General features: G+C 47.2%; 2 protein-coding genes and 1 pseudogene across 2 annotated transcripts; all 3 read left to right on the plus strand.

The window, feature by feature from the left end:
• Positions 1-30,078: 30,078 nt before the first annotated feature.
• LOC137561854 (olfactory receptor 5AR1-like) lies at positions 30,079-31,020 on the plus strand. The gene has a single exon (XM_068273210.1). The coding sequence runs from the start codon at positions 30,079-30,081 to the stop codon at positions 31,018-31,020; it is 942 nt and encodes a 313-aa protein (XP_068129311.1).
• A 4,175-nt stretch (positions 31,021-35,195) lies between these two features.
• LOC137564600 (U2 spliceosomal RNA) lies at positions 35,196-35,397 on the plus strand (annotated as a pseudogene).
• A 13,053-nt stretch (positions 35,398-48,450) lies between these two features.
• LOC137561855 (olfactory receptor 5AP2-like) lies at positions 48,451-49,389 on the plus strand. The gene has a single exon (XM_068273211.1). It carries the CDS (start codon positions 48,451-48,453, stop codon positions 49,387-49,389), a length of 939 nt encoding a protein of 312 aa, XP_068129312.1.
• The last annotated feature ends 22,700 nt before the right edge of the window (positions 49,390-72,089 follow it).

The raw sequence follows: 72,089 nt of genomic DNA on the forward strand, positions 1-72,089 counted from the left end.
TCAAATCTAGAAATCATTTTAAGACCATTGATTCCAATGCATACATCGACTATAAAAGTTGCCATCATAGGCCATGGAGAAATAACATCCCCTATGGACAGTTTTTAAGAATAAGGAAGATCTGTTCAGACCTAAACACATCCAAGCCAGAATCCTCACAGACAACTTTAAAGAAAAGAATTTCCCAGGTAAACTTATTGCTGCAAGGAAACGGGCAAGAATGACCGAGAGATCCAAGCTCCTAACAGGAAAAAGAGTCAACGAAAATAAAGATAAAGAGGGTACAAGCAGACATACCAACTTCATTACCAAGTTCTTGAGCAATCACACCTCAGTGAAGAATATTTTTATGAAACATTGGCCACTACTTAGAGATGACCCGTATTTGAGAAATGAGATTGAAGAAAAACCTCACTGCATATATAGGAGGGCCAGAACGCTGAAAAATGTATTAGCCCCCAGCAAATTGAGAAGGCGTGAGACAGGAACCAAAGAGGGAATCATAGACGACCCGGGAACCTCGAAATGCAAGCAGAGGGGCTGCCTATGTTGTCAGAAAATGGAGATGGAACAAAGGTCATTCGAATCCACTACCACAGGAGAAGTATTCGAAATTAGGGATAGAATGAATTGCTCTTCCACATTCATCATATACCTCCTTACATGTATATGTGGGTTACAGTATGTGAGAAGAACCACCCAACCACTAAAAACGAGATGGGGACAGCACAGGAGGAATATTGAGAAAGGGTACACTAAACATGGCTTATCCAGGCACCGTATGGAGAAACACAATCAGGAACATAGAGAGATGAAGGTTTGTCCAATTGAACACATACCTGTTCATGTACAAAATAGAAACGAAAAACTCAAAGCAAGGGAAATGTACTGGGTGTTTAAACTCAGAACACTCCAACCGGAGGGACTAAATATATGTCTAGAACATAATTTATAAACGTGTCATTTTTGATATGTAGTAGAATATATGCGTGAAATTCCACATATATACGAATTGTTCAGTATTTATACGATTTCCGACACCCTTATTCTACCTCATGAACCTATCATTCTATTTTCATGTATTATATATTTTTTTAACGATCAACTATTCACAGGGCTATTATTATTTTCTGAAAGTTACTAATGCTACCTAATAGGCATGGGCTCATTTTTATATATATATTAACACTGTGTAAATGCTGATGATTTTATCCATCGATTGTATGTATATATATATATAAAACTCACTTTTATTATAGATTTTTATTTAAATTATGTGGATTTTATTGAGGTATACTGAAGCGTCTATTGTTGCCAATTTTCTTTTTAAAGCACCATATTGACCTCATGAAGCGGTTTATGCCGCGAAACGCGTTGTCCTAAGTGCTTATTACTAGTGTTGGGCGAACAGTGTTCGCCACTGTTCGGGTTCTGCAGAACATCACCCTGTTCGGGTGATGTTTGAGTTCGGCCGAACACCTGATGGTGTTCGGCCAAACCGTTCGGCCGCATGGCCGAACTAAGAGCGCATGGCCGAACGTTCCCCGAACGTTCGGCTAGCGCTGTGATTGGCCGAACGGGTCACGTGGTTCAGACCCGAACACGCTCTGATTGGCCGAACTGTCACGTGGTTCGGGTAAATAAATACCCGAACCACGTCATATTTCCGCCATTTGTCTGTGGGTTTAGCTTTGGGTAGGCAGGCAGGGTAGTTCGCGCTCCAGCCACGCTAGCCAGGGTCCCCCCAGTCATTGTGTCGCTGCTGGGAATAGTAGTACACCGCTCGCTCAGCATTCTGTTTACTGCCACTCTGTGTACCTCGCTCAGCCACACTATATAGCATTCTGTTTACTGTTCTGTGTCTGCTGGGAATAGTAGTACACCGCTCGCTCAGCCACACTATATAGCATTCTGTTTACTGCCACTCTGTGTACCTCGCTCAGCCACACTATATAGCATTCGGTTTACTGCCACTCTTTGTCTTCTGGGAATAGTAGTACACCGCTCACCCGCCACTGTATAGCATTGTGCTGTGTGTCGCTGCTGGGAATAGTGGTACACCGCTCAGCCACACTATATAGCATTCTGTTTACTGTTCTGTGTCTGCTGGGAATAGTAGTACACCGCTCGCTCAGCCACACTATATAGCATTCTGTTTACTGCCACTCTGTGTACCTCGCTCAGCCACACTATATAGCATTCTGTTTACTGTTCTGTGTCTGCTGGGAATAGTAGTCCATCGCTCGCTCAGCCACACTATATAGCATTCTGTTTACTGCCACTCTGTGTACCTCGCTCAGCCACACTATATAGCATTCTGTTTACTGTTCTGTGTCTGCTGGGAATAGTAGTACACCGCTCGCTCAGCCACACTATATAGCATTCTGTTTACTGCCACTCTGTGTACCTCGCTCAGCCACACTATATAGAATTCTGTTAACTGTTCTGTGTCTGCTGGGAATAGTAGTACACCGCTCGCTCAGCCACACTATATAGCATTCTGTTTACTGCCACTCTGTGTACCTCGCTCAGCCACACTATATAGCATTCTGTTTACTGCCACTCTGTGTCTTCAGGGAATAGTAGTACACCGCTCACCCGCCACTGTATAGCATTGTGCTCTGTGTCGCTGCTGGGAATAGTGGTACACCGCTCACCCGCCACTGTATAGCATTGTGCTGTGTGTCGCTGCTGGGAATAGTGGTACACCGCTCATCCACACTATATAGCATTCTGTTTACTGTTCTGTGTCTGCTGGGAATAGTAGTACACCGCTCGCTCAGCCACACTATATAGCATTCTGTTTACTGCCACTCTGTGTACCTCGCTCAGCCACACTATATAGCATTCTGTTTACTGCCACTCTGTGTCTTCTGGGAATAGCAGTACACCGCTCACCCGCCACTGTATAGCATTGTGCTGTGTGTCGCTGCTGGGAATAGTGGTACACCGCTCAGCCACACTATATAGCATTCTGTTTACTGTTCTGTGTCTGCTGGGAATAGTAGTACACCGCTCGCTCAGCCACACTATATAGCATTCTGTTTACTGCCACTCTGTGTACCTCGCTCAGCCACACTATATAGCATTCTGTTTACTGTTCTGTGTCTGCTGGGAATAGTAGTACACCGCTCGCTCAGCCACACTATATAGCATTCTGTTTACTGCCACTCTGTGTACCTCGCTCAGCCACACTATATAGCATTCTGTTTACTGCCACTCTGTGTCTTCTGGGAATAGTAGTACACCGCTCACCCGCCACTGTATAGCATTGTGCTCTGTGTCGCTGCTGGGAATATTGGTACACCGCTCACCCGCCACTGTATAGCATTGTGCTCTGTGTCGCTGCTGGGAATAGTGGTACACCGCTCACCCGCCACTGTATAGCATTGTGCTCTGTGTCGCTGCTGGGAATAGTGGTACACCGCTCACCCGCCACTGTATAGCATTGTGCTCTGTGTCGCTGCTGGGAATAGTGGTACTGTATAGCATTTCTGTACTGCCACTGTACTGCTGCCAGTAGGCGTGTACTGTAAGGATAAGTGAAATGAGGAAGAAATCCGGTGAAAGAGGGAGGGGCAAGGGAAGAGGTGTTTCCCCTGACGGTTCACGTACAGGCCACAGGGGAGCACCCAAGAAAACCCACTCAATACCGCCCATGTTGTCCAGGACAACAACCCTCACAAATCCAAAAGAACAGGACCAGATAATTACTTGGATGACCTCTCAAGCGTCCAGCAGTGGGTTAAGCAGCACCAGCACATCACGCACGAGGTCCGAGTCCTCAGCCAGTTACAAGGAGCCAGTGGGCACAAAGCTGACACAACTGGCAGCGACACCACGCACACAACTGCCAGATAACCAGTCCGATGAATTACCTCAGGACACAATGGGGTATTCGCAGGAGCTATTCCCAGCCCAACAAACTTCCACCTTTCAAAGGTCAATGGAGAAACAGCCAGAAATGTTGTGCACGGATTCACAACCATTAGCTGTGGGAAATGCACCGCGCACTGAAATACAAGGCGAGTCCGAGGAGGACTCGGAAACCCAAATCCAAGAGCAAGTTGGGCAGGAGGGGTTGCAATTGCAGGAGGTCGGCCGACAAGATCTGGAAGACGACGTTGGAGTGAGCTGCGCAGAGGTTGTTCTGGGAAGCTCTACTCCACGGCGGCGGCCCCCCACAATGACATATGACGAGTATGAGGAGATGGAAGAGGAGGGTATGGACAATGTGGACAGAGACCCAGATTTTGTTTGTGAACGAGAACATCGCCATCGTAGCAGCAGCACAGATGAGTCTGTTGAAGAACCCACTGCTGCACGAGTTCGCCTTGTGCCACAAGGTAGGTGGCGCGTAATTTCAGGCACCACAAGCGTGTAAGTTCAAGTGAGAGGCAAAAGAGGAGCAAACAGAAATCGCCAGCAAGGCAGGTGCTCCAAAGTCTGGGCTTTCTTTGAAGACTGCACTGAGGATGTTACCATGGTGATTTGCAAGGTGTGCAAGACCCGCCTAAGCAGGGGGAAAAGTATTAACAACCTCTCCACCACCAGCATGAGCCGCCACATGCTATCCAAACATCCCACTCTTTGGGCAAACGCGGCAGGACAGGGTACCAGCAACACTGCCTCCCTTGGGTTCACCAGACTCACCACCAGACCCGCCTCAGCAGCAGCAGTAGCCCAGCCATTGCGTGGTTCACAACATTCACAAACATCAGACGACGCTGACACTGATACTTTCCGGAGTAGTGCTCTTGAGGTCTCCCAGTGTTCATCAAACACAACAACCAACAGCCCTTCCGTGTGCAGCACTACGGTTCAGTTGTCTGTGTCGGAGATGTTTGAGCGCAAGAGGAAATTGCCAGCAAATGACCCCCGGGCCGTGGCAGTAACAGCCAGCATAGCCAAGCTTCTGGCCTGCGAAATGCTGCCATATCGAGTGGTGGAGACAAACAGCTTCAAGGGCATGATGTCAGTGGCCATCCCACGTTACGTGGTTCCCAGCCGCTACCACTTTGCGCGCTCTGCAGTGCCTGAGTTGCATGAGCACGTGGTCAGCAAAATAACCCGAAGCTTGAAGAATGCCGTTGCCTGCAAGGTTCACCTCACCACTGACACCTGGACGAGTGCATTCGGCCAGGGTCGATACATCTCCCTTACCGGGCATTGGGTGAACCTTGTGGAGCCTGGCAGCGATTCCTCACCTGCTACGGCGCGGGTGTTGCCCACGCCGCAAACAGCTGCACCGCCGTCCCTCCCACTGGATAACAACAGCAGCACCTACCTCTCTGACTCCTTCTCCTCCAACGCATCTCAAAGCTGTACCTCATCCGGAAACGCTAACCCAGCAGCAGTAGGATCGTGGAAGCAGTGCAGCACAGCTGTTGGCATGCGTCAGCAAGCGTTGCTGAAGCTGATCTGCCTTGGGGATAAGCAGCACACAGGGGAGGAAATTTGGAAGGTAATAAAGGAACAGACGGATTTGTGGCTGGCACCGCTGGACCTGAAACCGGGCATGGTTGTGTGTGATAATGGGAGTAATCTCATTCGCGCTTTAAGGTTGGCTAAGCTGACACACATCCCTTGCCTGGCGCACGTGATGAACCTAGTAGTTCAGCGGTTCCTGAGGACATACCCAGGCATGGCCGATCTTCTGTTGAAGGTGCGTCGAGTGGCCAAACATTGTAGAAATTCCAGTACTGCTTTGGGAGCACTCTCCAAGATGCAGGAGCGCTTCAATCTCCCCCACCATCGCTTGCTGTGTGATGTCCCTACGCGCTGGAATTCTACGCTGCACATGCTAGCCCGCTTTTGTGAGCAGAAGAGTGCAGTGGTCCAGTACATGACGGCGCAGTACCAAGGCGCATCCGGACAGCTGCCAAGCTTCTGTGGATCCGATTGGGCCAACATGTTGGACCTCTGCCAAGTCCTCCAAAATTTTGAGCAATCCACGTTGCTTGTGAGCAGTGACAACTCTTCAGTCAGCATTACCATACCACTGCTGTGTTTACTGAAGAGGTCAATGTTGAAAATCAAGGAAACAGCTGTCATGATGCAACTGGGGGAATCTGAAGGAGAAAACGATCAGCGTGATGGTACCAACATCAGGCCATCCGCCTCAGGGAACGCTGGCCCCAGCAGCTATGACGAAGAAGAGGAGGAGGAACAGCTGGAGTTGGAGCAGGAATTTCATGCCACCACTGACGAGGGCCAGAGCGGTGCACGTTGGAATTTCACAATTCAGCGCGAATGGTCAGCAGAAGCAGACCAGGAGGAAGGTGATGACTATGATACATCACAACAACTATCACAACGCTCACAAGAGGATGATGAGGATTCTGGTAGGACTCTGGCACACATGGCTCAATTCATGCTAGACTGCATTGAACGTGACCCACGCATTGTGCGCATTCTGGACAACACCAATTACTGGGTTTATACCCTTCTGGATCCACGGTACAAACACAATGTTCCAAAACTGCTTGAAGAAAGAGTCAGACAGGTCAAAATGGAAGAATACCAGCAGGCCCTTGTGGAGACTTTAGAGAGGAGATTGACATCCTCCCCCTCCTCTAGCCAGTTGTACGCCGACAGACTGACTTCCGCAAACCCAGGACGACCAGGAGGGCAGCAAACAACGCAAGCCGCAGCTAGTGCCCAAAAGGGAATGGTATCGGCAGTGTCCTTGGAGTGGGAAAATTTTCTGACACCCATGCAGCAGCAGCCCACTGAACAGCAAGCGTGCAGATCCCACCTCCAACACCGATCGCCTGGAGAAGATGGTCAAGGACTACATGTCAGATGACGTAGCTGTGTCGAACAATCCATCTGTACCCTTCAACTATTGGGTATCGAAGCTAGACACCTGGCACAAACTGGCAATGTACGCAATAGAGGTGCTGGCTTGCCCGGCAGCCAGCGTTATGTCGGAACGCTGTTTCAGTGCTGCCGGAGGCATCGTCCCAGATCGGCGTATCCACCTCTCCACAGAAAATGCAGACCGTCTGACTCAAATTAAAATGAATCAATCCTGGATTGGAAATGACTACGCAACACTCCAGGACCCCAACCAAGTAACATGACCAATGAACATCTGGGATGGTGTAGCGTTTCCGGTCCCTGTTTATTGAACCTCTCATCTGTATTACATTTATGACTGCATGGCGGCAAAAAGCATTGCTGCTATATCCGCACGCTTTTTGTCCTCATGCAAGGCCTGGGTTGTTGTGCCTCACAAAGCGTGGCCTTCTCCTCCTGCGCTTCCTCCTGTTCCATCACGTCTGCTGCTGCTGGGTTAGCGTTGCCGCGTGGTCCCTGTTTATTGAACCACTTATCTTTATTACATTTATGACTGCATGGCGGTACAAAGCATGCTATCCGCACGCTTCTTGTCCTCATGCAAGGCCTGGATTGTTGTGTCTCACAAAGCGTGGCCTTCTCCTCCTGCGCCTCCTCCTGTTCCATCACGTCTGCTGCTGCTGGGTTAGCGTTGCCGCGTGGTCCCTGTTTATTGAACCACTTATCTTTATTACATTTATGACTGCATGGCGGTACCTCATGCAAGGCCTGGGTTGTTGTGTCTCACAAAGCGTGGCCTTTTCCTCCTGCGCCTCCTCCTGTTCCATCACGTCTGCTGCTGCTGGGTTAGCGTTGCCGCGTGGTCCCTGTTTATTGAACCACTTATCTTTATTACATTTATGACTGCATGGCGGTACAAAGCATGCTATCCGCACGCTTCTTGTCCTCATGCAAGGCCTGGGTTGTTGTGTCTCACAAAGCGTGGCCTTCTCCTCCTGCGCCTCCTCCTGTTCCATCACGCCTGCTGCTGCTGGGTTAGCGTTGCCGCGTGGTCCCTGTTTATTGAACCACTTATCTTTATTACATTTATGACTGCATGGCGGTACAAAGCATGCTATCCGCACGCTTCTTGTCCTCATGCAAGGCCTGGGTTGTTGTGTCTCACAAAGCGTGGCCTTCTCCTCCTGCGCCTCCTCCTGTTCCATCACGTGTGCTGCTGCTGGTGCTGGGTTAGCGTTACCGGTCCCTTTTCCTGGAACCTCTTCTCTGTATTACATTTATGACTGCATGGCGAAAAAAAGCATGTTACCTGTGCAAAGAAACATGACATTTTCCACATTTAAAAGACAGTTTTTGCTTTGAAACTTTACAATCAATTTTCTCAAAAACTAAAAGCTCTTTTTCAAATATTTTTTTTTCCTCTTGTACCCACTCCCAAGGTGCACATACCCTGCTAATTTGGGGTATGTAGCATGTAAGGAAGCTTTACAAAGCACAAAAGTTTGGGTCCCCATTGACTTCCATTATGTATCGGAGTTCGGCGCGAACACCCGAACATCGCGGCGATGTTCGGCGAACGTTCGCGAACCCGAACATCTAGGTGTTTGCCCAACACTACTTTTTACCAATAAATTACTACATCCATCCTACTGAGTGGAGTGTCCATTCATAAGGTAGGCGATCTACATCATATTTTATTTACTACATTAATGCTTAATTGTTGACAATACAACAAGGGCGCCTCCGACCACTGTCTTTTCCACAGAAAATGGCTTCTGAGAGCAAGAAAGAGGTAAAAAGGGGAATTTCTTATCAGTGAGGGTCACACTGTAGTCACTTCCTGTCTGAGTCAGGACTGAGTCAGTTACTTACATACCTTATATTTAACTCTTTCAGGCAGAGAAAGAAAAAAAGGAACACAGCCTAGTTATTTGTGTGCTAGGCACTGTACATACACGTCTATCTCATCATGTCACATGTCACTTCGGGTATCCTTTAAAACACTAATGAAACCAGAGATCAGCAGGACTGCCAGGCCACCGGTATTGTTTAAAAGGAAATAAATGTGGCAGCCTCCGTATACCTCTCACTTCAGGTTTCCTTTAGAGTGGACATGCACTCTTGTAGAGGACACAAGGAAAACAGAGAGACATGCACCCCGTGTGTATTTAGAGGGAAGAGCCTGTCTAAATCCCCTTCATCTGTAATGAATCACACATGTAATTTGAGCTCAGCTGCGTCAGCACAGAAGTTCGGCAGTCCTCAGCAGACACAGCTAATATGTAAACACAGGATGTTAACCCTTTGTCCGTTTTATCAAAGCAGGAATTAGACACACTGCATGTTTATTGCAGGAGTTCTGAAAGCTGTAACAAATAACTTTTTTTCTTTAAAGGTTATTATTTTGTTGCTTTTTCTGTTAAGCGGAGAGGAAGGTTTGAGTTTAAGTCCACTCTGAGGGGAAACATTTCTTCCTGACTCCAGGTAGCAGTCAGATAATCCTGGATAAACTTTGTTGGGAATGAACTCGTAATTATGGCCACATATATCAATAATAAGATTCAGATCTATCTATCTATCTATCTATCTATCTATCTATCTATCTATCTATCTACCTATCTATCTACCTATCTAACTAATACTTTCCTAGCAGAAAATGGCTTCTGAGAGCAGGAAAGAGATAAAAAGGTTCAATAGTTCATAGATTTTAGCTCTGCATACTTCAATGAATGTGCCATTGAGCAAAAACAACAGTAAATACTTAAAAAGTAGATTTAAATATAAAATAAAACTGGAATATATTAAAAAGTCATTTTTTAGGAGAAGGAAGATAGATACAATTGTTTATTTCATTAGTTTATTTTTACCTCGGGTGTCCTTTAAGTCAGCTGAGGAGCCCGATAATGATCACCTCAGCTGACAATCACGCGTGTGTACGGCACCAGATGACCCCCGACACCCAACCCATGAGTTATCCGTCGTGCAGATGTACCCAACCCCAGCGACGCCCACGGGTGTAGCAATAGGTGTTTCAGAGGTTGCAACCGCATCGGGGCCAGCTACAGTGTTAGCTCTCTATTGGTCCTGTGCTCATAATAATCACTTCTATAGATACTTTGAATAGTAGTAATCATTAACAAACTGCTCCCCATTCCCTTTTGGCACCTCTGACACTGTAGTTGCCATTGGCAGGGATTGCTATGTATAGAGTGCTTGGGGGGTAATCAGTAACAAGCTGCTCCCCATCCCCTTCTTGCACCTCTGACACTGTAGTTGCCATTGGCAGGGATTGCTATGTATAGAGTGCTTGGGGGTAATCAGTAACAAGCTGTTCCCCATCCCCTTCTTGTACCTCTGACACTGTAGCTGCCATTGGCAGGTATTGCTATGTATAGAGTGCTTGGGGGGTAATCAGTAACAAGCTATTCCCCATCCCCTTCTTGCTCCTCTGACACTGTAGTTGCCACTGGCAGGGATTGCTATGTATAGAGTGATTGGGGGTAATCAGTAACAAGCTGTTCCCCATCCCCTTCTTGCACCTCAGACGCTGTAGTTGCCATTGGCAGGTTTTGGTGCGCCGTATCAATTGTTATGTATAGAGTGCTTGGGGGGCCCCATTGTAAAACTTGTATCGGGGCCCACAGCTCCTTAGCTATGCCACTGGCGACGCCGATCCCCCCGCTGATCCCATTGTTCATGCGCAGCTCGCCCCCTTCCTGCATAACAACACAGTGCGCCGTCAGCTACACAGCAGATACCCGTGTGTGCAGCAGGGTTCACGATGTCACTGAAGGGGATGAGATCCTGATCTCCGACGGGCAACATGCATTGGACATGTGTACGAGCCCTTAGGACTCAAATCCTACATCAAAGGAAACAGCCATGCCACCTGTACACTACCCACCTGAGTGAAATGGTTTATTTAGTAATAGGTAAATATGGTCACTTTCATTTCAGCATCATTTTCGCAAAGATGTCAGATTTTCGCACAAATGAGAATATTCACAAAAATGTATAGGTATTAAAATACTTATTGACACCAAATGCGCTGAAGGCTGGGAGCAAGAGAAAACACAGTTTTGCACAAATGAGAATTATTATCGTGTTATTATTTTGAGTTTATTTAGCATCAGTATGTATGGGCAGACATTGACGTTGATGGGCACTTAGAGAGGATATTTTCAAGAAATTTCAAGAAAATTTCTTATTTTTGCAAAAAATGTGTACATTGCTACAATTCCATTATATTTTTGCTAACATTTTGAGTCAGGTGAAAATGCAAATTTTTCTGTGAAAATAACGTTGCCAAAAACTCATCCCTAATTTGATTGACTGATTACTGCGGTGTTGTTACTTTGTTTCTACTGAATTTGTTTTTCATGATCCAAAGAGCAACTCTACTATTCTAGTGACATTTTAATATATTGACAATGATGATTGTATTTAAGTAAGACTCTGTTGGGGACATTGTTAACTCCTCTAGACAGATTTTTTCCCTCTGTATTCCTTGAAGAGACACTGAAGCAAAAAAAAAATTATGATATTATGATGTGTAAGTGGAGTACAGCTAAGAAATAAAACATTAGGATCAGAGACATCAGTCTAATTGTTTCCAGTACAGGAAGAGTTAAGAAACTCCAGTTGTTATCTCTATGCAAAAAAGCCATTAAGCTCTACAACTTTAAAGAGACTCTGTAACAACAAAAACCTCCCCTGGGGGGTACTCACCTCGGGTAAGGGAAGCCTCCGGATCCTAATGAGGCTTCCCACGCTGTCCTCTGTCCCACGGGGGTCTCGCCGCAGCCCTCCGAACAGCCGGCGACTGTGCCGACTGTCAGTTCAATATTTACCTTTGCTGGCTCCAGCGGGGGCGCTGTGGCGACTTTCGGCATGGAAATAGACGGAAATACCCGATCTCCGTCGGGTCCGCTCTGCTGCGCAGGTGCCGGAAACTTGCGCCTGCGCAGTAGAGCAGACCCAACGGCGATCGGGTATTTCCGCCTACTTCGGCGCCGACAGCCATCAGAGCGCCTGCGCAGGAGCCAGGAAGGTAAATATTACGTCACGGCTGTACGGAGGGCTACAGCGAGACCCCCGAGGGACGCAGGACGGCGTGGGAAGCCTCATTAGGATCCTGAGGCTTCCCCCACCCGAGGTGAGTACCCCCCAGGGGCCGTTTTGTCGTTACAGTTCCTCTTTAAGAGTCGTGGAGAGGGCTGTCTTCTAAAGTGTATTATCTCAACTGTCAGTGAAGAATTTTCTTTTTCTCTGCCAGAGGACAGGTCAACAGTTCACAAGACTGCTCTGAAAAAATCATTTAGAATGCTGAGTAGTGTGTAAACTGCAGATATTACCCATTTCCGCCCGCAGGGATTTTTCACCTTATGCATCAGAGCAATTTTCACCTCCCATTCATTCACTAATAACTTTATCACTACTTATCATAATTTATTGATCTATATCTTGTTCTTTCTGCCACTAATTAGGCTTTCTTTGGGTGATACATTTTGCTAAGAATTATTTTTTTATAAATGCATTTTAACAGGATTAATATTTAAAAAAATAGAAAATATTCATTATTTCTCAATTTTCGGCCATTATAGCTTTAAAATAATCAATGCTACCATAATTAAAACCTATGTATTTTATTTGCCCGTTTATCTCGGTTATGACACCATTTAAATTTTTTTCCCTATCACAATGTATGGCACCAATATTTTATTTGGAAATAAAGGTGCATTTTTTCCATTTTGAGCCCATCACTATTTACAAGCTTATAATTTAAAAAAATGTTCATAGTATACCCCCTTCAAATGCATATTAAAAAAGCTTAGACCCTTAGGTAACTATTTATGTCTTTTTTTTTTTTAATTGTAATTTTTTTCCATTAAAACATTTATTTGGGTAATATTTTGGTGTGGGAAATAAACAGTTAATTTTTAATGTTATTATATGTGTAAATTGTAATGTAAAAAATATGTAGATGTAGTTTTACTATTTGACCACAAGATGGCCACCTTGAGTTTTTTTCCCTCCTTGTGCTGGAAGCACAAGGGGGATGCAGAAATGTTTACGTGCAGAAAGACTGAAGCCTCTAGTAAGAGCGCTTCAGTTTTTCTGCTGGGGACATGGATCGGTGATTGGGAACCATGTTCCAGTTCACTGATCCCAGGGCTACTGGGGGACAGCATGGGGGCGCACCCACGATTGCGCGCGGGAGCGTGCTGAAGCGCGGTACCGCAGCAGAGCAGCAGTCCGGACGTGAGCTTCACATCTGGGCGGCAGAAATGGTTAAAGAATGGTGCAAGGTTATAAAAAACACTATATAACTGAAAATAAAAATATGAGAATGTTCTCTTTGCTACTAATGTTTTAGTAATTATCCGTACTACACAACCAATTCATTATATCATATTTTTTTTCGCTTCAGTGTCTCTTTAAGGCTTTGTGGAAAGTGTTAGTGCAGTAAATATAGCCCATATTAAAGACATTTCCTACAGGATACCGTTCCCTTGCTGCTTCTGTTGTAAAGAGAATTGTTCATTTTACCTCTGGGGCATCGAAGAATGATTCTCAGGATCATTACATTTATAATAAAATCAATGTTGATTATAGAGGAAAGTAAATACTATATCCAACAGCTGAAGCACGCTGTTCCTTCTGCAACAAGCTTTTTATCGAAACTTTCTTTATTTCTTGGGTTTTACTATGAATAAATCAGAGTACCGATTTTTGTTGTTGTTGTTAAGTTGAAATTGAGTGGTGTCCGATTCTTTGGGGCCCCTAGGAACCTTTGTTTCATCATTAGGGGGAATCATTTATTCTAATTTATATTCTGCCTTTAGTTGAACTGATTTTCCATCTAGAAACAAGTTTTTGCTGTTTATTTATGCTTTTATCATACAGCTTTATATAAAGCTGGAAGTAACCCGAATAGTTGTCGACATTACTGCCTGACTTCAGTGACATCGTTTTTTTTCTAACTTTGCTGATGACTGTCACAAACAAACTAAGCCTTTTTGTTTTTAACACACATTCTGGGAAAGCTTTCTACATGGCAATTTTATGGGTCCTTGTTATCCATAATGACCTCAGCTATACAGATGAACCCACCTGTAGCAGGAAAGAATCAGCCACAATGACATGAACACAGGTGTCAAACTCCAGGCCTGGAGGGCCAGATCCATGCCAGTGTTTAGGATGGACTGAGAAAGAGAGGAATGTATTCTACCTGATGGACCACACCTTTCCTGATTCAGACCCATCAATTCGTAAAGTTCAAGTGCGGAGATGGCACACCTTACCCAAGATGTGGGTGCTATGGCCTGTGGATACTGAGCCCCAGCATCCAAAATTCAACAGCAAGGTACAAAAGTCCAGGTCAGCACACAAACGTTTTTGTTTGCACTTTCTGAAGAAGGGGACCCGCCGTGGCCCCGAAACAATTGTCATGTTTTCACGTGCTTATGGAGCAATAAATTGAGAAAATTCTTATCTTGAAAAAGGTGTGCTGACCTGGACTTTTGTACCTTGCAGACCCATCAATTAATCTGAGCTGTGTCAAAAATGTGTGAATACCTGGGCCCTCGTAGGACCGGTTTGACATCCCTGTGGTAGAAGAAGGGAATTTAATTTCTTAGAGCGGATAGGAGATGAAAAACTAACTATAACAAGTAACTTGCCTATATAGCTTATCTAAAGTTTAGATTACACAGCATATCTAACTGCAAACAGCTTCAAAAGTTTATGATGATTTATTCCTGTGATACAATGAGGGCAGCCATGTTCTGTTTGTTACATTGTCACAGGCTGAGGGCTGGAGATGCTATCAGCTTGGCTGTGTGTAAATTCAGTCCCCTCTCCTCCTCCCTCCTCCCCTCTGCCTCTGAAATCAATGGCTAGTAACCTCCTCCTCCTCCTGCCCAGACTGAGCCAGCTACAGTGCCAAGGCACAAAAGGAGCTGTGGGCGAAGCTTGTTTAGTTTATAGGGAATTAGAGTATTAAAACAAAACAAAAAAAAGTATTTGGCTTGAGAAATGCCCTATAAACTATATGAAAGGAACACAATCATGCAATGAGTGAAAGTTTATCTTGGATCGGTAAAGAACTATGGCTGACTGAAAAAAGGTTCACTGTGATAAATTAAAGTACCCTTGTCTTGAATGTCCATCCTGTGGGATTTTATAATTATCCAAATACCCAGTCCATACCAAAGAGTTAAAGCTACACTACACAAGTTTTAAAATATATTTTATAATAGACTAGCTGACCTAAGCCCCTTTAAAAACGGGCTCTAGGTCTGTCATCGCATGTCCCTGCACGTGCGCCCGCGGCGCGCTCGCCACCGGCGCACCCGCTGGCGCACACCCGTCACGCGCGCGGCCGCCTCGTGCGCACACTCGCCCGCCCACCCGTTGATCCCGTCTGCCCCTTGAAGCTGCACGTCACTCCCCCTCAGTGTCTCTGCACACATGCGCAGTTCGTTATGACACACGGACGCAGAGACACTTGGACTTTATTATATAGAATTAGATCTTAGGTTCAATATAAACAACTAACAATGAAAATACAAAAATTAAATAAATAAAAAAACAAAAACAAAAAGAAAAATATGTTAGTCAATGTTTGGCCATTAAAATTGATGAAATATTGATGTGATAGTGGCTATGCAAAAGAGTTCTCAGAGCTCAGCTTGTATTGCTGTTGAATGATGGCCCTCATCAGCTGGTATTAACTCCCCATAAAGGCCTCAATTCATAAAGCATTCCCGCATGTGGTAATGCTGAAAACAGCAGACTTTCCCGACCACTTAGCAATGTGTCAATTCATAAAGGCTGTTACCGCATGAAAAACTGAAATTGCCGAGCAGTGAGGAAAATTACCGACTTGGCTGTGGTTACTTCCAACACATGTCAGTAAATTGTCAACAAATGTCAATTCATAAAGACTGCAACAAGTGGTAAGCCAGACGATAATTACCGACACCTCTCGTGAGGTCTTAGCAAGTTACCTACACCTCTGGTGAGGTCTTAACAACGCAAAGTGCAGGGAGCCTAAAGTCTGTACAGGGAGCTAAAGTCTCTGTGAGTCTGTGCAGGGAGCCGAAGTCTCTGTGAGTCTGTGCAGGGAGCCGAAGTCTCTGTGAGTCTGTGCAGGGAGCAGAAGTCTGTGTGAGTCTGTGCAGGCAGCAGAAGTCTGTGTGAGTCTGTGCAGGGAGCCGAAGTCTCTGTGAGTCTGTGCAGGGAGCTGAAGTCTCTGTGAGTCTGTGCAGGGAGCCGAAATCTCTGTGAGTCTGTGCAGGGAGCAGAAGTCTGTGTGAGTCTGTGCAGGGAGCAGAAGTCTGTGTGAGTCTGTGCAGGGAGCAGAAGTCTGTGTGAGTATGTGCAGGGAGCAGAAGTCTGTGTGAGTCTGTGCAGGGAGCCGAAGTCTCTGTGAGTCTGTGCAGGGAGCTGAAGTCTCTGTGAGTCTGTGCAGGGAGCCGAAGTCTCTGTGAGTCTGTGCAGGGAGCAGAAGTCTGTGTGAGTCTGTGCAGGGAGCAGAAGTCTGTGTGAGGCTGTGCAGGGAGCAGAAGTCTGTGTGAGTCTGTGCAGGGAGCAGAAGTCTGTGTGAGTCTGTCCAGGGAGCCGAAGTCTCTGTGAGTCTGTGCAGGGAGCTGAAGTCTCTGTGAGTCTGTGCAGGGAGCAGAAGTCTGTGTGAGTCTGTGCAGGGAGCAGAAGTCTGTGTGAGTCATCTGTGCAGGGAGCCGAAGTCTCTGTGAGTCTATGCAGGGAGCAGAAGTCTCTGTGAGTCTGTGCAGGGAACAGAAGTCTGTGTGAGTCATCTGTGCAGGGAGCCAAAGTCTCTGTGAGTCATCTGTGCAGGGAGCCGAAGTCTGTGTGAGTCATCTGTGCAGGGAGCCGAAGTCTGTGTGAGTCATCTGTGCAGGGAGCCGACATCTGTGTGAGTCATCTGTGCAGGAAGCCGACATCTGTGTGAGTCATCTGTGCAGGGAGCCGACATCTGTGTGAGTCATCTGTGCAGGGAGCCAAAGTCTGTGTGAGTCATCTGTGCAGGGAGCCGAAGTCTCTGCAAGTCTGTGCAGGGAACTGTAATTACAGCTTTTAACAAAAGAGATATATCGGCACACTTTTGCTGTACCGCTCAATGGGCTGCGGTAATTTACCGAACTTCAAAGGCAGCTGTGAAAATCTTTATGAATTAGCACACAAAGGTCTAAAATACTGAATGCAGTATTTTCCCTCCCAGATTTTTTTATCGCACTGCTTTCATGAATTGAAGCCAAAGACTCAAACAGTATGGTTCTGGTCTGAGAAGACTTGAGTGCATTCAAATGGAGCACCCAATTATGTTTGCAGATGATGTTCTGTTGAGTAGGTGCTGACCTTATTACCCAGTGTTTTTACGGATGAAACTGAGGGGAAAAGGAACTGATCTGGATTGGTAAGGGGAGCCCATTTGATGACCCCAAACGTTCTTATTGACTTTGGCTAGCTTCTACTGAGGGAGTATATCAGTGAAGCTCATCCGAGCTAGGATATCCGAGATACTCGGATATCCTAGCTCTTTTTTCACTATTCAAGCTCGAATACCGAGCTCGAATAGTATTAGCTATCCGGGCTGTGCTATCCGAGCTATCCGGAGATATCCTAGCTATCCGAGCTCGGATAGCGTCATCCGCTCGGATAGCGTCACGTCAGACATCACCTCGAGTCCTCACAAGCAAATTAGAGGTCTCCCAGCCCTCTGACTGCAGCCAATCACAGAGGGGGAGCCTGGCCAAGCCCCCCTCTGTAAATAGCGGGCGCCATGTTGCCTCACTCGTCCTGCTTGCGACTTACTGACTGATTGTACTGAGAGACTGCTCCAGTGCTTTTTGTCTGTGCAAGTGCATTTATTGTTCAATACACCTAGCGTTTTTACACTCCAACACTTGATATTCACCTGTATTGCTTTGTATTGTAGATAGATTATATTTTAGGCAGTTTAGTTTGTGGGATTAGGGACTAGGGAGGGAGAGAGACTGTCACTGGTGCTGCTGCAGGCCTGCAGCCAGCAGCTAGGCCCTGTGCCTAGGCAAGGCAAGTTACCTTACCTGTGCTCTCACCTGTCCTATTCTACTGTACTACTTCTGTGTTAGATAGATTATTGTACTATTTTGTAGTTAGCAAGGCCCAGCTTTACTGCTATACCTGTCCTGTATCTGCTCTCTGTAATCTAGTCACACCTGTTCTATTGTTTAGCTAGATTCTTCTATTGTTTAGTTAGTACTATAGTGTACTCTAGTCTGTATATAGGGACCGTCCGTCACCGCGTTACCTAGGGTCTTTGTGTTCGCAGTGCACGCCTGCGCTGTCCGCACCCTCTCATTAGTGCTACACCCGTCCTATTGTTTATATTACTTGTATTGTGTATTCGCTGAATTGTACTGTACTGTAGTCTGTGTATAGGGACACCGTCAGTCAGCGTCAGCTAGGGTCTTTGTTTGCGCACTGCGCACTCTCTCGTTAGCGCTACACCGATTTCTGCTGTAGAGTACACCTGTCCGTCACCTCACACACCCACCACCACCACAAGTCCCACCCCATTAAAGTACACCACTTGTCCCACCCACCTATACATAACTTTTTTTTTTCATTTGTATATATAGCTGGAGATGCGTGATTTTGTGTGCTGATTTTTGGATACATCCACAATAAAGGACTCTGTTTCAGGACAACGTGCGGACCCTCTCTTTTTCTGGTATAATATTAAAAATATACGATGTCTGGCACTGGCAGCCGCGGGTTGGGCAGGGGCAGCAAGGGCATCGGCAAGAGAGGAGGTCGTGGGCGTGGCAGCCGCGCCACCACCACCACCATGCGCAGTTCTGCATCTGCACCAGTGGCTATTCCGCCATTAGCCACTGGCCGTGGACGCCTTGGCCACCCAACAGCTGGGAGTCACGCTGCAGAGACACAGCAGCAGCAGCAGCGTGTGGCGCAGATGTTCCTCCCACCGCCAGGTCGTAGCCGTCCTATTGAGGAGAAGGACGCAGACTCTGTGGTGGAACTGATGGTGGATGAGCAGGCCACCATTAGCTCTGGAACCGAGTCCTCCACCCCCACCACCACTCCTGTTCGCAAGAGCAGCAGCAGCTGCCAAGCACTGCCTGGGGAGGAGGAGTGCAGTTCTCCAGCCCCAGCGGGCAACACCAGCACCCTGTCACTCAGCACCTTCTTATCCCCAAGCACAGCGGGGCTATGGAGTGCTGTTGCGGCAGAATTAGCAAGGGAGGAGGAAGAAATGCTGATGGGCACTTTGGGGGATGATGCTTTGGACAGTCAGACAGTGGTGACTGTCCCTCAGCCCATGCATGCAGAAGGGGAGTTTGTGGGGTCATCCCAGCACGACATGTTTGCGGAGGGGGAGGATGATGATGACAGGGTGAAGGACAGAGACTGGGTGGCAGATCCGTCTGCGGGCCTTGCTAGAAGGATCAGCATCGCAGGCATAGGCAGGATCAGAAGTGGGCGTGGTATGCAGGCCACACAGGGTGCTGATCCGGAGGTGGAGAGTTCTGCCAGTGCCACCAGCCGCACCAAGAAACCCCCCCTCCCCAACCACCACAGGGAGACCAGCGGCAGCAGCACCTTCCAGCCGAAGGGGCAACTTCACCTCCCCAATTTGGAGTTTTTTCACCCTGCCATATGTGGAGTGCAAGTATGCCACCTGCAACCAGTGCCACCAGCAGCTCAGCAGAGGGAAGGAGCCCTCTGCGTATGGCACCACCTCTCTGGTGAACCATCTGGCAGGGAAACACTTCCATGAGCATGAGGAGTTCATGAAGTTGAAAGAAGCTGGCAGTGGCAGACCCGCCACCACTGCGAAGCCGTCGGCAGCAGCCACCCGCCCTCCTCCACCTCCTCCAGCAGCACCAGCAGGAGTGCATCAGAAACGCATTGCTCCTACTCCCTCTGCAACTCCTGCCGCCGACACTGAGGCCTGTTCTGGTAGCCAGTCCTCAGTGGCCTCCTCTGCTCCCTCCAGTGATTCCCGTTCAAGCAAAAGGCGTCGCCAGACCCTGCTCAGCGACACCTTCCAGGGGGTGGTCAGGGTTCTGCCTCCCAGCAGCCGTCGCGTGCGTCAGCTAAACGGCTTGCTGGCACGGGCCATGTGCTCCCAACTCCTGCCTTATTCCCTTGTGCAGGAGGGGAGCGACATGCGTGCGCTCCTGATGTGTGCAGCCCCCGATTGGCCAATCCCCAGCCGACATTTTTTTGCACGCATGGCCATCCCTGCACTTCACCGCTCTGTGATGGCCAATGTCGGGATAGGGCTTGATCACACGGTGGGTCAACGGGTCCACGTCACCATGGACTCGTGGAGCAGCCGGTTTGGGACAGGCCGCTATCTGTCCTTCACCGCGCATTGGGTCAGCTTGGTGGAAGGGGGTGAGGAGGGGGGAGCAGCATCGGGCACTGTCAGAGCAGCAGCAGCAACAACGCAGTGGGTGGTGCCACCATGCAGGGTCAGCAGAATTGCAGCAGGTTCCTCTGATCCGCTTCCATCCTCCGGCACACCAGCCCAAACCCCCCGCCTCAGCAGCAGCGTGAAGCCCCGCCACTGACAAGCGCTGCTGGAATTGGTCAGCCTGGGGAAGACCAAACTGACGGCGAACCATGTCCTGGCCAAACTCCGAGAGCAGGAGAGAAATTGGCTGACCCCCAGAGGCCTCAGAGTCGGAGAGGTGGTGTCTGACAATGGGGCAAACCTGGTTACTGCGATCAGCAGGGGAGACCTGACCCACATCCCCTTGCCTGGCGCACGTCCTGAACCTGGTAGTCCAAAAGTTCCTGCGGACCTACCAGGGGATGAACCGACTCCTTAAGGCGGCAAGGAAGGTTGTGCGTCATTTCCGGCACTCGCCTGCAGCCGTAGCGAGCCTGGAAGAGAAGGAGCACCTGCCACAGCACCGGCTCATGATCGATGTTCCAACTCGCTAGAACTCCACCCTGGCGATGTTGGAGTTTCTGGTTGAACAGAGGCAGGCTGTCAGCAAGTACGTTGCATGAGCAACAGTTGCCTCCATCACTGCAACTGGGCGTGCCGCCACCAACCTCCCGTCCATCATCTCCACAGAGGACTGGGGGCACATGCAGCAGGTGTGCTCAGTGCTGGCACCCTTCCTGCAGGCCACCAACATGGTAAGCAGGGACCATGCAATGGTGTGCGAGTGGGTCCCCTTGGTGTGTGTGCTGGACAGTGCCCTGTATGCACTGCTGGAAGAGGGAGCGGCAGCCTTGGACCAGCAGGAGCTGCAGGCAGCTTCACAGGCCACCTCTGAGGAGGAGGGCTTGGAGTTGGTGGAGGTCCCTGACCTTGCTGCTGATGAGGGGGAGCAGCAGAGCGCAGCTGGACTGGTGCGAGGTTGGAGAGAGGATGAGGTGGAGGAGGCAGAGGAAGAGGAGGACAGCACTGTCGGCTCTGGGGCTGCCGATGATGTGCCAGCAGACGTGGCCAGACTCTTCCCAATGGCAGCGCACATGCTGAGGTGCCTGCGCAAGGACCCAAGGGTCATCCAGATGAAGAAGAGGGAGGACATCTTGATCTGCATGATGCTGGACCCACGTCTGAAGGGGAAGCTCAGCCAGTTCCTGCCTGCAGGAGGAGACCGTGCGCAACAAATGAGGAATTTTCAGCTGTCCCTTGTTGAGCGCTTGGAGGAAGCCTTCCCTCAGCCATCCACCCCCACTGTCCAGCCAGCACAGAGGCAGCAGCAGGTGTCTGCATACACCAGCAGCAAGCGCACGCGAACCACAGACCTGCTGTCTCTGACCCAAGACTAGAGAGGAGGTGCCTGCAGCAGCATCCTTCTCCAGTCACAGACAGCGCTTGACCAACTGGTGACTGACTACATGGGGTCCTTCAGCGGGCTTGACAGTGTGGCCCCTGTTGATCCCATGGAGTATTGGGTCAAGCACCTGCCGATCCAGGTCCCCGGCGATGACGTCAGAGCGACCCGGAGGTCGCTCTGTACTGTGGCTGTGTGATCGGCGCTGTAAATCACCGTCACGTTGCCTGGAGCGGACTGCGCAGGCTCAGAACTACTACCACCTGCGCAGTCCGCTCCGGCCCACGTGGCGGTGATTGCCAGCGCCGATCGTGCAGGCGCAGTACAGAGCGACCTCTGGGTCGCTCTGACGTCATCGCCGGGGACCGGGAGGGAGCTGCGGTGACCGGCTGCGGGCAGAGCTGCGGCGAGGGACATGCTGGGAGCTTGGGGCTGGAGGAAGCCCCCGGTAAGTACCACTCATTTTACTATAGTTGCCCTGATAACTCCTTTAAGGTTTAGATTGTGGACTAAACACATAGGCATTGATTCATAAAAGTGAGAGCGGTAGTTCAGAGATGGGCGGGAAATTACCTCTAGCGGTAAATGAGGGTTTTTACAGTGAATTCATTAAAAAAATTCAGAGTGCGAGGTGATTGCGATAGCAGTCTGTAAGTGTGCGGTAAGTGTGCGGGACACACATGACTTATACTGTTTAGAAAATATTGTTATATTTTATATCATATATATATATATATATATATATATATATATATATATATATATATATACATACATATATATATATATATATATATATATATTTATATTTATATAGTGGGAGTCCCCCAAGGTTCGGTCCTTGGCCCCCTACTGTTCTTCCTATACACATCCTCCATTGGCAAGGTTATCTCCTCCATGGGTTTTAACTATCATCTGTATGCAGATGACACCCAAATCTACCTCCACACCCCTGACATATCCACCACTACCATGGACAAGGTCTCCTCCTGCCTATCTGCCATCTCCTCCTGGATTTCCGCTAGGTTCCTGAAACTAAATCTAGACAAAACTGAATTTATGATCTTCCCACCCCGGTCATCCCTGGACCTCCCAGATGTGCAGGTCACTGTTAACCACACTACCATTTGCCCTACCACTCAAGCCCGCTGTCTGGGTTTCACCCTGGACTCCGCACTCTCCTTCACTCCCCACATCCAAAACCTCACAAAGTCCTGCAACTTCCACCTTCATAACATCTGTAAGATTCGCCCTTTCCTGACCTCTGCCACCACCAAACTCCTCATCCATGCCCTCATAATTTCCCGCCTCCACTACTGCAATGCCCTGCTGTCTGGTCTCCCTATGACCCGAATAGCCCCACTGCAGTCCATCATGAATGCGGCAGCAAGAATTATCCACTCCTCCCATCGCTCCACCAGGGCGGCTCCCCTCCGTTTATCCCTCCACTGGCTTCCTATCCAGTCCAGAATCAGATTCAAGATTTTGTGTCTGACCTACAAATCCGTCCACAAAACCTGTCCAACCTACATTTCTGATCTTACTCAGAGATACACACCAAGCTGCTCACTCCGCTCCTCCAATGAACTTCGCCTGACCGTCCTCCGCATCACCCAGTCCCATGCACTCCTCCAAGACTTCTCAAGAGCCGCCCCAACACTATGGAACTCCCTACCTCCACCCATTAGGGCAGCGCCCTCCTTCAACACCTTCAAGAAGGCCCTCAATACTCACCTTTTCACTCTGGCCTACCACCCCTCACAATTGCTCTAAACCCACAGCTGAACTCTGGTCCCCTACCTCTCGTGTCCCTAGCTCTCCCTCTAGATTGTAAGCCTTTGGGCAGGGTCCTCCTCCTTTTGTGTCCTACCTGATCATGCACCTCCATTACTGTGCACCCATGCTATGCATTTGAGTGAACCTAACTTGCCTAATCTCCATGCTCCCATCCAGTGACTGACTAAGCATTACCTTGTACTCATACTGTGCTGTGTGATCTGGTTTTCTTGTATTCCTGTATTGTCATATTGCTGTATGTCACCCCAAAATATTGTCTGTAACCTAAACTAATGTCCAGCGCTGCGTAATATGTTTGCGCTTTATAAATACAATATATATATATATATATATATATATATATATATATATATATATATATATATATATATATATATATATATATACAGTATATATGTATATATATATATTATTGTTAGAAATGCTCTAACTCTGTAAGATTTCTAAAAGCCTGGGTGATATTACAACCACCCTTCCTCCTCTGTATCTTTAAAAATTCCATAACATTAAGTTGAAAGGGCTCCATTTGTCACCTAAAATGCTACTGTGTAGAGCAAACTCACCAGATCTTTGTTGGCGATAACAACATGTTATTTATCGCTTCCTTACTCCCTCTTTTTTTTTTTTTCATGAATACACTTCATTCAGTTTAGCAACGCAAACAACGTTTTCATTACTGCACTATTACCACACTATTACCGCACTACAGGGAGTGCAGAATTATTAGGCAAATGAGTATTTTGACCACATCATCCTCTTTATGCAGGTTGTCTTACTCCAAGCTGTATAGGCTCGAAGGCCTACTACCAATTAAGCATATTAGGTGATGTGCATCTCTGTAATGAGAAGGGGTGTGGTCTAATGACATCAACACCCTATATCAGGTGTGCATAATTATTAGGCAACTTCCTTTCCTTTGGCAAAATGGGTCAAAAGAAGGACTTGACAGGCTCAGAAAAGTCAGAAATAGTGAGATATCTTGCAAAGGGATGCAGCAAAATCGCAAAGCTTCTGAAGCGTGATCATCAACAATCAAGCGTTTCATTCAAAATAGTCAACAGGGTCGCAAGAAGCATGTGGAAAAACCAAGGCACAAAATAACTGCCCATGAACTGAGAACAGTTAAGCGTGCAGCTGCCAAGATGCCACTTGCCACCAGTTTGGCCATATTTCAGAGCTGCAACATCACTGGAGTGCCCAAAAGCACAAGGTGTGCAATACTCAGAGACATGGCCAAGGTAAGAAAGGCTGAAAGACGACCACCACTGAACAAGACACACAAGCTGAAACATCAAGACTGATTTTTCTAAGGTTTTATGGACTGATGAAATGAGAGTGAGTCTTGATGGGCCAGATGGATGGGCCCGTGGCTGGATTGGTAAAGGGCAGAGAGCTCCAGTCCGACTCAGACGCCAGCAAGGTGGAAGTGGAGTACTGGTTTGGGCTGGTATCATCAAAGATGAGCTTGTGGGGCCCTTTCGGGTTGAGGATGGAGTCAAGCTCAACTCCCAGTCCTACTGCCAGTTTCTGGAAGACACCTTCTTCAAGCAGTGGTACAGGAAGAAGTCTGCATCCTTCAAGAAAAACATAATTTTCATGCAGGACAATGCTCCATCACACGTGTCCAAGTACTCCACAGCGTGGCTGGCAAGAAAGGGTATAAAAGAAGAAAAACTAACGACATGGCCTCCTTGTTCACCTGATCTGAACCCCATTAAGAACATGTGGTCCATCATAAAATGTGAGATTTACAAGGAGCAAAAACAGTACACCTCTCTGAACAGTGTCTGGGAGGCTGTGGTTGCTGCTGCACGCAATGTTGATGGTGAACAGATCAAAACACTGACAGAATCCATGGATGGCAGGCTTTTGAGTGTCCTTGCAAAGAAAGGTGGCTATATTGGTCACTGATTTGTTTTTGTTTTGTTTTTGAATGTGAGAAATGTATATTTGTGAATGTTGAGATGTTATATTGGTTTCACTGGTAAAAATAAATAATTGAAATGGGTATATATTTGTTTTTTGTTAAGTTGCCTAATAATTATGCACAGTAATAGTCACATGCACACACAGATATCCCCCTAAAATAGCTAAAACTAAAAACAAACTAAAAACGACTTTCAAAAATATTCAGCTTTGATATTAACCTTCCTGGCGGTAAGCCCGAACTGAGTTCGGGCTATGCCGCCGGAAGGCACCGCTCAGGCCCCGCTGGGCCGATTTGCATAATTTTTTCTTTGCTGCACGCAGCTAGCACTTTGCTAGCTGCGTGCAGTGCCCGATCGCCGCCGCTACCCGCCGATCCGCCGCTATCCGTCGCGCCGCAGCCGCCCCCCCCCCCAGACCCCGTGCGCTGCCTGGCCAATCAGTGCCAGGCAGCGCTATGGGGCAGATCGGAGTCCCCTCTGACGTCACGACGTCGATGACGTCGGTGACGTCATCCCGCCCGTCGCCATGGCGACGGGGGAAGCCCTCCAGGAGATCCCGTTCTTTGAACGGGATCTCCGGATCTCCGATCGCCGGCGGCGATCGGAGGGGCTGGGGGGATGCCGCTGAGCAGCGGCTATCATGTAGCGAGACTTTGTCTCGCTACATGAAAAAAAAAAAAAAAAATTTAAAAAAAAAGATTTGCTGCCCCCTGGCGATTTTTTTGCAAACCGCCAGGAGGGTTAATGAGTTTTTTGGGTTCATTGAGAACATGGTTGTTGTTCAATAATAAAATTATTCCTCAAAAATACCACTTGCCTAATAATGGGGGATGATGGTATACAGGGACGATACATCCGCCGTACCTAGCAGAGTGTTCCCTGTAACAACAACCCCCTGAAGGACCTGCAAGGCATGTTCAGTGTCCCTTAACAGATTAGGAATTAATGCCACAGCCGGCTGAAGCATGTCATCTAGGTATTGGCCCAGTCGATGCATAATGGACCCCATGCCACTGATGATTGGTCATAGGCATAGGGTCCATTATGCACCGACTGGGCCAATATCTAGATGACATGTTTCAGCCGGCTGTGGCATTAATTCCTAATCTGTTAAGGGACACTGAACATGCCTTGCAGGTCCTTCAGGGGGTTGCTGTTACGGTGAACACTCTGCTAAGTACGGCGGATGTATCGTCCCTGTATACCATCATCCCCCATGATCACGGACTACAGGTGGTGGGGTGTTACCTACAGAAAACTGAAATGAAGTCCAAACAATGTGACTTTGTCCTGGCCCTTCTGAGATATATTTTAGAATACAGAATATGCTGATAGTTTCACCACAACATCATCATCGATGCTGCAAACTGCTGAAGATTTATTTGGTTAGCTTGTACTTGTAGCCGAGAGGCTATATAGCAATACCATTTATGTGATCATTGTATTTTATTGGCTGTTTATGCACTGTTGCACTTTGTTTGTCCCCTGACCAAGCCCCCTAAGTTTTTAGGGGTCAAACATGTTGGCTTAGGTGTGGAGTGGTGTGTTTTTTGTAGACAGACATTCATAGGGAAGGTGGTCGGTGAGGAAAAGCCCTTGCAGTACAAATAGACCTACGGGCAGGCCCGGATTTAAATCATAGGTGCAGATGTCCTGTCACCTTAGACTTCACCCTCCATGAACCTACAAACACCTGCTGAACTGCACCACAAGTGTGCTGTCTGGCCCAGCTTTCAGTTCTCTCTTAGTTCCCTTGCCCGGCCATCATAGGTGTCCCTTAGTATTAGGTAGCCGGAGTCTATCCTCAGTATTAAGTAGCTAGAGGTGTCCCAAAGTTTCAGGTATGTAGAGGTGCCCCCGACTGAAGGGCGATCTGGTCAGTGGAATGCTGTGACCTCTCATTTACTGTTCGCTTAGGACTTTGCTCAGGTAAGGCAGGAGGGAGGCACTTGAGGAGAGGAGTGAGCCACCTTTAGATCATCAGGCGCCTGTACGCATGTGCCTACGGTGGCTTACAGTAAGTCCATCCCTGCCTTCGGGCCATTAAAGGGTGGCATTATACTTTGATCATCCACCCCTTCAATAGTCTTTGTAATTTATAAGTAGTACAGGAAAGCATTGCTTCTAAATGTTCTATTACAAGTTATCTTTTTATTGCTTAATATCTTTTACAAAAAGCATAAAACTGTTGTTGAAGATTTATTTGAGAAGGGGTCTCTTTATAAGAAGCTGCAAACTGCCTGTGAACTGGAAAGGTTATTTTTCAATATATATTTTTATAGACGGTTTTATATTGTTTACATTTCAGGTCTTTACTGTTCATTTAGTTCAGATTCACTTTACAATGAATGTGGCATAAGGAACATACACTCACCTAAATGATTATTAAGAACACCTGTTCAATTTCTCATTAATGCAATTATCTAATCAACCAATCACATGGCAGTTGCTTCAATGCATTTAGGGGTGTGGTCCTGGTCAAGACAATCTCCTGAACTCCAAACTGAGGGCTGAGACACACCAGAAAAGCTCCCCAAACACTAGAGGTTTCAAAAGCTCTTACCAATGTAATGCTATGGCTTTTTTTTACAAAACCTCATCGCTACATTGTGCATAGACACATAGGATAACATTAGCAGGAGGTTTCAAAAACTCAAAACGCTCAGAAAAACTCATCTGGTGTGCACCAGGCCTGTGTCAGAATGGGGAAGAAAGGTAATTTAAACAATGTTGAGCTTGGCATGGTTGTTGGTGCCAGATGGTCCGGTCTAAGTATTTCACAATCTGCTCAGTTACTGGTATTTTTTTCACACACAACCATTTCTAGGGTTTACAAAGAATGGTGTGAAAAGGGAAAAACATCCAGTAAGCGGCAGTTCTGTGGGCGAAAATGCCTTGTTGATGCTAGAGGTCAGAGTAGAATGGGCCGACTGATTCAAGTTGATAGAAGAGCAACGTTGACTGAAATAACTATTCATTACAACCTCGGTATGCAGCAAAGCATTTGTGAAGCCACAGCACACACAAACTTGAGGCGGATTGGCTACAACAGCAGAAGACCCCACCCGGTACCACTCATCTCCACTACAAATAGGAAAAAGAGGCTACAATTTGCACGAGCTCACCAAAATTGGACAGTTGAAGACTGGAAAAATGTTGCCTGGTCTGATGAGTCTTGATAAAGTCAGAATTTGGCGTAAACAGAATGAAAAAAATGTATCCATCATGCCTTGTTATTGTTGGTGGTGGTGGTGTAATGGTAGTGGTGGTGGTGTACTGGTGTGGGGGATGTTTTCTTGGCACACTTTAGGCCCCTTAGTGCCATGCCAATTGGGCATCGTTTAAATGCCACAAGCTACCTGAGCACTGTTTCTGACCATCTCCATCCCTTCATGACCACCATGTATCCATCCTCTGATGGCTACTTCCAGCAGGATAATGCAGTATGTCACAAGCTCAAATCATTTCATATTAGTTTCTTGAACATGACAATGAGTTCACTGTACTAACATGGCCCCCACAGTCACCAGATCTAAACCCTATAGAGCATCTTTGGGATGTGATGGAACGGGAGCTTTGTGCCCTGGATGTTCATCCCACAAATCCCCATCAACTGCAAGATGCTATCCTATCAATATGGGCCAACATTTCTAAAGAATGCTTTCAGCACCTTGTTGAATCAATGCCACACAGAATTAAAGGTGTTCTGTGGGGGTGTCCTGGGGATAAAAACTGTCACTTACCTGAGGCTTCTATCAGCTCCCTGTAGCAGTAATGTCCCACGCCGTCCTCCTCCAATCCGCCATTCTCCGCCGCTGGCCCCGGTCAATTATTCGTCTGACAACAGACGAATAATGCGAGCTCCCGTACGCGTCATTGGAAGCTTACTGCGCAGTCACAGTACAAAGGTTTCTTGTACTGCGCCTGTGCAGTACGCTTCTGATGACGTGGGCAGAAGTGAGCAGGCGCGTGGCCCAGGCCGCTCAGCCACAGTTGAGAGCATGCCGCGCTAGACCGGAGCCGGCAGCGGAGAACGGCGGATCGGAGGAGGACGACGAGGGACATTACTGCTTCAGGGGGCTGATAGAAGCCCCAGATAAGTGACTGTTTTTATCCCCAGGACACGCCCACAGAACTCCTTTAAGGCAGTTCTGAAGGCGAAAGGGGTCAAACACTGTATTAGTATGGTGTTCTTAATAATCCTTTAGATGAGTGTGTAGCAAACTGTAGGATTACCAGCATTTACGCAATTGGTGTAGCAAGTTATGTATATTCCGGAACTCGCTATACACATGCACCACTTACGCTGCATATTACTTATGCAACATATTGTAAGTCCTGCCTGTATATAGCCTGTTACACAATTTGCGTAAGTTGCTATGGAAATTGTATAAATGCCGGTAATCCTAATGGTGCCCATACGTGGTACAATTTTTTTTTTATAAGTTAATTTTGTTAAAATTTTTTGTACTATCAAATGTAAAGATTTTTCCAACATGTCTGAACAGATTGTATCAAAAAAACGAGATAATTGGTCGTTTTTCTTGATTGAAAAAAAAATGACTCTTTTAAACTTTCATTCGATTCGATCATTTTGGTTGAATAAATGGGAAAATCAAACATATTTATTGTACGTGTATTTTTTATTTTTTTTTTACCAGGAAATTTTGGATGATGTGATATTTAAAATTGTAAAATATTTGATCCCAAGAGAGAATTCGATGGATAGCAGAAACAAAACACAAGTATCCATGTTTGGGTTTACTGGACTAACTGATAGCAGAGAGCTTGCCCCATACCTGTTCATAGTCTTTTTGTTGGCTTACATAGTGACTATCGTAGGAAATGTGGGCATGATGGTTCTTGTCTGGTCGTCCTCCAACCTTCAAACTCCGATGTACTACTTCCTGAGTAGTCTGTCTTTTGTGGATCTTCTTTACTCCTCATCTGTCACTCCAAAAATGCTGTTTGATTTTTTCAACGTTAAGAAGTCAATCACATTCCTTGGTTGTGCCCTTCAGTTTTACTTCTTTGTTGCTCTGGCAAACACGGAAGCTATGATTCTCTCAAACATGTCGTATGACCGCTATGTGGCCATTTGCCATCCTCTCCACTACACCTTGATAATGACAAAGAAGAGATGTTTCAGTTTGGTTCTTTATTCTTCATCTGTAGGCTTCTTGCAGTCCACCGTGTTGACCAGTTGTGTGTTCAATCTTCCATTCTGTGGACCAACCCTCATTAAGCATTTCTACTGTGATATCCCACCACTGCTCAAGTTGTCCTGCTCCAACACTCTCCAGTGCGATCTGGTAACTGCCGTTCTTGTTGTGGGCTTTGGATTATATTTACTGACAACCATATTTCTATCATATGCTTTTATAATTTCTTCAATTTTAAAAATTGCCTGTGCTAAGGGTAGGCAGAAGACTTTTAGCACCTGTTCTTCGCATATTATTTGTGTCGGGACCTTTTGTGCTTCTGTTTTCTTTGTTTATCTACATCCCCATTCGGATGCCTTTGAGAAACAGGACAAGGTGGCCTCAGTTTTCTATTGCATTGTGACTCCAATGCTGAATCCTCTTATCTACAGTCTGAGGAATGAAGAGGTGAAGAAGAACCTAGTGCAAGCCATACGGAAGCTATACTTCCACTTCCACTAACTGTCACCCAAAGTCGATCATTTTATGTGACAGCTTAGAAAGAATGACTGCTCAGACATTTGGTTCAGTTATTTTCTGAGTAGCCTGTCCTGTCCTGTATAGAGAGGGAAAGAAAGAATATGAGCTGTGGACACCTTACCGGAGGGAAGATGGAAGAAAGACAGCAAGAGTTATCCAGTACAGAAGCAGCATATTGGAGTCTGCCTGGAAATTTGGACACCTCTAAAGACTGCAATGTTAATTGTGGCTATAGTGGTGCCCGGGGGACAATTTGGGCACCAGAGGCCCTGTTTATCACTGAAATGTCAGGCACCACCACAACACCAGCACAAATAGCGTTGGAGGGACAAAAAGCAGTGGTGGGGGCAAGTTATTGGGTGGTGGGATTTGGCTTAGTGTATAGCCAAACCACAAATTGGCACTCAGAGCAGGTAGCCATGGGTGGAGGAAAGAGGGTGAGTGTTAGACGTAGGGAGCAGGGATGGTGCTACCATATGGGCAACTGGGCATTTGCCCCATGACCCTGAGTCAGCTGCCAGGATCCCCGCAGGTCACCCTCGAACATAACATGCTCCCCGGGGGCCCCTTAGGAGTATTCAGCAGAGTAGCAACTCACCTGTTCTGGTGGGTGTGCACCTAATGTCAATCCATCAAACTGAGTTCCCCATCTTCATCCACCGTTGCCTGCATCTTCTCTGTGACTTGGGTCATGTTACTATGCATAACATGCTCCAGACCATAGAGGAGAGGATGAAGATGGGAGCAAACAGAGCCATGGAGAAAGGAGGAGCACACCTGCCAGGACAAAGACTTTGCAGTGGCCCTGGGGATTAAAAGATACCCCAAGTGACGTGTGACATGATGAGATAGACACGTGTATGTACAGTGCCTGGCACACAAATAACTAGGCTGTGTTCCTTTTTTTCTTTCTCTGCCTGAAAAAATTGAAAATCAGGTATGCAAGTGACAGTTTCTGTCCAGGTCAGGACTCGTTCAGCCATAAACACTTTCCTGGCAGAAAATGGCTTCTGAGAGCAGGAACGAGACAAAAAGGATCAATGGTTAATAGATTGTAGCTCTGGCATACATCAATTTATGTGTCATTGAGCAGAGTCAATGAAACAGTAAAAACTTAAAAAAGTAGATTTAAAAATAAAATAAGACTGTGGGGTATCTAAAAAAGTGATTTTTAGGAGAAGGAGGCTAGATACAATTGTTTATCTCATCAGCTTGTTTTCACCTCAGGTGTCCATTTAGTTGGGGGTGACCAGTGGGGGCCTGGCAGCCCGATAAGACCTTGGGAGAATTGGGCAGTGAAAAGGGGCTCCTAATGCCACTTTTAGGAAGGGGGGATCTCTCATGGGGCCCCCAGGTTCATTTTGCTCAGCCCCCTATTGTTACTAGAGCCAGCCCTGGTAGGAGGTGGAGGGTTAGTGTGAGAGGAAGGTTAGGTAGAGTGATAATAGAATATATATCTGAGCACATCTAGCGGGGGGGAGGGTGGGGGGTATTTTATACAGCTCAGTAGAGGGCATCATTGAAAAAAAAAATCAAGCAAGTTACTCCAGGTTATTTTTTTAATTCAATTTCAATACATTCCAAGCAACTAAAGTCCCGTGTTCATTGTTATCTGTGGAAAAAAGAACATCTATATATATAATAGGCTAAGTGCCTCAACCTTCAAGCAAGAAGAAGAGGTATCGTCCCGCCCCCAGGGCCGGTGCAAGCAAGAAAAAGAAGTATCGCCCTGCCCCCAGGGCCGGTCCAAGCAAGAAGAAGCTAAACACTGCATTCCAGCAGCTCTGGAGGTGTGTTTAGCTTCTAAAGGCAACAATGGTTAATTTGCATATATTCAGCAGTGATGCACTGGGAGACATCTCAAGCTCACTCCAACCTGAATTATCGCAAATTCTTTCAGTTCTAAGAAAGCAAACGTTTTTCTTAACATTTTAGTAAGGGGGCTTTTAGGACCATTGTAGCCCCTCACACACTCCAATGAGTTCTGGGTCACCATGAGCTTGCTGGTTAGTCTGTACCTCACGGTGTTACAAGCCCTACTCCATAGAGCCAAGGTAATCCATGCCATGCACTGATTAGATACAAACAATCTGAAACAGTCTGTATGCATGTTGGATTGTTATGGCTCAGTGCAAATAAACAAGCTGACACATCATTGCAGTCCAGCATATCTGGAGGTGTGTTTAGCTTCTAAAGGTAACAATGGTTAATTTACATATATTCAGCAGTGATGTACTAGGAGACATCTCAAGCTCACTCCAACTTGAATTATTGCAAATCTATCTATCTATCTATCTATCTATCTATCTATCTATCTATCTATCTATCTATCTATCTATCTATCTATCTATATCTATATATATAATAGAGTAAGTGCCTCAACCTTCAAGCAAGAAGAAGAAGTAGCGCCCTGCCCCCAGGGCCGGTCCAAGCAAGAAGGGGCTGGGCTAAGCAAGAAGAAGAAGTAGTGTCAAATCAAACCAAGGGCAAAGAGGGATAATTTGCATATTCAGTAGCAGTGCATTGTGGGTAACCACAAATGTTCACTTATAGCTGAATTATTGCAGATTTGCTTCTGTTTTAAGAAGGAAAATTACACCAAGCTTTGTTTTTTTTTAGTAGGAGGGCTTTTTGGTCTCTTTTATCCTCCTATACATTCTTAGTAGTTCGGGTCACCCTGAGCTGCTTGGTTACTCTGTTGTACTGGTCCAAGCTCTATCTCATACAGCCGTATCAATCCTTGCCATGTACTGATGAGGACCAAACGGCTGAAATAGGCTGTCACATGTGGGTTTGATATGACTGTGTAAAACTTAAAGCTATAGGCATGCTTGACTTACCAAGGGTGAAAAAGAATAATTTGCATATTTAGTAGCAGTACATTGTGGGTAATCACAAATGTTCACTTATAGCTGAATTATTGCATATTTCCTTCTGTTTTAGAAAGGCAAATTACACCAAGCTTTGATTTTTTTAGTAGGAGGTCTCTTTGGTCCGTTTTATCCCCCTATACATTCCGAGTGGTTTGGGTCACCCTGAGCTGCTTGGTTACTCTGTTGTGCTGGTCCAAGCCCTATCTCATACAGCCATATCAATCCTTGCCATGTACAGATGAGGGCCAAAAGTCTGAAACAGGCTGTCACATGTGGGTTTGATATGGCTGTGTAAAATGTAAAGCTATAGGCTTGCTATACACCAGTGGTTCTGGATGCTTGCTTGGCTTACCAAGGGGGAAAAGGGGTAATTTGCATATTTAGTAGCAGTGCATTGTGGGTAACCACAAATGTTCACTTATAGCTGAATTATTGCAGATTTCCTTCTGTTTTAAAAAGGCAAATTACACCAAGCTTTGCTTTTTTTTAGTAGGAGGTCTCTTTGGTCCCTTTTATCCCCCTATACATTCCGAGTGGTTTGGGTCACCCTGAGCTGCTTGGTTACTCTGTTGTACTGGTCCAAGCCCTATCTCATACAGCTGTATCAATCCCTGCCATGTACAGATGAGGACCAAAAGTCTGAAACAGGCTGTCTGCAAATTACACCAATACAGTGTGCGACATTGCAGGAAGTGACGACAGTGGAACGCACGATGGAACACGGAAGAGGTGAGTCATCCCCGCCCGCTGCCTCTTACTAATAGTGGCGGGCGGCTGCTACTGTGCTTAAGCTGGAGGGGGAGCGCACATGGGGGACCCAGTTGAGGAGGGGTCCAACCCCCTTCCTGCCCTCTACCCTCTTATGTGGCATATGCTACGCCGCGGGTCGGCTAGTAATAGAGTAAGTGCTTCAAGCAAGAAGAAGAAGAAGTAGCGCCCCACCCCCAGGGCCGGTCCAAGCAAGAAGAATAAGTAGTGTCATATCAAACCAAGGGCAAAGAGGGATAATTTGCATATTTAGTAGCAGTGTGTTGTGGGTAACCACAAATGTTCACTTATAGCTGAATTATTGCAGATTTTCTTCTTTTTTAAGAAAGAAAATTACACCAAGCTTTGTTTTTTTTAGTAGGAGGGCTTTTTGGTCTCTTTTATTCTCCTATACATTCCGAGTGGTTTGGGTCACCCTGAGCTGCTTGGTTACTCTGTTGCGTGACAGTTAATAATGGCGCATAGCGCCATGGGAATACAAAGGGCGCCTCATAGACTTACATTATATAACGCTATTTAGCTTCTCGGCCTTTTGGCTAAGATCAAGTGTAGTATCTGTTCTTGAAATTTTTGGGGGGACCTGGAAGGATGGCACTGTGGCAGGGTGTCCTTCCTGGTCGTAATTCCCAGGGGTTGATTGAATGGATCTATACCATGGTCGAGGCTGAATGGCTGAGGGCTTTGCTTAGGCGTACTGCCCCTGGAAGTGGCGCTCCAGGTGCACCTGAAAAAACCTGAGATGTGGCAGATCTCAGGCGGAAGTAGGGTGCTTTGGTCTGTACTGCCCATATGCATCGCCAACTAACGCAGCTCCCCGGCCTTTTGGCTAGGGAGAGTGCAGAATTTTTATCACTCCGGCCGCAAGGTCGGGGCCAGCTTGCTGGCACGGGGACTTCGGTTCCCACCCGGCTCCCTCTCGGGGGAGCCACCCGGACCATGTGGACACGGATGCCACATGGCCAGGCCCTTTGGGTAACCACTGGGCGCAGTAGGGGTCCTCCTCGGAGGACCCCAGGATCCTCCAACCCCTCGGGTGTTGGAGGATGCCACCCCCTGAGCCGAAGGCAAAGGGGGAAGGTTCCCTTCGGGGAACAACCGGAAGGGCCCTGCAGCATTGTGGGGCCCGTGGCTACTCGTGCACGTTTTGTGGGGGTGCTTTAGGGCACTCACGCTTTTTCCGTGCACGGGGCTAATAGCCTTGCTTACCCGGGACCTCTGTTGCATGCAACAGGGGCCAAGAAAGCTTAAAAAAAAAAAACAAAAAAAAAAAAACGCTATTTAGCGTTATAAGTGTTAAAAAATGGCGCAGGCAGTGTGCCTTACACTTATAACGCTGAATAGCGTTATAATTGTTCAAGAATGCAGCGGGGGTTGGGGGAGGAGAGAGTCAGTGGGACACTGGAGGGCATAGGCAGCGGGGAGGATGTGTGCAGAAGCATACGTTACCTTGTCCCGGCCGCCGATCGCTCCTTCCCTCCGCTCCTGCACTTCTTCCATTCGTTTACTGTAGTCCTGCAGCCGGCCAATCACCATGTGGCTTCAGTCTCCGCATGCTGATTGGCCGGCTGCGGGACTACAGCAAACGAATGGAAGGAGCGGAGGGAAGGAGCGATCACTGGCCCAGGATAAGGTAACGTATGCTTCTGCATACATCCGCTGCCTATGCCCTCTAGTCTCCCGCTGCCTCTCTCCCCCAGCCCTGCATGTTTATCATGGCGCACCGCTCTGCAATCAATGTAGCATAAAACGAAATTTACCGTTTTATTGTATTTACATTAAAACGGTAAATAGCGTTTTATGATACATTTATCGGCAGAACGGTGCGCCATTTTTCTCCCTGCGCCATTTTCGGATGGACCCACTCTGTTGTACTGGTCCAAACCCTATCTCATACAGCCATATCAATCCCTGCCATGTGCTGATGAGGACCAAATGGCTGAAACAGGCTGTCACATGTGGGTTTGATATGACTGTGTAAAACTTAAAGCTATAGGCTTGCTTGGCTTACCAAGGGGGAAAAGGAATAATTTGCATATTTAGTAGCGGTGCATTGTGGGTAACCACAAATGTTCAGTTATAGCAGAATTTTTGCATATTTTCTTCTGTTTTAAGAAGGCGAATTACACCAAGCTTTGATTTTTTTAGTATAAGGTCTTTTTGGTCTTTTTATTCTCCTATACATTCCGAGTGGATTGGGTCACCCTGAGCTGCTTGGTTACTCTGTTGTACTGGTCCAAGCCCTATCTCATACAGCTGTATCATTCCCTGCTATGTACTGATGAGGACCAAAAGTCTGAAACAGGCTGTCACATGTGGGTTTGATATGGCTGTGTAAAATTTAAAGCTATAGGCTTGCAATACACTAGTGGTTCTGGATGCTTGCTTGGCTTACTAAGGGTGAAAAGGAATTATTTGCATATTTAGTAGCAGTGCATTGTGGGTAACCACAAATGTTAACTTACAGCTGAATTATTGCAGATTTCCTTCTGTTTTAGGAAGGCAAATTACACCAAGCTTTGCTTTTTTTAGTAGGAGGTCTTTTTGGTCCCTTTTATCCCCCTATACATTCCGAGTGGTTTGGGTCACCCTGAGCTGCTTGGTTACTCTGTTGTACTGGTCCAAGCCCTATCTCATACAGCCATATCAATCCCTGCCATGTACTGATGAGGACCAACAGTCTGAAACAGGCTGTCGTCATGTGGGATTGATATGACTGTGTAAAATTTAAAGCTATATGCTTGCTTGGCTTACCAAGGGGGGAAAGGGTAATTTGCATATTTAGTAGCAGTGCATTGTGGGTAACCACAAATGTTCACTTATAGCTGAATTATTGCAGATTTCCTTCTTTTTTAAAAAGGCAAATTACACCAATAGAGTGTGCGGCATTGCAGGAAGTGACGACAGTGAAACGCACGATGGAACATGGAAGAGGTGATTCATCCCCGCCCGCTGCCTCTTACTATTAGTGGCGGCTGCTACTGTGCTTAAGCAGGAGGGGGAGCGCACATGGGGGACCAAGGGAGGGGGGGGTGTTCAACCCCCCTCCCAGCCGCTGTGCCCAATACCCCCTTCCTGCCCTCTACCCTCTTATGTGGCGTATGTTACGCCACGGGTCGGCTAGTTGCATATATAAATGTAAAGAGGAACTGTAACCAAGAATTGAACTTCATCCCAATCAATAGCTGATCCCCCCTTTCCCATGAGAAATCTTTTCCTTTTCTCAAATAGATAATTAGGGGGTCTGTAAGATTGATAATGTGGTGAAACCCCTCCCACACAGTGTGATGTCAGCACCTAGGTCCTGACATCACATTGTGGGAGCCTTGTTGCATTATGGGAAATAAGGACTGTTTCCAATTGCCAAGCAACCAGTATAACCTTCTGTGCATATGGATATCTATTAAAAAACAACCCTTTAGCTTATCACATTGTTAGGGGGTGTGGTTATAGATAATAGCAGTTGATGCTGTCAGTTTTTTTTCATGTCTGCCAGTTGTAAAGATGATTATGTGCAGGCTGATTGGGGATCAAACCATTTTAATTTGCACAAATTACACGTTGAATATCAATCATTTCTATTTTTTAACTTCTCACTTTGCAATGTATTTATTTTTTCCCCTTTGTGCTAGAGTTCCTCCTTAAGGTGGATCAAAGATGATATGTTGAAGTTTAACTAGTGCTTGATAAGAGATAACATTCCTGTCTAGTTTTTATCCTGCTGAATTGTATTTTGTATTAACATTGTTTATACTGTATATTTATTTATTGTTATTGTTGCAAATAAAAATGACGCTTAAGCTACAGTGTACAGTCTATTAATATTATTTACAATTTGTAAGAATTCCTCCTACTCTCTAGAGCAGAATATAATTATTCCCGGGGGTGTCTGGGGTGTCTCAGTATAATATATAAGACTCTCCTTTACTCCAGCTGCATGTTCTTGAATCTGAAGCTGTTGAATTACAAAAGATTAATGTACAAGATACAGAGGCGCCAAAAGAATAAAAGGTAATTAAATGAACTTAAAAAACCAACTGGTTAAACAGAGGAGGCAGCGGTGGTCTTACCCCCTCCAAACAGACACAGGCAAGGACTGCGATTCAGACAGTCAACAATTTATTCGGAACTCCAAAAAACAATGCAACGCGTTTCACGGGCCATATATCCCGCTTCCTCAGGCAAAATACAGTAGGAGTCACAGCATCTGTATTATATCAGCAAGCTCGGCGCCTCTGGGGCTCTTGGTGTCCCTCTGCTTTACAAAAGATTAATGTCTGTCTCTGTTATTTCAGGTATTTTATAACTATAATCCAACACAGGAGGCCTTGCTTATAATTGTATACATGATAAGAGGTCCCTACACCTATAGTTATAATGCTAGACAATTAATACTTCTTAAAGTGATGCTGTACTCATATTTCATCTACCATCTAAGGAATTAAACACAGCATAAAATTAACAGCTAAAACCATCTGACTATTTTTCAAGGTACTAGAAGCTTTTTTGCCCCATTTATCTGATAACTGATAAGCTTGAATTTGCAGAACATCATTATCAGATTGTTTTAAAGACAAACACTTATATCACTCTTTTCTCCTGGTGGACTCAAAGCACCAGAGCTGCAGCCACTAGGACACACTCTATAGGTGGTAACAGTGTTAGGGAGACTTGCCTAAAGCCTCCTACTTAATAGGTGCTGGCTTACTGAACAGGCAGAGCCAAGATTCGAACCCTGGTCTCCTGTGTCAGAGGCAGAGCCCTTAACCATTACACTATGCAGCCTCCAGCTTTTAGCAGTGTAATAAACGGTGTAAACAAGGTAGGAAAGTTCCTGTTGTATCCAGGGGGGAAGCAGATAACTTTCTCTCCTTTATTTTCTCACTAATTACTAAATTAGGAGTCAATCTGATCATTTGTCCTGCCAGCAATGATATCAGTTAGCTTCAGTGAATAGTAAATATGCATTGAAATGACATCAGACCAGTCTTGTAATGTTTCGTATTCCTTTTTTTTTTTTTTACTGTGTTAGGTTAAAAATGCAATTTTGAGTGTAATCCCACCATAAAGCAAGTCAATATCACAGAGAAAGGGAAGAGAGAATCCCATGTGTGCCTTGTTGATCAGAGCAAGTTCTGGATTTAAGTTTATTTGCATGTTTTTACTGATACTATTTTTTTTATTGCTTTTGGCATTATTATTATTATTTTTATTTATTTATATAGCACCAATATCTTCTGTAGCATTGTACATAGCACAAAACAAATATTGAGTAACATGCATACATGAAAAGTTTAAGACATTGTACAGTCATGACATAGAGCAATACAAGTACAAACACATACATACATGATGTTTAGATTCAAATATCGCTAACATTGGTACAAGTTCACATGGCAAATTACAGCAAAATAAGAAACAGAGGCGGTCCCTGCCCTTGCCAGTTTACAGTTTAGTGAATTCGTGTATAAACAATGCTAAGCTGTTATTGAGCAACGTCTTCTTTCACATAATAATGATAAAAAATAATTTCTGCAAATTTTTCCGGGAAAAGTATGGATATAAACTTAAAATAACCACTTTTAACCTTTTCACCTCCCCCAGCACTAGAATCTATGTCCCTGTATTTACACAAATATAAACAAATACAAACACTTGGTTCTGTTTCTATTTTTAGAACACATTAACTCTGTATCTCCATCTTGTGGCCAAAAAAAGTAAAACCACATCCAAATACCCTATTATACACCTTCCCATAGAAAAATGAAATACATTTTCATTATTTTTAAAAACCCTTCAAGGTGAAATGGTTAAAATTTCTCTAAAAAAGGGGCAGAGTCAGAAAAATACACTAAAATTGCCATGCACTGCTGTACTTCTATATGTGCCATATTTATAGCACATGCTGTGCAAATACTGCAACCCACATTGAACCAGTAACCCTCATGTTGGTAGTGTAACATCTTTCCTTTTAACCAAATGCGACTTTTAGAAGCTTATTTATAAATAAGTGCAGATTAAAAATAAAAAAATGAATAAACAGAAGAAAATTTGCAGCACGGTGTTTAGCTCTCTTGCCTTGCAGCGCAGGGTTTCTGGATCATATCCCAGCCTTAATTAAAGTCATTTGAAACAACAGATTTTACAATAAAATGCAGCCAAACAACATCACTGCCTGGTTAAATTGTTTCTGGAGACTTTTGTTGGCCGTGTGTACAGACTAGTGTTGGGCGAACATCTAGATGTTCGGGTTCGGGCCGAACAGGCCGAACATGGCCGCGATGTTCGGGTGTTCGACCCGAACTCCGAACATAATGGAAGTCAATGGGGACCCGAACTTTTGTGGTTTGTAAAGCCTCCTTACATGCTACATACCCCAAATTTACAGGGTATGTGCACCTTGGGAGTGGGTACAAGAGGAAAAAAAAATTAGCAAAAAGAGCTTATAGTTTTTGAGAAAATCGATTTTAAAGTTTCAAAGGGAAAACTGTCTTTTAAATGCGGGAAATGTCTGTTTTCTTTGCACAGGTAACATGTTTTTTGTCGGCATGCAGTCATAAATGTAATACATATAAGAGGTTCCAGGAAAAGGGACCGGTAACGCTAACCCAGCAGCAGCACACGTGATGGAACAGGAGGAGGGTGGCGCAGGAGGAGAAGAAGGCCACGCTTTGTGAGACACAACAACCCCGGCCTTGCATGAGGGCAAGAAGCGTGCGGATAGCAGGCTTTGTACCGCCATGCAGTCATAAATGTAATAAAGATAAGTGGTTCAATAAACAGGGACCACGCGGCAACGCTAACCCAGCAGCAGCAGACGTGATGGAACAGGAGGAGGCGCAGGAGGAGAAGGCCACGCTTTGTGAGACACAACAACCCAGGCCTTGCATGAGGGCAAGAAGCGTGCGGATAGCATGCTTTGTACCGCCATGCAGTCATAAATGTAATAAAGATAAGTGGTTCAATAAACAGGGACCACGCGGCAACGCTAACCCAGCAGCAGCAGACGTGATGGAACAGGAGCAGGCGCAGGAGGAGAAGGCCACGCTTTGTGAGACACAACAACCCAGGCCTTGCATGTGGACAAAAAGCGTGCGGATATAGCAGCAATGCTTTTTGCCGCCATGCAGTCATAAATGTAATACAGATGAGAGGTTCAATAAACAGGGCCCGGAAACGCAACACCATCCCAGATGTTCATTGGTCATGTTACTTGGTTGGGGTCCTGGAGTGTTGCGTAGTCATTTCCAATCCAGGATTGATTCATTTTAATTTGAGTCAGACGGTCTGCATTTTCTGTAGAGAGGCGGATACGCCGATCTGTGACGATGCCTCCGGCAGCACTGAAACAGCGTTCCGACATAACGCTGGCTGCCGGGCAAGCCAGCACCTCTATTGCGTACATTGCCAGTTCGTGCCAGGTGTCTAGCTTCGATACCCAATAGTTGAAGGGTGCAGATGGATGGTTCGACACAGCTACGCCATCTGACATGTAGTCCTTGACCATCTTCTCCAGGCGATCGGTGTTGGAGGTGGATCTGCACGCTTGCTGTTCAGTGGGCTGCGGCTGCATGGGTGTCAGAAAATTTTCCCACTCCAAGGACACTGCCGATACCATTCCCTTTTGGGTACTAGCTGCGGCTTGCGTTGTTTGCTGCCCTCCTGGTCGTCCTGGGTTTGCGGAAGTCAGTCTGTCTGCGTACAACTGGCTAGAGGAGGGGGAGGATGTCAATCTCCTCTCTAAAGTCTCCACAAGGGCCTGCTGGTATTCTTCCATTTTGACCTGTCTGACTCTTTCTTCAAGCAGTTTTGGAACATTGTGTTTGTACCGTGGATCCAGAAGGGTATAAACCCAGTAATTGGTGTTGTCCAGAATGCGCACAATGCGTGGGTCACGTTCAATGCAGTCTAGCATGAATTGAGCCATGTGTGCCAGAGTCCTACCAGAATCCTCATCATCCTCTTGTGAGCGTTGTGATAGTTGTTGTGATGCATCATAGTCGTCACCTTCCTCCTGGTCTGCTTCTGCTGACCATTCGCGTTGAATTGTGGAAGTCCAACGTGCACCGCTCTGGCCCTCGTCAGTGGTGGCATGAAATTCCTGCTCCAACTCCAGCTGTTCCTCCTCCTCTTCTTCGTCATAGCTGCTGGGGCCAGCGTTCCCTGAGGCGGATGGCCTGATGTTGGTACCATCACGCTGATCGTTTTCTCCTTCAGATTCCCCCAGTTGCATCATGACAGCTGTTTCCTTGATTTTTAACATCGACCTCTTCAGTAAACACAGCAGTGGTATGGTAATGCTGACTGAAGAGTTGTCACTGCTCACAAGCAACGTGGATTGCTCAAAATTTTGGAGGACTTGGCAGAGGTCCAACATGTTGGCCCAATCGGATCCACAGAAGCTTGGCAGCTGGCCGGATGCGCCTCGGTACTGCGCCGTCATGTACTGGACCACTGCACTCTTCTGCTCGCAAAAGCGGGCTAGCATGTGCAGCGTAGAATTCCAGCGCGTAGGGACATCACACAGCAAGCGATGGTGGGGGAGATTGAAGCGCTCCTGCATCTTGGCGAGTGCCCCCGAAGCAGTACTGGAATTTCTACAATGTTTGGACACTCGACGCACCTTCAACAGCAGATCGGGCACGCCTGGGTATGTCCTCAGGAACCGCTGAACTACTAGGTTCATCACGTGCGCCAGGCAAGGGATGTGTGTCAGCTTAGCCAACCTTAAAGCGCGAATGAGATTACTCCCATTATCACACACAACCATGCCCGGTTTCAGGTCCAGCGGTGCCAGCCACAAATCCGTCTGTTCCTTTATTCCCCTCCAAATTTCCTCCCCTGTGTGCTGCTTATCCCCAAGGCAGATTAGCTTCAGCAACGCTTGCTGACGCATGCCAACAGCTGTGCTGCACTGCTTCCACGATCCTACTGCTGCTGGGTTAGCGTTTCCGGATGAGGTACAGCTTTGAGATGCGTTGGAGGAGAAGGAGTCAGAGAGGTAGGTGCTGCTGTTATCCAGTGGGAGGGACGGCGGTGCAGCTGTTTGTGGCGTGGGCAACACCCGTGCCGTAGCAGGTAAGGAATCGCTGCCAGGCTCCACAAGGTTCACCCAGTGCGCGGTAAGGGAGATGTATCGACCCTGGCCGAACGCACTCGTCCAGGTGTCAGTGGTGAGGTGAACCTTGCAGGCAACGGCATTCTTCAAGCTTCGGGTTATTTTGCTGACCACGTGCTCATGCAACTCAGGCACTGCAGAGCGTGCAAAGTGGTAGCGGCTGGGAACCACGTAACGTGGGATGGCCACTGACATCATGCCCTTGAAGCTGTTTGTCTCCACCAATCGATATGGCAGCATTTCGCAGGCCAGAAGCTTGGCTATGCTGGCTGTTACTGCCACGGCCCGGGGGTCATTTGCTGGCAATTTCCTCTTGCGCTCAAACATCTCCGACACAGACAACTGAACCGTAGCGCTGCACACGGAAGGGCTGTTGGTTGTTGTGTTTGATGAACACTGGGAGACCTCAAGAGCACTACTCCGGAAAGTGACAGTGTCAGCGTCGTCTGATGTTTGTGAATGTTGTGAACCACGCAATGGCTGGGCTACTGCTGCTGCTGAGGCGGGTCTGGTGGTGAGTCTGGTGAACCCAAGGGAGGCAGTGTTGTTTCTGGTACCCTGTCCTGACGCGTTTGCCCAAAGAGTGGGATGTTTGGATAGCATGTGACGGCTCATGCTGGTGGTGGAGAGGTTGTTAATATTTTTCCCCCTGCTCAGGCGGGTCTTGCACACCTTGCAAATCGCCATGGTAACATCCTCAGTGCAGTCTTCAAAGAAAGCCCAGACTTTGGAGCACCTGCCTCCTTGCTGGCGATTTCTGTTTGCTCCTCTTTTGCCTCTCACTTGAACTTCCACGCTTGTGGTGCCTGAAATTGCGCGCCGCCTACCTTGTGGCACAAGGCGAACTCGTGCAGCAGTGTGTTCTTCAACAGACTCATCTGTGCTGCTGCTACGACGGCGATGTTCTCGTTCACAAACAAAATCTGGGTCTCTGTCCACATTGTCCATACCCTCCTCTTCCATCTCCTCAAACTCGTCATATGTCATTGTGGGCCACCGCCGTGGAGTAGAGCTCCCCACAACAACCTCTGCGCAGCACACTCCAACGTCGTCTTCCAGATCTTGTCGGCCGACCTCCTGCAATTGCAACCCCTCCTGCCCAAATTGCTCTGGGATTTGGGTTTCCGAGTCCTCTTCGGACTCGCCTTGTATTTCAGTGCGCGGTGCATTTCCCACAGTTAACGGTTGTGAATCCAGGCACAACATTTCTGGCTGTTCCTCCATTGACCTTTGAAAGGTGGAAGTTTGTTGGGCTGGGAATAGCTCCTGCGAATACCCCATTGTGTCCTGAGGTAATTCATCGGACTGGTTATCTGGCAGTTGTGTGCGTGGTGTCGCTGCCGGTTGTGTCAGCTTTGTGCCCACTGGCTCCTTGTAACTGGCTGAGGACTCGGACCTCGTGCGTGATGTGCTGGTGCTGCTTAACCCACTGCTGGACGCTTGAGAGGTCATCCAAGTAATTATCTGGTCCTGTTCTTTTGGATTTGTGAGGGTTGTTGTCCTGGACAACATGGGCGGTATTGAGTGGGTTTTCTTGGGTGCTCCCCTGTGGCCTGTACGTGAACCGTCAGGGGAAACACCTCTTCCCTTGCCCCTCCCTCTTTCACCGGATTTCTTCCTCATTTCACTTATCCTTACAGTACACGCTGACTGGCAGCAGTACAGTGGCAGTACAGAAATGCTATACAGTACCACTATTCCCAGCAGCGACACAGAGCACAATGCTATACAGTGACGGGTGAGCGGTGTACCACTATTCCCAGCAGCGACACAGAGCACAATGCTATACAGTGACGGGTGAGCGGTGTACCACTATTCCCAGCAGACACAGAACAGTACACAGAATGCTATATAGTGTGGCTGAACGAGCGGTGTACCACTATTCCCAGCAGACACAGAACAGTACACAGAATGCTATATAGTGTGGCTGAACGAGCGGTGTACTACTGTTCCCAGCAGACACAGAACAGTACACAGAATGCTATATAGTGTGGCTGAACGAGCGGTGTACCACTGTTCCCAGCAGACACAGAACAGTACACAGAATGCTATATAGTGTGGCTGAACGAGCGGTGTACTACTGTTCCCAGCAGACACAGAACAGTACACAGAATGCTATATAGTGTGGCTGAACGAGCGGTGTACTACTGTTCCCAGCAGACACAGAACAGTACACAGAATGCTATATAGTGTGGCTGAACGAGCGGTGTACTACTGTTCCCAGCAGACACAGAACAGTACACAGAATGCTATATAGTGTGGCTGAACGAGCGGTGTACTACTGTTCCCAGCAGACACAGAACAGTACACAGAATGCTATATAGTGTGGCTGAACGAGCGGTGTACTACTGTTCCCAGCAGACACAGAACAGTACACAGAATGCTATATAGTGTGGCTGAACGAGCGGTGTACTACTGTTCCCAGCAGACACAGAACAGTACACAGAATGCTATATAGTGTGGCTGAACGAGCGGTGTACTACTGTTCCCAGCAGACACAGAACAGTACACAGAATGCTATATAGTGTGGCTGAACGAGCGGTGTACTACTGTTCCCAGCAGACACAGAACAGTACACAGAATGCTATATAGTGTGGCTGAACGAGCGGTGTACTACTGTTCCCAGCAGCGACACACAATGACTGGGGGGGACCCTGGCTAGCGTGGCTGGAGCGCGAACTACCCTGCCTGCCTACCCAAAGCTAAACCCACAGACAAATGGCGGAGATATGACGTGGTTCGGGTATTTATTTACCCGAACCACGTGACAGTTCGGCCAATCAGAGCGCGTTCGGGTCCGAACCACGTGACCCGTTCGGCCAATCACAGCGCTAGCCGAACGTTCGGGGAACGTTCGGCCATGCGCTCTTAGTTCGGCCATATGGCCGAACGGTTTGGCCGAGCACCGTCAGGTGTTCGGCCGAACTCGAACATCACCCGAACAGGGTGATGTTCTGCAGAACCCGAACAGTGGCGAACACTGTTCGCCCAACACTAGTACAGACCATAGGGTTGGTTAAAGCAGGAGGATTAGCCATTAGCCATGCTATGCCAGGGGAAAAAAACAAATGTATAAGTAGATAAATACTTGTTCTTCATTATTGTAAAATTGAAGCACTTTTTTATTATATTATTTTCACCAGAGTTCCTCTTTAAAGATAAACAATGAACATCTGTATAAAGTTTTTCAGTTGAACTGTTGGCTAAGGTAAGTGGAGAATCTCTTCAAGCAGGAATTTCCCCTGTAGGGTTTGCAATGCATCAATTTAGATACTTACCTTGTGAGGGGAAAGCTTCTAGTTCCTTCATAGGCTTCCTGATCCTCCACCCTAAGGCCGTCCCAGCACTGAGACCCACAAAGCATGGCTGCACTGCACCTGCACAGTATCATGGACATGCACAAGGGGAAAAAGGCAGAGCAGATCAGGTCCATGCTGCTGTGCATATGGCTCATGGCCCGAACAGGTCCATGCTTCTGCCCATGTGCAAGCCGTCAGCAAGTGTTAACAAGCAGTTTTAGGGAGGAAACATCGCTAGAACTGCCGTTCGAGAAGGACGGAGAAGCCTCTGGATCATCCAGAGCAGGGGCGTAACAATAGACCCTGCAAGGGATGCCTCTGCAGGGGGCCCAGATGCCACAGGGGGCCCATGGGGGGAAAAGTTTGAGAGACTGACCACTAAGGGCATGGAGAACAAAACCCATTCTGCTCTCACACCATTGTTATATTGACTGCATGTGTCCAGCACACAGATAAGGAATCATACACACTTTGGAATTTGTACACTGTCCCTGCTCCCTAGAGTTCGTAAAAAAACATCTGTCTCTCACTGCTGCAAAGTTCTAAAAACTTGATGTACAACCTTACCAACAAAGGAGTCACATTTTGAAAAAAGTTGTAGACGTTCCCTTTTCAGCAAAAGGATTCCTAGATTCTTATCACACGGGCTAAGGACTTTATGGCCTCTGAATACTTTTACAACACAATGGAGTGGAGATTGATGTCTTACTGTTGCTGCTTCATTGAGAGCTTGTTGTCTCATACTGAGTCCAAGATCCTGTAATAACAGTATCAATCAGTGACATTCTGAATATTTTGCCAAAGTTACATTGATACTATATCTTATGTTCAGCATGTCATTGTTGTTCCTCCATATAGCATGTGCTCTCATGTAGTAAAATAATACTGTGTGTGTATGTATGTACTGGGAGCAGAGCTGCAACGAGGGACTTGTCGGCTGCAAGGGGCTGGAGGAAGCCCCGGGTAAGTAGATCTGGGGGTAGCATAGATTGCCTGACGTTTCCTTTAAGCCTAAGTGTTTTTATAAGCATGGGGAAAACACATTGGTCCTCAGTTTTCCTGTGCAGAAAGCGAGGGGGGTGGGGGGCCCAGTCCTGTCTAGTTACGCCCCTGATCCAGAGTCTTCACTCTATTGATATAAATAACCAAATAAGGCATTTTTTATCCCTACAGGTTCCCTTTACAATATAAAAATTGTGAAGCAAGTATGACAAAGCATTTTCCAGAATACAAAAATGTATCCATTTGTAGCAACCTTTTTTTGTCTTTGGATTTACATATACTCTATGTAATTTTTCAGCATAGCATAAACAAATCTATCTAGTCCCTGTTTGAAATGTTTTAGAGAAAAATCTTCATGAATATAAAAAACGAAACGCAACAAACTTTGTTCAAGTTTTCAGGTCTAACTGATGACAAAGACATCATCCCCTTCCTCTTCACACTCTTTTTGCTGGTCTACATGGTGACCATATGTGGAAATGTCGGAATGATGGCCATTGTTCATATCTCGCCCAGCCTCCACACTCCAATGTATTATTTCCTGAGCTATCTCTCTATGGTGGACCTCTTCTACTCTTCTGTCATTACCCCTAAAATGTTGTCTGACCTTCTCTCTGAGGAGAAAGCCATCTCCTTTGTTGGTTGTGCCCTACAGTTCTATTTCTATGTTAGTTTGGCAAGTACAGAGGTCTTCATCCTCTCAAGCATGTCATACGACCGCTATGTGGCTGTCTGCCACCCACTTCATTATATCTCAGTGATGACCAAGAATAAATGTGCTGGGCTGGTCCATCTAGCTTTCTCTGCTAGCTTTGTGCATTCATCGGCACAGACCAGTTGTCTGTTTAGTCTTAAGTACTGCCGCTCCAACCTTATTGACCATTTCTACTGTGATATTTCACCACTGATGAGGTTGTCCTGTTCCAAAACTGAGACATGCAATTTTATCACTCTTTTCTTTGTCTGTTTTTGTACCTTAACTTCCTTGACTACCATCTTGGTCTCTTACGCTTGTATAATTGTTTCCATCTTACGGATGAAGTCTGCTTCAGGCAGGTGGAAGGCATTTAGCACTTGCTCCTCCCATCTCACGTGTGCTTCCATTTTCTATGCCACGGTTTTCTTTACTTACTTACACCCTTCTTCCAGTGTTCAAGAGACCCGAGACAAGGTGGCTTCTGTCCTCTATTCAGTGGTAATTCCAATGCTCAATCCTCTTATCTACAGCTTGAGGAACCAAGAGGTGAAAAGAGTTGTACAACTGTTACAAAAGTGTCAAAGTAAATACACCTGACAGGCAGTGGTTTCTAATCAGAAATTAAATCAGTTCAAGTTTATCTTAAATGTAAAACAAATATATAAAGAAGGGCATTGTCACATTTAGCATGGAACTATAGTATAGGATATGGATGTCCAAGTCCTTAAGGGTTGAGGTCCTGACACATTTTTGGCATGGCTCAAATTAATTGATGGGACTGAATCAGGAAAGATGTGGGCTCTCAAGTAGAACACATTTCTCTGTCCATCCTATTCAATGGCTTGGATATGACCCTCAAGAACATCCCTGGTCTAGGACAACATATAATTAAAAAACTGTCTCTCAACTTTGTATTAACTACATAGTTGTCCAATCGGCATTAAATCATTAAATAACTTGCAAGCCCCTCCTCCTCACCGTACGCCACATTCATCTAACCTACAAGCTTCAATCTTGTATAAACCAGTTCAAGGAGCATAATATTAATTTCAATCTGTAAGTACAGCTCTGCTATCTGTAGTCTGCATAACTTTTTCTCGGTGCCTTGCACACACTCTCTGAACTCTCTGAAGCACTCTAAGCACTCTCTGAAGCTCCCTTATCTTCTACATTCAGAGATGAGAGAACAATCTCAATAACCTGGTGAGCTAGGTGGTGTTCAACTCAGCACAGCTCATTATCTAATAAGTCTTTTTGAGAAAACAAAAACATTCACTATTTCAGAGAGAACAATGTGAATACAATTTAGAAGAATGGAGGTAATCTAAAGAAGCAAAGGGGATTTATGACTGTAGTTTTGCTTTCAGTAGCCAGAGCTGTGGTCTAACGCAGGCCAGGTAAAGTTTGCAGACCATTTCCATCTCATAGCTGACAGTTAGTAGCAAATCATGTGAGGTATGCTGGACCATCCATGTTCTCCAATGACCACCAGCCAGAGGCATCTTTGTAAATCATATTTTTATTAATTGTAGTAAATAACTAAGGTGAACAAGTAAAAAAAAAAGTGTGAAGGAATGTTCACATTGTATTACTCTTATGAGTATCTGTGAGAATCGGTCTTATGAGGGCTGGGAGTGCAAATTGTTGTAGGACACTTTTTTTTCCTTTGGCTGGTGGTTGTTGTGATACAGGATTAATACGGGTAATGAAAAAAAATTATTGCCTGTGTGTAAACTCATTCATTATTTTAAAATAAAGTTATAAAGGTTTAGTAACAGTTGTTTTTTTTTTTTTTTTTTTTATTTATTTAAGATTATTAAGATTTCATACGCAACCACAAAAAGAGTAAAATACAAAAATGTGAGTTGAAAATTAATGGCTTGAAATTAAGAAACAGAAATAATAATAATAATAATTATTATTATTATTATTATTTATTTATAAAGAGCCAACATATTCCGTGGCGCTGTACAATGTAAGAAAACAAACAAGGGATACATAATGATACAGACAATGATATACAACAAATATGAACACTGATACAAGATACAGCACTGCTGATCACAATTTGATTTAACATGATGACTAAAATGTATAAATGTCTAACAGAGTGCAAGCAATTAAATTAATAACATCCCATGACACAAACGAGTGAGAGCCCTGCCCTTGCGAGCTTACAATCTAAAGGAATGGGGTGGAAACAAGAGGTGGGGATGTATACAGTATATGTACAGGCAGTGTGTAATTAGGTTATTTAGTGGGTGCATGGCCTAAGCTTGAAATAATAAATTTCAAGCAAAATACACTGTATATAGGTTCAAACAAAGGTGAGCAAAGCCTATACTACAAATGAATAGCGGTAGTGTTTGACTGTCACATCAAGAAATAAAATATAAAAAAAAAAAAAATGTGGTGGTGAAGGGTATGGTGAGCAGAATTGGAATATGTACAGGACATGGGGTAGGGATATATACAAGGGCAGGTGAATCCAGTGGGATAACTTGCCCTAGTAAAGATAGAACCTTATAAAGTCTAATTAACAGACTACCTTATAGCATATCCCAGAAGGCTGATGATCAGTCTCTGAATGCTAACCAACAGGATCATGTAGAAGTATATTCATCAAATAAATTGTTCCTCTATCCTCATAAATTCATTTATAACTTCCAACCAACCCCTTAAAGGACTCATGAAGTGACAAACATGTAGTTTTACTTACCTGGGGCCTCCAGCCACTAGAAGTCATCTGGGTCTCTCTCTGCATCTCCAGTCTTCTCCTGTCTCCGCTGGCAGCCTCTGAAGGTTACCGACTGCTGGATAGGTTGGGGTCTTCTGAGCATGCGTGCGCCTGCACCCACATTACCAGGAGCGTACTGCGCCTGCACAGTACTACTGCACAGGTGCAGTACATTCCTGATTACGTGGATTTGCGTGCTGGTACTCACATGCGCATGCCCAGAAGACGCCGACCCATCCAGAGTTTGGCGATCTTTAGAGGATACCAGCGGAGACTGGAGAAAACCTGAAATGGGCAAGGGACCCAAATGACTTTTAGGGGCTGGAAGAAGCCCCAGGTAAGTTAAAGTAAAACTACATTTTGTCAGCTCCGGGGTCCTTAAAAAAAGGGGAGAAGAGACGATTTCCAAGATCTGGCTACCATGGTTCTGGCCGCAGTGAGACATTGTATAAGGATATTCTTTTACTGGCCCAGAAGTAAAGATAAAAGAGACAGGGGAATTGAGTGTTGTCGCTAACCGGGGTGCTCGGATACCTCTTTTTAAAATCCGAATTGATTCTAATCCGGATAGCTCGAAATCTGGATCCGATCGGATATCCGAATTCGAACCGTTCCAGAATCCTAAGGCCCGGTTCACATTAGCGGTGGCCGTCCGGAATCGCCGTGCCGGAGCCGGACCGCTTGCAGAACGGACGGAACGGACGCACGGCAATAGCAATGAAAGCCTATGCGTCCGTTCACATGCGTCCGTTCTGCCGGACCGGAGCCGGACCGGATCCGGACCGGATCCGGACTCCGGCGTCCGTTCCAACATGCGCTATTTTTTGGTCCGGCTCCTCCGGCAGCCGTATCCGGGGCGGAGCCGGACTGCACCATCCGGCCAATACAAAGTAATGAGAACCGGAGAGCGCACAACACACTGGCTACAAAAAACGGACGTTCTACCCCACTTCCTATGCATTTTGGATGGGGACCACATGGAGTTCACAGAGTGGGGCAGCAGCGATTTCATGCTGGAGCTCTAGGCAGCAACATGTCTGATATAAGTCTGATAACGAGGAGGCGAACAACAGAGAATTCCCAGGTATACGAAAAATGCCTGGATCCATGGTCCCAACTGCAGTCTCTGTATCCACGGATGGTCTCCACACGTCCACCTGTCTCCAACAATGACCCCAGACCCTTCTGCTGACCTCCCAGACCCCAGGTATTTACAGGTTGTTATCTCCTTAAGAAACCGGATCCGGACCGCAACCGTGTTCACACCGCACGGAAACCGGATGCAAACGGACCGGATCCGGACCGGATCCGGATAGGAACCGTACGGATCAGGTCCGGTCCGGATACGGTGCGGTCCGGACATCCGGTGCGGTTTTGACAAAACCGCAAGTGTGAACGGGGCCTAATAGTAGATCCGAACATCTGAACCCATTATCCGGGTAAATCCAAATTAATTCGGATATCCGGATTGAAAACCAGAAGTGGCCTTTAAATTGCTTCCAAAACGTCTTTTATAGTAAATGATGTATGAAGCATCATGTTTTTTTTTTTAAGTAAAACAGTAATTGTTTATGTGGGGAGTTATATTACAAAAAAAAAAAAAATGGCTGTAAATTAACATCAGGACTAGAGTCCAGACAGCGGTCATGCAGCCCACATGGGGCTTGATTCACAAAGCGGTGCTAACCTACTTAGCACGTCTAAAGTCTTTAGACGCGCTAACCAGGGTGCTAAGTAGTGTTGGGCGAACACCTGGATGTTCGGGTTTGGGAAAGTTCGCCGAACATGACCGCGGGGTTCGGCATGTTCGGGCCGAACCCTGAATTCCCCGAACATCCCGCTTTTTGGGGCCCTATGGGGTCGCAGGCATAAGGGGGGAGCATGCCCCGATCGCGGGGCGGGGGGGTCGGAAATTCCCCCCACCCCCTCCTCTAGCGCTCCCCCCTCTGCCCGCTTCCCCATACAAAAGTTTAAGGAAAGTACCGGTGGTAGTGGATGGCCTGGCAGTGGCACTGTGGAGTGAGGAGGAGGAGTCCAGAGAGTGACGCGTTGAGGGAGGCCGGGCAGCGGGCGGTTCAGCGGTAGTACCCTTGTGGTACTTCCGCCCTTTCTCTGACCTCAAGCCCGCTGCCCGGCCTCCCTCAACGCGTCACTCTCCGGACTCCTCCTCCTCACTCCACAGTGCCACTGCCAGGCCATCCACTACCACCGGTACTTTCCTTAAACTTTTGTATGGGGAAGCGGGCAGAGGGGGGAGCGCTAGCGGAGGGGGTGGGGGGAAAGTTTTACGCGCGCTAAGTCCCATGGGCTTTAATGGGCACTTCGCGCGGAGCGCCCTGCGCTCTGTGCAGTACGCGCGTAAAGTTTTACGCGCATAAAGTTTTGCGCGCGTAAAGTTTTATGCGCGAAAAGCTTGTTTAGACGTGCTAAGGGGGTTTTCACAGGCGTGCTAACAGTTAGCACCGCTTTGTGAATCAAGCCCATTGTGTCCAAAGTCCAACGCACAACTGGGACATGACAGTTTTCAGCCCAGACACCTCCCAAAAATTACACAGCAATTGTGTTTTGAGCAAAATATAGGGTGGTAGCAGCTGCAGTGGCCTGTGGCATCCTGGCGATGGGAGCAGCACAGGCAGCAGGAGACAGGAGGAGGAGAAGAAGAAGTGTAACGTGTGGCTGGCAGGCAGCATAAATAGTTCACCATGGCACCTAGTGTTGGTACCACGGCACAGTTAAAACATTACAAACGAGAGGTTCCAGGAAGCAGTGGTACTGCCGCAGTTGGGGCCTCCCCACAACTCGGACAGCACAGTTATCAGCCCAGACACCTCCAAAGAATTACAACTCAATTGTGTTTTGAGCAAAATATAGGGTGGTAGCAGCTGCAGTGGTCTGTGGCACACTGGCGGTAGGAGCAGCACAGGCAGCAGGAGACAGGAGGAGGAGAAGGAGTGTAACGTGTGGCTGGCAGGCAGCATAGATAGTTCCCAATGGTACCTAGTGTTGGTACCACAGCACAGTTAAAACATTACAAATGAGAGGTTCCAGGAAGCGGTCGTACTGCCACAGTTGGGGCCTCCCCACAACTTGGACAGCACAGTTATCAGCCCAGAAACCTCCATAAAATTACACAGCAATTGTGTTTTGAGCAAAATATAGGGTGGTAGCAGCTGCAGTGGCCTGTGGCACCCTGGCGGTGTGAGCAGCACAGGCAGCAGGAGACAAGAGGAGGAGAAGGAGTGTAACGTGTGGCTGGCAGGCAGCATAGATAGTTCACCATGGCACCTAGTGTTGGTACCACGGCTGTAAAAAAAATTGTGAACCAGGCTTATTAGTCAAGACGGAGCCAGAAGGTTTTGGTGGTAAAGGGTGGTAAGGCAGGCATAGTGATTCCCAGCCACTGCATGTCCCTCTCTTGCCAACAACAGGGGCCAGGAATTCACCAACCACCCAAGCCTGGTTGATTTTGAGAAACGTCAGTCTGTCCACAGACTGGGTGGACAGACGAGAGTGCTTCTCGGTGACCACACCACCGGCCACACTGAAGCACCTTTCTGACAGCACGCTGGAAGGCGGGCAGGACAGCACTTCCAGGGCGTACTGCGCCAGCTTGCTCCAAATATCCAGGTGCTTGACCCAGTAATCCAAGTCTGCCACCATCCGGGTCAGGTGCTGGTTCTGGCTTAGAGAGGCTGATGCTGCTGCAGGCACCTCCTCTGTGGGCAGCTGTACTGGCGTGTCGTAGAGCGCCTTTGTCAGAAAGCAGGTTTGTTGGGCGCCTGCTGCTGCTGGGCGCAGGCACCTGCTGCTGTGCTGGCTGGACTGTGACAGCAGGGGGGATGGGCGGCTGGGGGAAGGCTTCCTCCATGCACTGAACCAGATTCCGCTGCAACTCCCTCATTCAGGGTCTTCTCCTACAGGCAGGAACTGAGTCAGCTTTCCCTTCAGCCGTGCATCATAGTGATTCAGATGTCCTCCCGAGCACGCACCTGCTTCACCCTTGGGTCACTGCGCAGGCACTGCAGCATGTGCGCTGCCATGGGGCAGAGGAGTTCCACAGCAGACACGTCGTTGTCACCCCCAGAGATTACAGTGCTGTCCTCCTCCTCTGACTCCTGAGCCTCCTCCTGCTCTCTCCACCTCCACACCACTGCAGTTGCACTCGGCTGTGCCTCCTCATCTTCAAGGTCAGGGACCTCCAACTCCTCCAACTCGAAGTCCTCAACCTCCTCCTCCTCCTGCCGTACAGAGGTGGACTGTGCAGGTGGCTGCTGCTCCTGCTGGATCAAGGCTGTCTCTCCCACTTCCAGCAGAGCAAAGAGGGCCTTGTCCAGCATGCAAACCAGGGGCACCCACTCACACACCGACGCACAGTCCTGGCTGACCATGTTGGTGGCCTCCAGGAAAGGATCCAGCAACAAGCAACACCTGCTGCATTTTTCCCCAATCAGCACTGGTGATGAGGGGCGGGAGGTGGGTGGTGCTGGTACTGGGCAAGGTGGCAGCCACGGTAGCATTGGCCAGGTACCGGTTGACAGCCTGCCTCTGTTCAACCAGACGCTCAAACATAGCCAGGGTGCAGTTCCATCGTGTTGTAATGTCGATGATCAGCCGGTGCTGTGGGAGGTTCAGCTCCAGCTGCAGGGCTTCCAGGGACGCTGTGGCACCACCCGAGTGGCGAAAATGACCCACGGTTCTCCTTGCCGCTCTCAAAAGAGTGTCCATCCCCTGGTAGGTGCGCAGGAATTTCTGCACCACCAGGTTCAGGACGTGGGCCAGACAGGGGATGTGGATGAGGTTTCCCCGGTGGAGGGCAGCAACAAGGCTGGCCCCATTGTCAGAGACCACCTCTCCGACTCTCCGGGATCTGGGGGTCAGCCTATTATTCTCCTACTCCCTCAGGTATCGAAGCACGCAGACTGTTCTTCCCCAGGCTGACCATCTCCAGCAGCACTTGACAGCACTTCACGCTGCTGCTGAGGCGGGGGTGTTTGGCGGTGGGTTTGCCGGAGGATAGAATCGGATCAGAGGAACCTGCTGCACTTTCCCTGACCCTGCTGCGGGGTGGCACCACCCACTGGATTGCTGCTATGCCCGATGCTGCTGTCCCCTTCCACCAAACTGACCCAGTGTGCGGTGAATGACAGATAGCGGCCTGTCCCAAACCGGCTGCTCCATGAGTCCATGGTCACATGGACCCGCTCACCCACCGCATGATCCAGCCCACGTTCCACATTGGCCTTCGCAAAGCGGTGCAGTGCTGGGATGGCCATGTGGGGAAAGTAGTGCCGGCTGGGGATTGGCTAATCCAGCGCTGCGCACTGCAGGAGTGCAAGCATCTGGTTCCCCTCCTACACAAACAAGTACGGGAGGAGCTGGGAGGACATGGCCTGTGCAAGCAAGCCATTCAGCTGGCGGATGCAACGACTGCCAGAAGGCTGAGCCCTGACCAGGAAGGACTCGCTCAAAAGGGTCTGGTGGCGTTTCTTGCTTGCACGGGAAGCGGAGGAGGGAGCAGAGGAGACCACTGAGGACTGGCTGCCTTAACAGGCCTCAGTGTTGGCAGGAGTGGCAGAGGGAGTTATGGTGCTCTGACCACTGCCAGCACCAGCTTCCTTCAGCCTCTTGAACTCCTCATGCTTAACATTGTGTTTTTTGGCAAGATAGGTGATGAAGCTGGAGGTGCCATAGTTGCAGGGGTTACAACCTCTGACTGACTGACTGACACTGACTGAAATAAAACAATAACACAAGCTAGCGAACTATAAAACAATATAACAATAGTGTAGTGAAGTGAAGGTGTTTACACTCAAACACGCTGGGTTTAACAGTGTGTTAATGCACTTGCTTAGCCAAACAGCACTGGAGATGTCTCTCAGTGAGCAGTCACAAGCAAGGAAGGACGAGTTCCTCAACATGGCCGCCGCTTTATATACAGGAGGGGCTGGCCAGGGTTCCCCTCTGTGATTGGTTGCTTGGGCTTAAGCTGGGAGCCCTCTGATTGGCTCAATGATGTCATGGACGTCATCTCCATGGTTACACTATCTGGATTCGGATATCCCAACTAAGTATCCGACCGGATTCCGGATTTCAGATTGACATTTATTTATTTATTGTATTTATAAAGCGCCAACATATTACGCAGCGCTGATCGCCGGAGGCGATCGGAGAGGGTGGGAGGATGCCGCTGCACAGTGGCTGTCATGTAGCTAGCGCTAGGCTAGCTACATGATTTAAAAAAAATAAAATTAAAAAAAAAACTGCTCCGCTGCCCCCTGGCGGTTTTGAATAGACTGCCAGGAGGGTTAAGAAGCCTCTGAACTGATGTAACAGTATCTATTCTTTTTAAACACGTTTATTGCAAGTTGTAGGGATGCAAGGTAAACACACTATACCAAATAACATACATATCAGTATGAATAGTCAAATAAAGGGAACATGTATGTAATCAGACAATTCATACAAAGGATCGGATAAACTGAACAGGTAAATTGGTATTTACACCTCAACAATACAGACTATTGCTGTTCATAGAACATTTCCAAAACAATCAAAGAGAATATTCTATGCATATGGGCAAAGGTAGAAAAGCGCAACATAAAAAAAAACATCCAACGAAAAAGTATCATAATGCTATAAAAACTAAAGAGGAAACCCATGGAGCTCACACAAATCATAAGTATCAGAGCAGCTTAGATCTTACAAAGCAGACTGGGTATCAATGTATAGAGATGGACTGAAGTATTAGCCAATTGCCCGGTAAAAAATTTGCCAGGAAGATCACAAATACGCATTCGCTTCCTCAGGCGAATACTTGGCGGATTCAATTTGCCCCTATACATCATCATTGAGCTAAACTTTGACCGATTACCTCACAGTCAGCAGTCAAATGGCAGCCAATCAGCTAGCACCCCCTTCTGGACCCCGCCCCCCACCACCACCTATCAGAAAGCCAGCACAGCAGCCATTTTGTAGTCTGCGTTTGGCTTCTGTGCTAGGCAGATCAGGGAGAGTGTGTTGTGACAGCGAGAGCGTTAGGTAGGCCTCTGTTGCTGCTACCACATTGTCCTGAACAGCTTAGCCCTTTTTAGGGCTGGTACATTGTTTTTCTTGCTGTTGTATTGCTCTTCTGTGGCCAGTGCACAAGGTAGCTGTTGGAGACAGGTCTGCTGATTCTAGTAGTGCACCTTCACACCACTACTGGCATCTAGTATCCACTGGCCCCTGTGTGAAACCTCAGTGCTGTAGGAGACAGGTCTTCTGGTCCTAATAGTGCACCGACCTTAACCCACCTTCACACCACTACTAGCATCCACTACTGACCCCTGAATAAGGTCTCAGTGCAGAATCAGTGTTTTTTGGTCACTTAACTGTCATTGAACTACCTCAGCCTGACCATAGGAGCTGGAAAACTGCGATCACCCGCACTCCCACGATTGTGCACACAAGCACAGCAGCCACTACACACCACTACACAGAGATTGCCACAGAGAGGACTAACATTTATGTCCTGGAGGTGTCAACTAGTAAAAACAAAGATATGCTCACCTGATGTAATCACCAAAGGTCTCAACGGTTGTTTGCGGACTGTGGTGTGTTAAACACAGCATTTTGTCTGTCAGTGTGAAATGGGCGTCACCGTTACACTACCTGATCGACATGTACACATGTCGGATGTTTAAAGCACTTTATTCCACCAATTTAGGAATGTAATGTGACTGATTTCTGCCATTTAGGGATTAAAACCTGACTCTGCCTCAACTAGGTAATTTGTGGAGGGACTTTGCCATGGATCCACGCATGCCCCTATCCAGGTGTTAGGCCCCTTAAAACAACTTTTACATAATTTTTGTGGACAGAGAGCTGGGAGGACATGGCCTGTGCAAGCATCCCATTCAGCTGGCGGATGCAACGACTGCCAGAAGGCTGAGCCCTGACCAGGAAGGACTCGCTCAAAAGGGTCTGGTGGCGTTTCTTGCTTGCACGGGAAGCGGAGGAGGGAGCAGAGGAGACCACTGAGGACTGGCTGCTTTAACAGGCCTCAGTGTTGGCAGGAGTGGCAGAGGGAGTTATGGTGCTCTGACCACTGCCAGCACCAGCTTCCTTCAGCCTCTTGAACTCCTCATGCTTAACATTGTGTTTTTTGGCAAGATAGGTGATGAAGCTGGAGGTGCCATAGTTGCAGGGGTTACAACCTCTGCTCAGCTTCACATGGCACACATTGCATGTGGCGAACTTGCTGTCCACTGTGGGCAGAGTAAAGAACTGCCAGATTGGGGATAAGAATTTTCCCTTATGCCCTGAATGGGATGCTGCTGCTGCTTTTCTCCCTGCGGTGGTGGGGCCTGCAGTGGTTGGGGCCTGGGGTTAAGTGGTGTGGCTGGTGGTACTGGCAGAAGATGAAGCAGCAGGCTGTGGGTCCCGCATTCCACACCCACTGCTGCTCCTGCCAATGTTTGCAATGCTGATCCTCCATGCCAGACCCACCAACGCATCCTCCTCCTCAGAGGCAGAGCTGACATCCCCCTCCTGTGGATGGTAGTCACGGTCCTTCACCTCATCATCAGCATCAGCATACTTCCCCTCCTCAAACAACTGCTGGGATGATGACCCCCCACACTCCTCTTGGCAGTTGGCTGAAGGTGTAACGGTTAAGGGCTCTGCCTCTGACACAGGAAACCAGGGTTCGAATCTCGGCTCTGCCTGTTCAGTAAGCCAGAACTAATTCAGTAGGAGACCTTTGGCAAGTCTCCCTTACACTGCTACTGCCAATAGAGCGCGCCCTAGTGGCTGCTGCTCTGCTCTGGCGCTTTGAGTCCGCAAGGAGAAAAGCACAATATAAATGTTATGTGTCTTGTCTCTTCTGCTGACACATCATGCAAAGTCCCCCCCCCCCCTCCAACAACCACCGTCACCATCTGTGAATCCTCCACATAGCCCATTGCGCCCAGAATATCCTCCTCCTCAAACTTGCTGGTAACAGCCCTGATTGCGTTGCGATGCCTGGAGTAAAGAGCGCGCTCACTGAGGGTAGGCTGCCCACTGGGGTCGACATGATGACCGACGAGTCCCCAGGCCCTGCTAGGCGGCTGCTGCTGCTCCTGTGAACAGGAGTGGAGGTGGGGGTGTAGGTCTCTCTTGTAGAGCTGGTGGTGGCCTGCTCATCCACCATCAGCTGCATCACAGGCTCTGCGTCTTTCTCCTCCAATTTGCGCCACCGACCCTGCTGGAAAATGCCCGCTACATGCGGCTGCGCCTCTGCAGCGTGACTCCCCCTAACAGCTGGACGGCCAGCGGCTAGTGGCGGAATGGAGACTGACGCGGCAGAACTGCTGACGGAGGCCGCAATTTTTCTCTCTCCCCTCTTGGCCTTGCTGACCCTCCCCCGGCTGCCAGTGCCAAACATAGTACAAGATATGTGTTGACAGATGATGTAGGGTACTTGTTCTTTATTACTATCGGGCTTGGACTTTGGATAAAATCAGCACAGAGTGACAGACAGCAGAGTAGAAGAAGACACACTGACACTGCTCAGCAGCACACCAGCACTGCAGTAATCTGTAGTAGCTAGTAGTACTAGTCTGTCTAACAACTAACTAGCACTGCAGTAACTACACAATAACACAGTATTCCTACCTATACTGTAGCTAGCTAAGGCTAATAACAGGCCAGCAGCAGGAGGCCTGGCCTGTATACAGCACACACACACAGACACAGGACCTAACTAGCAGCTGCTGCAGCACAGAGTCTGACTGACTGACTGACTAACACTGACTGAAATAAAACAATAACACAAGCTAGCGAACTATAAAACAATATAACAATAGTGTAGTGAAGTGAAGGTGTTTACACTCAAACACGCTGGGTTTAACAGTGTGTTAATGCACTTGCTTAGCCAAACAGCACTGGAGATGTCTCTCAGTGAGCAGTCACAAGCAAGGACGAGTTCCTCAACGTGGCCGCCGCTTTATATACAGGAGGGGCTGGCCAGGGTTCCCCTCTGTGATTGGTTGCTTGGGCTAGGCTGGGAGCCCTCTGATTGGCTCAATGATGTCATGGACGTCATCTCCATGGTTACACTATCTGGATTCGGATATCCCAACTAAGTATCCGACCGGATTCCGGATTTCAGATTGATTACCGAGTTGACTCGGATAGTGCTACTCGGATTTACACAGGAATCCGAATCCGAGTTCGGATAGCAGAAAAGGTTCGTATTATCTGGGTAGTTCGGGTATCCGGAATCCGGATGAGCATCCCTGGTCGCTAAAGGCTTAGCTCAATACACTGGAGAAATCAGTTCCCAAAAGGTATGAACTAATGGGCATTGCCACCAAATACAAAGGGGAGAGAAAATGTCCTTATGATATCTCCAACATAACTCTGAGATGTCAGAATAAATACGGCAGAGAGAAGAGGGGCATCTATAACATAGAGCCACAATCTAATCTAACAGAGACCACAGTGCTAAACCCCCCATAAAGACCAGGCTATTTTTTTTCAAAATAGGCCACTGCAGCTTTAAGGCCAAGCTGCAGGGCCGCACAACACAGCACACTAGTGATTTCCCCCCATTTTTCTCCCCACCAACAGAGCTTTCTGCTGGTGGGGTCTGATCGCCCCCCAGTTGTTTATTTTTTTTACAAATATTTATTTTATTTTAATTTTTTATAAAAATGCGTATTTTTTTCTCCCTCTGCCTCCCTCCCACCCATAGGCTTCAGCCTATGACAGCCGATCACTCTCTGGTCCCCAGTACAGCGCTGCTGGAGATCGCAGCACTGTACTATCAGTCTCTGATCCGCCTACCAAGCAGGAGATGCGTGCGCAGCCTGTGCGCGATCTCCTGCAAACTGAATCCCCAGGACTTTACGCCGATCAGCGTTAGGCGGTCCTGGGGCGGCTGCTGTGACTTGTTGGCAAGCAGTTGACAACTGTAGTGAGAAGTATATGGAGGCTGCCATATATATTTCCTGTTAAACAATACCCGGCAGTCCTGCTGATCTATTTGGCTGCAGAAGTGTTTGAATCACACACCAAAAACAAACATGCAGCTAATCTTGTCAGATCTCACAATAATGTCAGAAACACCTGATCTGCTGCATGCTATTAGAGGCAGAGGGACGGCAGGATAGCCAGGCAACTGGTATTGCTTACATGGAAATAAATATGGCAGCCTACATATCCCTCTTGCTTCAGTTGTCCTTTAAGAGAGGGTATGTATATGAAAGAATATCTCGGTCTAATCCTCAGCGGAAATCAGTCTGTTTAAAGCAGGTTCCCACTATCTCATGTAGGGGTACGTGTCATGCTGGCGCTGGGCAGTTCGGCACAGGGCGAGGCGAATGACGGCTCTCCCTGCTGCCGTTGAACTCCCCGGCAGCGTTAAATACTATTCCCCCTCCGAGTTGTAGCAACTCGGAGGGAGATGTAATTCCGGGTCTGGTGATCGTCGGATCTCTGAATTACCCTTACGCAGGGCGTGTAGCATGGCACTGCTGCTATTACAACGGCCAGCTTCGGTGCTCAGCGTTGGGCGCCGAAATGAACTGCTTCACTCATGTAGGGGAGGGACCACTGTAGGTGCTCACTTTACGCAAGACGTAAACCTGGGAAGCAAATGAGTTGGTTTCTTGAGCACAGAATAAAGAGGATTAAAGTTTGCAAGATCTTTTTTAATGTAGTGCTTGGTGGAGCAATTCTTTAACCCTCCTGGCGGTAATCCCGAACGTAGTTCAGGGTAAGCCACGCAGGAGGATTTCTCAGGCCCTGCTGGGCCGATTTGCATAATTTTTTTTTTTGCTACACGCAGCTAGCACTGATTCGATTCGCCGGTACCCGCCTCGCCGCTCCCCCCCCCAGTGCCAGGCAGCGCTGAGGGGTGGATCGGGACTCCCTTTGACATCATGACATCATGACGCCAATGACGTCGGTGACGTCATCCCGCCCGTCGCCATGGCGACGGGGGAAGCCCTAATGGAAACCCCGTTCAGAACGGGATTTCCGGACGGGCTTATTTATTTATTTATTTATTGTATTTATAAAGCGCCAACATATTACGCAGCGCTGATCGCCGGAGGCGATCGGAGAGGGTGGGAGGATGCCGCTGCACAGCGGCTGTCATGTAGCTAGCGCTAGGCTAGCTACATGATTTAAAAAAAATAAAAAATAAAAAAAAAAACTGCTCCGCTGCCCCCTGGCGGTTTTTAATAGACTGCCAGGAGGGTTAAGAAGCCTCTGAACTGATGTAACAGTATCTATTCTTTTTAAACACGTTTATTGCAAGTTGTAGGGGTGCAAGATAAACACACTATACCAAATAAAATACATATCAGTATGAATAGTCAAATAAAGGGAACATGTACTGTATGTAATCAGACAATTCATACAAAGGATCAGATAAACTGAACAGGTAAATTGGTATTTACACCTCAATAATACAGACTATTGCTGTTCATAGAACATTTCCAAAACAATCAAAGAGAATATTCTATGCATATGGTCAAAGGTATAAAAGCGCGACATAAAAAAAAAAACATCCAACGAAAAAGTATCATCTATATATATAAAATTGGATGTATGTGTGTGTGTGTGTATGTGTGTATGTGCCGCGATCACTCGAAAACGGCTGGACCGATTTGAACGAAACTTGGTATACAGATCCCTTACTACCTGGGATGATATGTTCTGGGGGTCTTGCGGCCCCCCTGCACACCTGGGCGGAGCTACAAACAGCAAATCAGATTTCACCCATTCAAGTCAATGGAAAAAATGTAAAAGGCTGCCATTCTCACAGTAATCAAGCCAGAGTCCCCACACTTGGCACAGTTGGTCACTTGGTGACTGAGGTTACAAATCCAGGAAAAGTGGGCGGAGCATAAAACAGCCAATCAAAATTCAGCCATTCATTTTAAATGGGAAAATGTAAACTGCAGCCATTCTTACACTGTTAATCGCAGGGTTCTCAAACTTGCCACACTTGGTCACTGGGTGAATAAGATTACGATTTAGGAAAGTGGGTGGAGCCTACAACAGCCAATCAAAATTCACCTATTGCGTTTAAAGGGGAATATTTAAACTGCTGCCTTTCTTACACTGTTTATGGCAGAGGTTTCAGACTTGCTGCAGTCAGTCATTGGGTGACTGGGGTCCAAATTCACTAAAGGGGCGGGGCCAAAAACAGCCAATCAGATTTCTTTGCTGGATAAACTGCTTCCATTCACAGATTGTTGATGCCAGGAACCTGAAAGCTCACAAAATTGGTCATTGAGTGACTGTGTGACAAAGTTACACAAAGTGGGCGGAGCCAAAAACAAATTTTACTGGGAAAATATAAACTGCAGCCATTCTTACACTGTTAATGGCAGGGTTGTCAAACTTTGCACAGTTGGTCGTTGGGTGAATGAAATTAAGATTTTGGAAAGTGGGTGGAGCCTACAACAGCCAATCAAAATTCAACTTTTGATTTTCAAAGGGAATATTTAAACTGCTATCATTCTTATACTGTTAATAGCAGATGCCTCAACCCTGGTACAGTTGGTTACTGGGTGACTGGGGTTCAAATTCAGAAAGGGGTGGAGCCACGAATAGCCAATCAGATATACAAAGTATTGATAACAAGTACCCCAAAGCTGATAAACTTGGTAATTGAGTGACTATATGTCAAGGTTACAAAAAGTGGGCGGTGCCAGAAACTTAATTTTTTACATGGCAGGGTTCCCAAACTTGACGCAATTGGCCACTGGGTGCCTGGGATTATTATTCAGAAATGTGGGTGGAGCCTACAACAGCCAATCAAAATTCACCTATTGATTTTCATGGGGAATATTTACATTGCTACCATTCTTACACTGCTAATGGCAGAGGCCTTAAACCTGGTACAGTCAGTAATTGGGTGAATGGGGACCAAATTCACTAAAGGGGGTGGAGGCACAAACAGCCAATCATATTTCTTAGATTGATTTCAGCCATTCTGTTATTGGCAGGGTTCTCAAACTTGACACAGTTGGCCACTGGGTGACTAGGATTAATATTCAGGAAAGTGGGTGGAGCGTACAGCGGCCAATCAAAATTCATCTTTTGATTTTCAAGGGGAATATTTACATTGCTGCCATTCTTGCACTGTTAATGGCACAGATTATTATACAGATAAGTGGGTGGAGCCTAAAAAAAGCCAATCAGAATTCACCAGTTGATTTTCAAGGGGAATATTAAAATTACTGCCATTCTTGCACTGTTAATGGCACAAGCCTCAAACTTGATACAGTTGGTCATTGGGTCACTGGGGTTCAAATTCAGAAAAGGGGATAGAGCAGGCACGGGCAAACTTGGCCCTTCAGCTGTTGAGGAACTACAAGTCCCACAATGCATTGCAGGAGTCTGACAGCCACAGTCATGACTCATAAAGGCAAATGCATTGTGGGATTTGTAGTTCCTTAACAGCTGGAGGGCCAAGTTTGCCCATGCCTGGGATATAGCCACAAACCGCCAATCAGATGTGTTTCATTTCACTGGGAAAATACAAATTATTGATACCAAGGACCAAAAGCTCACAAAAATGGTCATTGAGTGACTGTGTGTCCAGGTTACAAAAAGTGGGCAGAGCCAAAAACAAATTTCACTGGGAAAATGTATACTGCAGCCCTTCTTCACTGTTAATGGCAGGGTTCTCAAACTTTGCCAAGATGGTCACTGGGTGACTGAGATAAATATTCAGGGAAGTGGGTGGAGCCTATCATAGCCAATCAAAATTCACCTGTTGATTTTCAAGGGGAATATTTAAATTGCTGCCATTTTTACACTGTTAATAGCAGATGCCTCAAACCTGCTATAGTTGGTCATTGGGTGACTGGGGTTCAAATGCTGGAGAGGGGCGGAGCCACAAACAGCCTATCTGATTTGTTTAATTTCTATGGGAATATACAAATTATTGATGCCAAAGACCCCAAAGCCAGGGGCGTAGCAATAGGGGTTGCAGAGGTTGCGACCGCATCGGGGCCCTTGGGCCAGAGGGGCCCCGAAGGACCCTCCCTCAACTACAGTATTAGATCTCTATTGCTCCTGTGCTCATAATAATGACTTCTATGGATACTTTGAATAGTGGTTATCATTAACAAACTGTTCCATCCTTCTTGCACCTCTTCCATCCCCTTCTTGCACCTCTGACACTGTAGTTGCCATTGGTAGGTTTTGGTGCGCCGTATCAATTGTTATGTATAGAGTGTTTGGGGGGCCCCATTGAAAAACTTGCATCGGGGCCCACAGCTCCTTAGCTACGCCACTGCCCAAAGCTCACAAACTTGGCCATTGAGTGTCCGTGCATTAGGGTTAGAAAAAGTGGGCGGAGCCAAAACCGGTCAAATACATACACGGGCAGGCAGTTCCAGGTCATTAGTGGGCGGAGACAAATACAAATTTCACTGGGAAAATGTATACTGCAGCCATTCTTACACTGTTAATGGCAGGGTTCTCAAACTTTACACAGTTGGTCACTGGGTGACTGGGTTTAATATTCAGAAAAGTGGGTGGAGCCTACAAAAGTGAATAAAACTTCACCTATTGCTTCTCAAGGGGAATATTTAATTGCTGCCATTCTTGCACTGTTAATGGCACAGGCCTTAAACCTGCTACAGTTGGTCATTGGGTGACTGGGGTTCAAATTCAGAAAAGGGGGTGGAGCCAGAAACAGCCAATCAGATTTTTTTTTTCATTTCAATGCAAATTATTGATTCCAAAGACAGCAAAGCTCACAAACTTGGTCAGTGAGTAATTGTGTGTTAGGGTTAGAAAAAGTGGGCGGAGCCAACACTAGCCAAATACATTCCCGGGCAACGCCGGGCAACCAGCTAGTAATACTATAAAAACTAAAGAGGAAACCCATGGAGCTCACACAAATCATAAGTATCAGAGCAGCTTAGAGCTTACAAAGCAGACTGGGTATCAATGTATAGAGATGGGCTGAAGTATTTGCCAATTGCCCGGTAAAAAATTTGCCAGGAAGATCACAAATACGCATTGGCTTCCTCAGGCGAATACTTGGCGGATTCAATTTGCCCCTATACATCATCACTGAGCTAAACTTTGACCGATTACCTCACAGTCAGCAGTCAAATGGCAGCCAATCAGCTAGCACCCCCTCCTGGACCCCGCCCCCCACCACCACCTATCAGAAAGCCAGCACAGCAGCCATTTTGTAGTCTGCGTTTGGCTTCTGTGCTAGGCAGATCAGGGAGAGTGTGTTGTGACAGGGAGAGCGTTAGGTAGGCCTCTGTTGCTGCTACCACATTGTCCTGAACAGCTTAGCCCTTTTTAGGGCTGGTACATTGTTTTTCTTGCTGTTGTATTGCTCTTCTGTGGCCAGTGCACAAGGTAGCTGTTGGAGACAGGTCTGCTGGTTCTAGTAGTGCACAGACCATAACCCACCTTCACACCACTACTGGCATCTAGTATCCACTGGCCCCTGTGTGAAACCTCAGTGCTGTAGGAGACAGGTCTTCTGGTCCTAATAGTGCACCGACCTTAACCCACCTTCACACCACTACTAGCATCCACTACTGACCCCTGAATAAGGTCTCAGTGCAGAATCAGTGTTTTTTGGTCACTTAACTGTCATTGAACTACCTCAGCCTGACCATAGGAGCTGGAAAACTGCGATCACCCGCACTCCCACGACTGTGCGCACAAGCACAGCAGCCACTACACACCACTACACAGAGATTGCCACAGAGAGGACTAACATTTATGTCCTGGAGGTGTCAACTAGTAAAAACAAAGATATGCTCACCTGATGTAATCACCAAAGGTCTCAACGGTTGTTTGCGGACTGTGGTGTGTTAAACACAGCATTTTGTCTGTCAGTGTGAAACGGGCGTCACCGTTACACTACCTGATCGACATGTACACATGTCGGATGTTTAAAGCACTTTATTCCACCAATTTAGGAATGTAATGTGACTGATTTCTGCCATTTAGGGATTAAAACCTGACTCTGCCTCAACTAGGTAATTTGTGGTGGGACTTTGCCATGGATCCACGCATGCCCCTATCCAGGTGTTAGGCCCCTTAAAACAACTTTTACATAATTTTTGTGGACAGAGAGCTGGGAGGACATGGCCTGTGCAAGCATCCCATTCAGCTGGCGGATGCAACGACTGCCAGAAGGCTGAGCCCTGACCAGGAAGGACTCTGCTCAAAAGGGTCTGGTGGCGTTTCTTGCTTGCACGGGAAGCGGAGGAGGGAGCAGAGGAGACCACTGAGGACTGGCTGTTTTAACAGGCCTCAGTGTTGGCAGGAGTGGCAGAGGGAGTTATGGTGCTCTGACCACTGCCAGCACCAGCTTCCTTCAGCCTCTTGAACTCCTCATGCTTAACATTGTGTTTTTTGGCAAGATAGGTGATGAAGCTGGAGGTGCCATAGTTGCAGGGGTTACAACCTCTGCTCAGCTTCACATGGCACACATTGCATGTGGCGAACTTGCTGTCCACTGTGGGCAGAGTAAAGAACTGCCAGATTGGGGATAAGAATTTTCCCTTATGCCCTGAATGGGATGCTGCTGCTGCTTTTCTCCCTGCGGTGGTGGGGCCTGCAGTGGTTGGGGCCTGGGGTTGAGTGGTGTGGCTGGTGGTAGTGGCAGAAGATGAAGCAGCAGGCTGTGGGTCCCGCATTCCACACCCACTGCTGCTCCTGCCAATGTTTGCAATGCTGATCCTCCATGCCAGACCCACCAACGCATCCTCCTCCTCAGAGGCAGAGCTGACATCCCCCTCCTGTGGATGGTAGTCACGGTCCTTCACCTCATCATCAGCATCAGCATACTTCCCCTCCTCAAACAACTGCTGGGATGATGACCCCCCACACTCCTCTTGGCAGTTGGCTGATGGTGTAACGGTTAAGGGCTCTGCCTCTGACACAGGAAACCAGGGTTTGAATCTCGGCTCTGCCTGTTCAGTAAGCCAGAACTAATTCAGTAGGAGACCTTTGGAAAGTCTCCCTTACGCTGCTACTGCCAATAGAGCGCGCCCTAGTGGCTGCTGCTCTGCTCTGGCGCTTTGAGTCCGCAAGGAGAAAAGCGCAATATAAATGTTATGTGTCTTGTCTTGTCTTGTCTCTTCTGCTGACACATCATGCAAAGTCCCCCCCCCCCTCCAACAACCACCGTCACCATCTGTGAATCCTCCACATAGCCCATTGCGCCCAGAATATCCTCCTCCTCAAACTTGCTGGTAACAGCCCTGATTGCGTTGCGATGCCTGGAGTAAAGAGCGCGCTCACTGAGGGTAGGCTGCCCACTGGGGTCGACATGATGACCGACGAGTCCCCAGGCCCTGCTAGGCGGCTGCTGCTGCTCCTGTGAACAGGAGTGGAGGTGGGGGTGTAGGTCTCTCTTGTAGAGCTGGTGGTGGCCTGCTCATCCACCATCAGCTGCATCACAGGCTCTGCGTCTTTCTCCTCCAATTTGCGCCACTGACCCTGCTGGAAAATGCCCGCTACATGCGGCTGCGCCTCTGCAGCGTGACTCCCCCTAACAGCTGGACGGCCAGCGGCTAGTGGCGGAATGGAGACTGACGCGGCAGAACTGCTGACGGAGGCCTCAATTTTTCTCCCTCCCCTCTTGGCCTTGCTGACCCTCCCCCGGCTGCCAGTGCCAAACATAGTACAAGATATGTGTTGACAGATGATGTAGGGTACTTGTTCTTTATTAATATCGGGCTTGGACTTTGGATAAAATCAGCACAGAGTGACAGACAGCAGAGTAGAAGAAGACACACTGACACTGATCAGCAGCACACCAGCACTGCAGTAATCTGTAGTAGCTAGTAGTACTAGTCTGTCTAACAACTAACTAGCACTGCAGTAACTACACAATAACACAGTATTCCTACCTATACTGTAGCTAGCTAAGGCTAATAACAGGCCAGCAGCAGGAGGCCTGGCCTGTATACAGCACACACACACAGACACAGGACCTAACTAGCAGCTGCTGCAGCACAGAGTCTGACTGACTGACTGACTAACACTGACTGAAATAAAACAATAACACAAGCTAGCGAACTATAAAACAATATAACAATAGTGTAGTGAAGTGAAGGTGTTTACACTCAAACACGCTGGGTTTAACAGTGTGTTAATGCACTTGCTTAGCCAAACAGCACTGGAGATGTCTCTCAGTGAGCAGTCACAAGCAAGGACGAGTTCCTCAACGTGGCCGCCGCTTTATATACAGGAGGGGCTGGCCAGGGTTCCCCTCTGTGATTGGTTGCTTGGGCTAGGCTGGGAGCCCTCTGATTGGCTCAATGATGTCATGGACGTCATCTCCATGGTTACACTATCTGGATTCGGATATCCCAACTAAGTATCCGACCGGATTCCGGATTTCAGATTGATTACCGAGTTGACTCGGATAGTGCTACTCGGATTTACACAGGAATCCGAATCCGAGTTCGGATAGCAGAAAAGGTTTGTATTATCTGGGTAGTTCGGGTATCCGGAATCCGGATGAGCATCCCTGGTCGCTAAAGGCTTAGCTCAATACACTGGAGAAATCAGTTCCCAAAAGGTATGAACTAATGGGCATTGCCACCAAATACAAAGGGGAGAGAAAATGTCCTTATGATATCTCCAACATAACTCTGAGATGTCAGAATAAATACGGCAGAGAGAAGAGGGGCATCTATAACATAGAGCCACAATCTAATCTAACAGAGACCACAGTGCTAAACCCCCCATAAAGACCAGGCTATTTTTTTCAAAATAGGCCACTGCAGCTTTAAGGCCAAGCTGCAGGGCCGCACAACACAGCACACTAGTGATTTCCCCCCATTTTTCTCCCCACCAACAGAGCTTTCTGCTGGTGGGGTCTGATCGCCCCCCAGTTGTTTATTTTTTTTACAAATATTTATTTTATTTTAATTTTTTATAAAAATGCGTATTTTTTTTCTCCCTCTGACTCCCTCCCACCCATAGGCTTCAGCCTATGACAGCCGATCACTCTCTGGTCCCCAGTACAGCGCTGCTGCAGATCGCAGCACTGTACTATCAGTCTCTGATCCGCCTACCAAGCAGGAGATGCGTGTGCAGCCTGTGAGCGATCTCCTGCAAACTGAATCCCCAGGACTTTACGCCGATCAGCGTTAGGCGGTCCTGGGGCGGCTGCTGTGACTTGTTGGCAAGCAGTTGACAACTGTAGTGAGAAGTATATGGAGGCTGCCATATATATTTCCTGTTAAACAATACCCGGCAGTCCTGCTGATCTATTTGGCTGCAGAAGTGTTTGAATCACACACCAAAAACAAACATGCAGCTAATCTTGTCAGATCTCACAATAATGTCAGAAACACCTGATCTGCTGCATGCTATTAAAGGCAGAGGGACGGCAGGATAGCCAGGCAACTGGTATTGCTTACATGGAAATAAATATGGCAGCCTACATATCCCTCTTGCTTCAGTTGTCCTTTAAGAGAGGGTATGTATATGAAAGAATATCTCGGTCTAATCCTCAGCGGAAATCAGTCTGTTTAAAGCAGGTTCCCACTATCTCATGTAGGGGTACGTGTCATGCTGG

Source organism: Hyperolius riggenbachi, chromosome 3 (assembly GCF_040937935.1).
Source record: "Hyperolius riggenbachi isolate aHypRig1 chromosome 3, aHypRig1.pri, whole genome shotgun sequence".
NCBI lineage: Eukaryota > Metazoa > Chordata > Amphibia > Anura > Hyperoliidae > Hyperolius > Hyperolius riggenbachi.

What these genes read in the sequence shown, in the direction of transcription:
- LOC137561855 (XM_068273211.1), top strand. Translation starts at nt 48,451, where the DNA reads ATGAATATAAAAAACGAAACGCAACAAACTTTGTTCAAGTTTTCAGGT.
- LOC137561854 (XM_068273210.1), top strand. Translation starts at nt 30,079, where the DNA reads ATGGATAGCAGAAACAAAACACAAGTATCCATGTTTGGGTTTACTGGA.